Source organism: Muscardinus avellanarius (assembly GCF_963383645.1).
Source record: "Muscardinus avellanarius genome assembly, chromosome: 3".
NCBI lineage: Eukaryota > Metazoa > Chordata > Mammalia > Rodentia > Gliridae > Muscardinus > Muscardinus avellanarius.
Window position 1 is genome coordinate 144,570,232 of NC_137788.1, and position 72,089 is coordinate 144,642,320.

At 44.7% G+C, this 72,089-nt stretch overlaps 1 protein-coding gene across 1 annotated transcript; it reads right to left on the reverse strand.

The window, feature by feature from the left end:
* Nucleotides 1–3,430: 3,430 nt before the first annotated feature.
* On the reverse strand, nucleotides 3,431–40,795 carry TMC3 (transmembrane channel like 3; the record flags this gene model as incomplete). Its single annotated transcript, XM_080691672.1, has 23 exons — nucleotides 3,431–4,256; nucleotides 5,676–5,931; nucleotides 8,579–8,621; nucleotides 10,040–10,195; nucleotides 10,328–10,406; nucleotides 10,762–10,887; nucleotides 12,360–12,470; nucleotides 14,958–15,086; nucleotides 16,547–16,614; nucleotides 16,897–17,025; nucleotides 17,584–17,829; nucleotides 18,830–18,908; nucleotides 21,053–21,162; nucleotides 23,285–23,432; nucleotides 25,048–25,091; nucleotides 25,719–25,866; nucleotides 27,517–27,659; nucleotides 27,755–27,853; nucleotides 28,801–28,907; nucleotides 31,454–31,535; nucleotides 34,937–35,012; nucleotides 39,395–39,538; nucleotides 40,707–40,795. 23 exons carry the CDS (start codon nucleotides 40,793–40,795, stop codon nucleotides 3,431–3,433), a joined length of 3,438 nt encoding a protein of 1,145 aa, XP_080547798.1.
* Nucleotides 40,796–72,089: the final 31,294 nt, after the last annotated feature.

Below are 72,089 nucleotides of genomic sequence, written 5' to 3' on the forward strand. Positions count from 1 at the left end.
CTGATAAAGCAGTTCTTGCGTCAGGAGCTCATGGGAATGGTTCACAAGGTAATGGTGGCTGAGCACTGGAAAATGAGTGGAGGTTTGGAGGGGGCAGCAATTCACCACCAGAATGTGCAAATGGCCAGCCAACCTAAGGAGTAAAACTAACAATAAAACAAGCAAACTAAGGTCATTTCTGTAATCCTGGTATTGGGGAGGTTGAGACAGGAGGATTATGGGCTCACAGCCAGCCTCAGCAATTTAGTGAGGACCTCTGCAAATTAGTAAAACCCTGTTTGAAAATAAAAAACAAAAAAGAAAATGTGGCTTGGGACATATCTCAGAGGTAGAATGCCCCTGGGTTTAATCCCCAGTAACATAAATGTAAAATAAAATAAAATGACATTTTTTTAAATCAGATTGGCCAATATCATTATAGCATGACAGGATAGAGTTTTGGAGAGGCCCCTAGAACAAGGGCCCTCTCCTCTGCTACGGTGATGGGTACCTTAAAAAAAGCTAAGGATCCCTTTTTGAGGAAGGCTAATATCCACTTCAAAGTCAACACACAAAAGATGCGTAGTTTAGCTGAGCATGGTGGCACACGTTTGTAATCCCAGTACTTGGGAGGAGATTCACAGGTTCAAAGCCAGCTTCAGCAGCTTAGTGAGGCTCTCAGCAACTTAGTGAGATCCTGCTTCCAAATAAAATATAAAATAGGTCTGGGGATGTAGCCTAGAGGGATAGAATGCCCCTGGGTTCCATCCCCAGTAACACACACACACACACACACACACACACACACACACATAAAAAATGTGTAATTCATGTCTCAGTTAATATTCTCACTGCTATAATCACAAACAACTGATCACACTACTTAGAGGGAGGAAGATTTATTTGCTCATAGTTTTTTTGAGATTCCAGAAGTGGGTATATGTCAGGCTGGGTCTGCAGATGTCAGGGCATGGCAACAGGAAAGAGAAAAAGAGAGGGGGGGAGAGAGAGAGAGAGAGAGAGACAGACAGAGAGAGAGAGAGAGAGAGAGAGAGAGAGAGAGAGAGAGAGAGAGAGAGAGAGCACACTAGGAGATTCAGAGGCAAAAGCAAATTCCTTAAGGGCACACCCCTAGGGATCTACTTTGTCTGTCCACACCCCACCTGCCTAGGTTCACCACCCAGTAAATTACAATGGATTTATCTACTGATGAGCTTATGGTTTAGTTCTATGAACTCTGAACATTGATGCATTAGCTCTTCAGGGGACATTATATATCTAACCATAACAATGTACTATTATTTTTGATAGTAAAAAATCAGAAATGATTTTTGGGTCCATCACAAAGAAAATGGATAAATATTATACAATTTATTCTCAGGGTGAAATACTATGCCTCAATTATAATATGTGAGTTTGGTCTGCATATGTCTTTGATAGACCACCTACAATGGTGTGTAAAAAAAGCATTCACTTAAGTGAAACACACTTAGATGTTTATGGCTGTTTACACGTATGTATTTACTCATACGACATCTATAACTATAAAAAATATATACAATGGATTTAGGCCATACCATACTCTTGACATCAGGAAGACACATGATTTAGCATGAGGATCAGGGTGAACTTAGACTATGCCTACGATATATCACCATTGATATTAATAATATTAAAATGGCTATATGGGAATAAAATTAAATTTCACCATTTGTTGACCCTTAAGATTGGACTATGGCTGCTTGACCCATTAATTTTTACACTATTTGGCATCTTTTAAATTTCTAAAGATTAAAGACATAACCTAATACTACGTACCAGAGTGTAAGGGCACCGAAAGGCAATTTGTTTACCTCTGGGTGTGTGAGCTGTTTTTAATTTCTTGGAAATGTTGCAGGGCTTAACCTTTTGTCTTGTTTATTTTTTAAGATAAGGTCTTACTATGGTACTCAGGCTGACCTCAAATTAGTTATTCTTCTGCCTCCGCCTCCAGAGGATGGCAAGTAGATGCCACTGTGCCTGGCTCATGCTGTAGTCCTAAGCCGGGCTCCTCCCCACCCCACGCAGTAAAGCTGGAAGTTGTGAAGTAGGGAATTTCATGTACATGTGCTTAATGATGAGAAATCACAAAATACCACTGGAACCAGGACCTCACACAGAGGCCCCATGACCTTCCCAGACAGGACCCCAACCCTACAAGGATGTCTACTCAATGACTGTCTCTGAGCTTGGAATAAAGCCCTCCTTGCTACTGACCCTTGTAGCCAATAATGGTTGATTCAGACCACTTACCGTGATCCTTAAGTTTCTTTTAGAAGCTTCCCCTTGCCTCATATCCTTTGAGTAGGTCCACAATTTGCTACGTTATTTGCATTCCTAGTGCATAGCACAATGCTCACTATTTCTTCAGAAACTATCTTTGGAGAGACTCTATTGTTATTTGGATTAATAGTAGCAATAGAAAGCAAATATAATATCCATGAATGTCAGCTTCTGGGGATGAAGAAATAAATAAGATGCCTCTTTGTTCTGAAGACACTCAGTATAATGGAGGAGTCAGAAATGTTAAAAAAAAAAAGGACACAATTTAGAGTGAAAAGAGTTAGATGGAGATAGGAATGAGGACATAATCCTGTTTATCAGGGCAGATTGAACACTCACTGCCAACCCTACAAAATGCCAAAGGGTCTAAAGAGATTGGCCCAGAAAGTGGAAGATCAAGAGAAGCTGGGAGGGGCAGCCCTGCTCTTTCTTGGGAGAGTTGGCAGGATGCTGCAGACCTGGCATTTTTCCCTAGTGGTAAACTCCTTCTCTGCTTATCACATGGAGGAAGTATTATTGGCAACAGGAGAAAACGAGGCCAACCAACACCAACACAGAATGCAGCAGAGAGGTGGAGAGACAGATGTTAGATGTTCCTGAAGAGACTTAATGTCCTGGCTCCAGCTAAGACTGTTATTAAGGCTTGATCCCCATCTTTCCCAATAAGCCCTCCAATGAGCCTTAGGGATAAGCCCTGGATTACATCCAAGCCATGTGTGCTGACTAATTAATACAGATATAGAGCCCAGGAAACAGAGTAAAAGCAGCTCTCAATAAATGTGCTACTTTTGTTGTTAATACAGTGATTATTCCCACAAGCTAAGCATTGTGATATCTTCAAGATCACCCACCTAACATCTGTATGCTTACTGGGTAGCACTGATATTCGTGTGTTGAAAGATAGAGCCGCGGTGCAGTGTTGTTCTACTCTTCCCTAAAGACAAGCGCAGCTCCCTCTGGGAGTCCTCTGCTGTTGCTGTGAGATGTCCCGCCAGCCCGTGATTTGCAGTCACCCTGAGCACACTCTGCGCACCTCCACCACCACTGCACAGGTTCCTCTCTCTTTCTGGAAGCGGAGACCAAATGCTGGCCAGTGTTGGTTGCACAAGTGTGGGGCATGAGAGGGAGCCTAGACATTTGAACAAATCAGGTCACTCAGATCCAGTGCCTGCCCAGGCGTGTTCTTCTTCTGGCCCATTGGGCCTGCGGACCTGGGGCGCCTGCCCTGGCTGTGGAGAACCTGCAGGTACTGGTCAGCACTGCTGTTTTGCTGGTCACTACTAGATGCCGCCGACATGGAATCAGATTCTGTGAAGGAGGGCTCCACCCTGGGCTTTGCGGGGTATTGCGAGTATTGCATGTTCCGGGCGTGTGGCTTTTTATGCACGCGCAGGGGCCTGTTGAGTTGATCCCCAAAACCATCCATCTCAGACACGTAGCGCATCCTTCCCAGGTGCTCGAGATCCAGAGTCTCGTCTTCTGACCCTTCGCCAATATAAAAGCGAGGATCCCCATGGAGGTCTGTGAGGGAGCGAGGGGGGAGCGGCCGTCTGGCCATCCCTCGCCTCAGCATCTCTTCCTCTTCCTCACTCAGCTGTGGAGAGCGAGGCTGTTGAGGGGTCCGGGGCATGTACCTTCGCATGTTCATGGGACGCATCTCTACCAGATCACCCGAAGCATCTATCTTAAAGTGTCTCTCTGGCCAGAAAGATGGGTGGGTTTTCTTGTGAGAGTCATGTTCACTGATGATATAATATCTGGGGCCATGTGATCTACGACCATGAGTGTCTCTGATCAGGACCCCAGGGTTACGGAGAGGAGGGTTGACCGGCCGAAAGTTCTTTCGGAAAAGAGGCTCTGAGTGAGCATCTTCCACGCGCTGTGTGAATGTCAAGGGCATGCGGGATCTGTCCTTGTGAAGGTCGCCCGTGCTTGCCCACAGCCCACGGTGGCACCTGTAAGACAGGGCGGTCAGTGGCAAGGGCCGCAGTCTCAGAGCCCTGCCCTGCACCAGTTTTCAGGTGTTGGGGGTTCTGTGGACTGTAGCACAGATGTTCAGGGAGCTGAGCCAAGGAGGTTTCTCAGTGTGGGGACTCCCAGACCCTGATGTAATATTCAGCGCCCATGTCCTTGAGGGTCATGGGCAAGGGGGGTTTTCAGCATCTCATCATGGAGCAGGTGTGGCTCTGGAGTGTGGATTACATGTGAGAGGCATCTCCTCATCTTCTGAGCAGTGCTCCAGCTCCTCAGGAACGCCCTCAAGCTTCCACTGTGGGAGTTACAACTGCTAGAAAGTTCTTTCCCAGAAAAGACTAGAATCTGCCTAGGGGCTCTCACTTGGTTCCCAGTGGCAGCCAGGGGTATCTGAGTAACCCCCCCTTTGTCCAGGCCCTGCACAAACCTGAAGACAGCTGCTCATCAGGGAAGAGTTCAAGTTGTCTTAACAAAACAAAACAAAACAAAAAACCAAAAGAGCCAGGCGTGGTGGCGCACACTTGCAACCCCAGCATTTGGGAGGCTGAGATCAGAGGATTGTGGTTTGCAAACAGCCTCACCTGCTTAGTGAGGCCCTCTGCAACTCAGAGAGACCTTGTTTCAAAATAAAGAATAAAAAATAGGGCTGGGGGTGTAGCTTGGAGGTAGAATGCCCCTGGGTTCCATCCCCAGTACTACTCCTATTCTTACTCCTCCTCCTCCTCCTCCTCCTCCTCCTCCTACTACTACTACTACTACTACTACTACTACACACACACACACACACACACACACGAAAAACTTTAAAATTATTTAAATTACTTCCATCATTCTAAATTCAGAACAAAGGTAATTCTCATAGAAGTTTGGGCCAGCATTCTTCTCACTGTCCTACCTCTGCTAAAGGAAGCAGGTTCTACTGCTCTCCAACAGGGAGGACTGAGCCCGTCCACCCATGTAATGCACAGATAACCTTGCCCATAACTTGTGCAATTTGAATTTGCAATGTGGAAGTTCTTGCCAATTTGACGGACAGTTTGGAACTAAAATCGGAAGATAAACAATTAAAAAGGCATTTATTTTTTAGGCTATGGAAACGCATACCCTAGGCTGGCAGGCGGGTTTACTTGCAGGTTACGTGGCGGCCAGTGTGGGAAGAAGGATTCGTCCTGAGTGACAAACCCTGGCCTCCTTCTCCCACCGCCTCCATTTCTTCTCAGTCTCTTGACCTCAGGGCCAGTCTTCTGGTAGGACTGGAAATTAGTGGCTCTGACTTCCCCAAACCATGGAGACGTTCAAATCCCTCATGGCCCTTGGCCCGCACCCTCTGTGGCTCCTGGGCCAGCGCTGGCATCTCATCCCAGGAAGCCAGGCGTCCACTGCGCTCAGGAAAGCCTCACCTGTTGGTGCGGTACTCTGGCCTCCTTCGAGAGATGCCTGGAAGAGGTGAACAGGGCCCTCTGTGTGCTGGCCCAGGACTCTGGGGCATGGACCCGGTGACCGTCTCTATCCTGCCACTCCTGCTGCTCATCGAGCTGAAACTGACCGCATCGCCATTGTTCTGGGGGGTCGCCACACGTGCTGAGGCCCGCGGGCTGGCGAGGTCACTGTCCTTTGAAAGCCTCGTGGTGCTTTCCTCCTGGGGCTGGGCTCGAGCTGCAGGCAGAGGGAGGGCATACGAGAAGATGACCTTTGCTATGGTTTAGGTCTTTATTTCCAGAAGGCCGATGTGTTCGGGTCCCCGAGATTGGGAGGTGGTAGAGCCCTTACAAGGTGGGCAGGGCCTGGTGGGAGGGAATTAGGTCACTGGGGCGTGCTCTTATAGGAACTGTGAGGCTCCACTCTACTTTCTTATCTGACCTTGAGGTGGAGAGTTTTTCTCTACCACATGCCCCCACCATGATGCACTGCCTTACTCAAAGCAACAGGGCCTCTGATTGTAGCCTGGAGCCCCTAAAACTGTGAGCCTAAATGAGCCTTCTCTCCTTGGGTATTTGTTATAGTAACAGAAAGCTGAAAAACTCGGGGCTGGTTTAGCTGTGAAGTTTCATGACTGTTCACGATGGAGTCTACAAGCAGCCGGGTGGCTTGCAAACACACCCAGCCTGTGGGAGGCAGACATTTGGGAATGCTAATCATCCCATTGCAGAGCCTTAGAGCAGGGAGTGAGGGAGGGCACTGATGGACCCCAGACTCTTTCATGCACCCTTAGAAGTCTCTGTGAAGCCAGGCAGGCTGCTGAATAGCCTTGGGGCCCTGGTTCTCTCTCTATCTAATAAAGCTTTTAGACTGAAGATTTTAGAAACCGTTCACATAGCATTTTGGAAAATGTGGCCTTGAACTGGAAATGAGCATTGTGAGGACATCTGTGAGGATCTTGACTTTAGAAGGGACTACCTGAGCTACAATTGGTTACTTATTATTACTATTCTTATTATTATCATCATTATTATTTGTGGACTGAGAATGGAACCCATGGGGCTTCTACCTCCAAGCTATACCCCAAGCATTTTTTTATTATTTATTTTTATTTGAAACAGGGCCTCACTAGGTTGCTCAGAGTCTTGCTAAGTTGCCCAGGCTAGGCTCAAACCTGCGATCTTTATGTCTCGCCCCCCCCCCCCGCCCCCAAGGACTAGGATTATAGGCATGTGCCACCACACCCAGCTACTTATTACTATTATCATTATTACTGCTATTATTAGTTATTTTCTGTACTGAGGATTTAATGCAGGGGTGTTCTACCTCTGAGCAACATCCCCAGCCCTTTTTATTTTATTTTATGTTTTTAATTTTGAAACAAAGGTTTGCTCATTTTGAGGATCTTGTTAGGTCGTTGAAGCTGGGCTCAATCTGCGATGTTTAGCAACCCCTTGCAATTACAGTGAGTTTTACAGTCCCCCTTCATACTGCCATTTAGTGGCTTCTCTGGCAGAGGTGGGTGGAACAGGCATCACCCCAGGGTCTCGGGAAACTTCCAGGAATCTCCCTGTAGGGGACAGGTCTCACCCAACTAGCTCAATATTAAAGCCACCCAGGAGCAGCCCAAGGAGCCTCACTAGGGCCTCATTCATTCGGTTCTGAGGAGATGGGGGCTAATGGGAGGGCTGAGTCCTTTTGCCCCACAGTGAGCTCTGTCAGTGTCCCCAGAGGCCGCCCCTTTATTCTGAGCTGCGCCTGCCCACTTGCCTCCTTTGGGGCCACATCAGAACCCCCCCCCCCCCCACACACACACTTTCATTCCTTGTGGAGGGCAGTTTTTTCTCTTTTCCCCCAAGGAGCCCATCTGGGAACGAGTTGGCAGACCTGGGGAGAGGTGGTGCGCCTGCCTCTGGGGATCCTTACTGGGGAATCTGCTTTTGTGGCTGGGCCTGGCTGGCTGCATCACATAGTGGGGCTGGGACAGTGAGCGCAGAACCTGCAGAAGCTGGACCCTAGCGCAGGGGCCTGGGAAGGCAGCTTGCAAGAAGAGCTGGGCCACCCGGAGGGAGTGCAGCAAGGGAAGGAGGTCAGGACCCGCTTTGGGGTGTGTTCCAGGATACTGCGCCGTGCCCTCTCTCTCTCTCTCTCTCTCTCTCTCTCTCTCACTTCAAGCCCTCTTCTGATTTCACATGTTTTGGATTATTTATCGGCTCAAGTATAATGTAAAATTTGGAGATTTCACATAAGTATTTGGAGCCCTAGACTTCATTTTATTTTATTTATTTATTTATTTATTTATTTATTTTTTGCAGTACTGGGGAGGGAACCCTGGGGCATTCTACCTTCAAGCTATAGCCCCAGCCCTATTTTATGATCTTTATTTTGAAAAAGGGTCTCACTAAGTTGCAGAAGGCCTCAAGAAGTAGCTGCGGCTGGCCATGAACCCGTGATCCTCCTGTCTCAGCCTCCCAAGTACTGGGATTACAAGCATGTACCACTATACCTGGCTGATTTCATTTTATTGTGTCTAGTGGATTATGAAAAGCCACTAGAAATTTTTTTACTGATATTGCAATTTAAACTACCCCACTGATCTGCTTTCAATGCCCGTCAGGCTCGGCGTGGTGGAGCACACCTGTAATTCCAGTACTTGGGCAGCCGAGACAGGAGAGTCACAGGTTCGAGGATAGCCTCAGCAATGTAGTGGACTTTTGGCAACCGAGCGAGACTCTGTTTCAAAATAAAAAATAAAATAGGGCTGGGGGGGTTTATCTCAGAGGTAGAGTGCCCCTGAGTTCAATCCCCAGTGCCCCAATAAACAAACAAATAAATATTTATCAATTGAGAAGTCAGAGTTTTGCATTTTTTAAAATATGCTTACCTTCTAGTATTTGAGCAGCCTTCTTCTTATCTCCAGATCTTGCCTGAAACGCAAATGATAATCACTTTTCTTTCGATCCTATTCTTGGGAGGAAAAAGGCTTCTGTGTCATTGTCCCTCAGGTGACAGGGAACCGCTGATGCCCCCAGGAACTGAGCGCTCTGGGCACCCACCTGTTACCACAGTGAGCAAATGCAGAGGCCTGAGAGCCAAGGTTTGATATCTAATGGACTTTATTTGGGGATAGTGAGTTTCTAGTTCATGTGTATATTCTGTCCATACAGGTTGAGGACTCCTTATAAGAAATGGCGAGGAGCAGAAATGTTTTGGATTTTGAGTTATTTGCATAGTAACATTACCATATAATTATTTTCATAATAATTAAATGAGGTTTTTGGGTGCTGAGAACCAAGTCTATACAGAAAACTTATTTAGGGTTCATATATACTCTACACTCATGGCTTGATTGTACATTTACACAATTTTTAAAACAATTTTGTGCATGAAACCTGGTTTCATCGTGTGGCATTTTTCACTCATTGCACCATGTTTACGCTCAAAATGTTTTGGGTCCTGGAACATTTCAGGTTTGGGGTTTTTATTTTATTTTATTTATTTATTTTTGTGGTACTGGAGATCGAACGTAGGGGCATACTACCTCCAAGCTACACCCCCAGCCCCATTTTTTATTCCTTATTTTGAAACAGGGTCTCACTGAGTTGCAAAGGGTCTCACTAAGTAGCTGAGGCTGGCCGAGAACCCGGATCCTTCTGTCTTAGCCCCCCAAATGCTGAGATTACAAGTGTGCGCCACCACGCCACGCTTGGATTTTTAGATTAGGGATGCTCAGACATCAATTATCAGGTGACAATTGGCTTGCATCACACAGAAGAAAACTCAGATCAGCAACAATGGAGATAGAAATTGGCAAAATACCCTTTGAAAGTCCAAACAAATTTCCAATTTGACTTTTCACAAATTTAGTTTGTATTTCTTTGTAAAAAAAAATAATAATGGATGTATTGTGGGAGTTTTTTCTTTAGATGGACAGGGTGGAAGGAGTTTTTGCATGAGGTCCAAGGCAAACATGAGGCGGTGACGTATCAGGGCGTCATATCTAAGGGGGCACTCACTCTCGGAGTTGAGGAGGACAGGGTTGGCATGACCCTGAGCGCCTCCATGAATTTGTTATGAGCCTGGGTGCCTCCCTGACTTCAGCCTGGTCCTGCTCCTGGGGGAGCTCCTGGGGAATGCAGAGGAAAAGAGCCTGTGGAAGTTTAGGGAACATTTGTCTGCCTTTGATTGCTCAGAGAGGGGGCTTGGGGCCAGGTGGGAGAGAAGGATGTGGAAGAAGTGAGTCTTTGGGATGGGAACAACATTCAACATTGCTGGGCTCCAATGTCTAGTTGACACAGGACTGAGCAGGGCCTTTCTCTTCTCTGCCAGTGCACTGTGGAAGCACCTGGTATGCTGAGGGCTTGGTGTGGCCACAGAGGAGCTCAGAACTGCTAGAGGCATCAGTAAGGTCCTTTGCTGATGGAGAAGGGCAATCAGGCTGTCTCCTGGCGGGGTGAGCTGCCTCTGGTGACTCTAAGAGACTTGATGCAGTGGCCTTGGCCTATAGGGGGTGGCCAAGAGTCACAGGAACCAGAAGGGGTGACCTCAATTGCATCCCCACACCAGAGAGAGCTCAGGCAGGTGCGTGAGGGCTGACCCACATTCACGAGAGCAAAGTTGGCAAAATACTTGCGTTTTGGATCTGCACTCTGAGCTGTTGGTTGCTGAGCTTCAGTGATCGTGCGATGCTCTGAAGGTAATAGATGAGCATGCTAGAACAGAAGACGCAGAACAGTGAGTGGGCTGCAACCAGCTCATGGCCTTTCAGGACGCATCAGGAGGCTGTTCACTGACTGCACCACGGGCAAGATGCATCGACATGTTCCCAGCCCCTGAGCACGGAAGAGGATGCTTATTCCCCTGTTCTCTCCTGCTTTCTGCAGCAACCCCCACTGACCTCAAACTCTGCACTGGCAAAGTAAAGAGAAGGGGAGGAAGCTGGGGGCATTGTGCATCTTTTCCAGCTGCAAGTACTGCTCACTTTGTCTAAGTTTACACTTTTATTTGAAAGCAGAGTCGTCTGTGCTGATCACTTGAGGCCCCGGGCACTAGTGGGTCTGCACTCACAACAGCAGCAGCACCGCCGGCAGGATCACCACAGGGCTGCTGAGGTACCCGACCACGGAGCCGAACCACGTGGGGAAGTCGTTCTCAATAGTTTCTGAAACGATGTCATAAATTTTCTCCTGTCCACTGTGAGAAAGAGAAATATCATTTTCAGTTTGATTGCTTTTCCCAGAAGGATGCAATAAGACATTAAAAAAAAAAAAAAAAGGCTGGATGCCTGCAGATGGGTTCTCAAAGTCAGCTAGAAAAAATGAAGGCAAATATTCCAAAGATCCATAACGTTCCCAAAATGATTTCATGTGAAGTAATTTCTACACTGAATTTCTAATTTACTACACTGAATTGAATATGAGCTCAACAATCACATTGTGTGTGTGTGTGTGTGTGTGTGTGTGTGTGTGTCTGTGTGTGTGTTTTAACAGTGCAAGCCAAGATAGGCTCTGAGTATTACAAATGTGTTGCATCAAAATGAATTTAAATGCTAGGTGGAGATAGTTTTACATGTTTCTGCCTGGATACAACTAGAAAATGTATAATAAAAAGTTATTCCCAGTACTGCCAAAAAAAATAAAAAATGATGTGACTATCTTTCAATAACTCTTTCTGGGTTTGGGACAGGCAGACGTTTTCTCTAGCCCAGGAGCAATGCTGTTTTCCTATTTTGTTTTAAAGGAGCTAGGCTTCTTAACATGAGTACAGAAACCCTGCTTTCCAAGCCAGAATACCAGCCTTGGATTTACAAGATGCAAGTTTGAGCTCCTTTTATTCTGTTTGTCCTTTCTGTGAACAAAGAGGAGAATGCAATTTTTATTTTGGCGGTACTGGGTACTGAACCTAAGGGCATTCTTTCTCCAAGCTACACCTCTAGCCCTAATTTTTTTTATTTTTTTCGGGTCTGGGGATGGAATCCAGGGGCATTTGACCTCTGATCTACATCCCCTACCCTATTTTATTATTTATTATTTTTATTTATTTCTTTATTTTATTGGTGGTACTAGGGATGGAACCCAGGGGCCTTCTACCTCTGGGCTACACTCATATTTTTTAGATTTTTTATTTGGAAACAGGGTCTCTTAAGTCAGCAGAGGCTGGCTTTGAACCTGTGCTATCCTCCTGTCTCAGCCTCCCAAGCGCGAGGATTACAAGCGTGCGCCACCACTCCCAGCTTATTCTTTTTTTCTTTCTTTTTTTTTTTTTGGTGGTGGTACTGGGGTTCCTGGAAGCCCTTCTACCTCCGGGCTACACTCCCAGACCTATTTTTACATTTTTATTTGGAAACAGGGTCTCCTAAGCCAGCGCGCGCGGCTGGCTTCGAACCTGCGCGATCCTCCTGTCTCTGCCTCCCAAGCGCGGGGATTACAAGCGTGCGCCACCACGCCCGGCGAGCTTATTCTTAATTTTGAAACAGGGTCTCACTAAGCTGTGGAGAGTCTCACTAAGTAGCTGTGGCTGTCCTTGAACCCGCAATCCTCTCAAAGTACAAGCCTTACAAGCGTGCGCCACCACACCCGGCTAAGAGAATATAATTTCGTGTGGCTCAGTTTCCCTCCAGCTCTCTCAGTGGCCCCAGAAGAAGCACAGCAAGCAAAGCGGCTCACCTGAACGGCCCGCAGTTCAGAGACGGCTTGTAGCGGACGATGGCGAAGACGGTGGGTAACATGCACAGGAACAGCATGAAGAGCAGCATGGCCAGGTAGAAGTTGTTGGATCTGCCAAGAAGCCGTGTGCTGAGTGTTGAGTCCGTTCCACAGCCGGCTGCGCGTGCCCAAAGAGCGGATGCAGAAACTGTCCCCAACTCCTAGCACACAGCGAGACCCCTCCCTCTGGGAACTTGGGCTCCAAGGGACTTCACAGGCCCCGCAGCCCAGTGTGTTTGTCTAATAATGAATACTTGTCCACCTCACTGTGAGGGCGGGGAGCCCCCTCTCTGAGCCGGGTCTCCTTCTATAACCTTGAGTATGGAAGATCTTAGAGCTGTCACCACCCACCCGGTCCCGTACCCTGCGCTCCCTGCTGCTCCCAGCCTTGGCTTCGTCTCTGGTGTTTCAGGATGGCTTGGCTTTTTTTGGTCATGATTCTTGACACTCTGATGGGATTTGCACTCAAGCATCTCAACCTCTTCACCCCTGGCTGTTCAGGGCCAATGTCCTGTCTAACTCATCCTGGATCCCTGAGCTCTAAGCTGACAGTAGAGAGCTTGGCTGGCCAGGCCTCTCCGAAGGGCAGCTCAGACCTATTTGGTATGCAAGCCCTGTACACAGTTCTGGAAGGAGAAAGCATGGCCAATCAATCTAGTGACTCTCAACTAGCAGGCTGTTGGACTCTCCCTCTCCTTCTCCCTCTCCCTCTCCCTCTCCCTCTCCCTCTTCCTCTCCCTCTCCCTCTCCCTCCCTCCCTTTCTCCCTCCCTCCCTCTCTCTCTCTCTGAATAGACTTATCCAGTAGTCTTGCTCAGAGGGCAGAGTGTAATGCACTCTGATGTGGGTGTTACAGTTTGGATTTTAATCTCCTCCACAACTTACGTTGACATTTGGCTGCCCTGTGGCAGCTTAGGAAGCAGGACCTTCAAGAGGTGGTTTGGGCAATGAGGATTCCCATGCTCATGGGTGGGATTCATACAGATATAAAAAGTGAGCTCAGTTCCCTTTAGCCTCTTTGCTCTTCTACACCTCCGCCATATGGGAACACACCTCTTCCCTCTGCAGAGTCGAAGGGGCTGTCTCAGAAGTGAAGATTGGGGTCTCATCAGTTATCAAACCTGCTGGTGCTTTAATTGTGACTTTAAGCCTTCAGAACTGCCATCAATAAATTTTTATTTATTATAAATTACCTAGTCTCTGATATTGTGTTATAGCATCATAAATCGACTAAGACAGAATGTGATTATTAATTTGTTAAGCCTCTTCTCTCTCTCCACTACACAATACACATATACAATAAATGTGCACACACATATAAAACAATTATATGTAAATATATTAAAACATATGCATTTGAGTGTAAGTATGGATGCATACTGGTTACTAGGTAAAATGTAAACACACTGTTGTGCATGTCAGTGTCAAAAGGTTTGAGAGCCATTGATAGAAATAGACACATGACTATTATGTCAAAGGAACATGACTGAGCTCTAGTCCTGGTGTTCAGAATGTGTTATGTTTGTTTGTTTGTTTGTTTGTTTGTTTGTTTTTGCGGTACTGGTGATGGAACCCAGGGGCATTCTACCTCTGAGCTACACCCCCAGACCTATTTTTATTCTTTATTTTGAAACAGGGTCTCGCTGAGTTGCAAAGGGCCTCACTAAGTAGCTGAGGCTGTCCTTGAACTGCGACCCTCCTGTCTCAGCCTCCCGAATGCTGGGATTACAAGCGCGTGCCACCATGCCTGGCCCTCAAGATGTGTTATGAATCACCAATATAGCTAAAATGAAAAACAGAAAATATCAAATGTTGACGACATTAGGGACAACTGGAGCTTTTATAGAACATGGACAGAAAACGAGGAATGGTGTAGTAGCCTAGGAAACCTTACGGTGCCATCCAGGAAGGGTGCACATTTGCATGCCCTACAGCCCTGCTGGGGCTCTTCTGGTATGTCCCCAACAAAAGACGTGAGAAGATGCAAGATGGCGTTAATCTTTATACCTACAGCTAGAAACACATGTCCACCAACAGCAGCTTGGCTAAAGAAATTGGGATAAATTTCTTCAGTGAGATGGCTCTCACGGGCACACTACTGAAGGAAAGAAGCCGTCCGTGAAGGAGCACAGGCCATGTGCAATTCCACATACACTGAGTAAAAGCCAAGCACACCCACTGTGCTGTCAGAGGCTGGGCTGTTGAACTGGAGCAAAAGTGGGGTGCTCCGGGGAGCACTCATGTTCTGTTTTGTGATCTGGGTGCCAGCAGCCTGCTGCTGTTCCGTTGGTGAAAATGAATCAAGCTCTAAATTTATGATTTGTGTGATTTTTCCTAAATGATTATTAAGTTTCAATTAAAGGTTTAAAACATTCTGTTCTGAAGTCCAGAAGAGTAGTGATCAATTCCAAGGGTGAGGTATGGGAAGTGGCTTTGTGGAGGGAATGAAATAGGACCCCAAGCAGGGTTCTTGGAGACCCCATGCTGCGGGACCCCTCCTGGGCCAGGCACTCGCCAGTGGTGATAGCTCTCTGCCAAGGCAGACCTGGTTCTCACTGACCTGGAGGCTCGGAACACTTGCTGGTGGGGCACGTTGCAGGTCAGCACGGCCCAGCTCCTCAAGTACATGAGCCCGATGAGCTTGAGAACGTTAAATGCTGGTAGACACGGAGAGAAGAAGGCCCCCATCCTGGAACAAGGAAGAAGGAGACCGAGTTCTAGAAACCCCATGGAGGGGCATGCTTCTGAGACTTTGAGATTTGCGCCCTTTGCTCAAAGGACCAGAGAAGTCCCTGAAGGTCTGAGACCCCATCTCCATATTCTGGAGAAAAGACATGTCCCCCGGAGATGGGTGGTGATCCTGTTTTTTGATGTCCTGTTTGCAGAGGACTATTGTGTGTTTCTGTCTCTCTGCACACTGGCAAGGCCCTCCTCTGGTGAGGTTGTCTAATGTAGGCTAACAGCACTTTGGGGTGAGCTCAGATTTTGCCTGTCTATGGCGAGGGCTATGTGAACATGTGACTGACTTTCAGGTTTAATCAGCGCAGGATGAGCATTGACTGTTGCTAGACGTTGTGCTAAGCATCCTCACAATTTTTAGTGCATCTAATCGGCAACTGTGGAAGGGAAGGTAAATATCCAGTTAATGAGCAAGGAAGGCAAGTTTGGAAATTTTCAGTGATTTGAGCAGAGACATGTTACTAATAAAAGGGTGACCCTATAGGATCCAAGTGGGGGGATGCTTTTGAGACTGAAAGAGCTGAGCTTATGGGCAAGGACTCAGCCATTCTAGGGAAGTGGGAACATATAGTCACCCAGGAAACCAATTTCAGATATGGAACACAACCCAGGACTTCTGACTTTAAGTCTAAGTCCGTTAACATTATACATGTAATTGAATTAATATTTGAAGAATTTGGATTTAGTGGTAGGAAAATAAGTATAGATAAAGGCATATGTTTCATAAGTAAAAGTCTTTTTAAAAATAAACACTTGATTCCTTGGGGCAGGCAGAAATGTCACTGTGTGACTCGGCTTCATCATGTCTTGGTCTCTTTATCTTTATAGTGCAAAGAACACAGCTAGCTCATGGGGTTATAGTGAAAATTAAATCAGATGCTTATAAAAATGCCTGAGACTTAGTATACCTTAAGTAAATGTTTTCTACTATTTTTAATATTGTATTTGTGTAGGTAGTTTGCAAAATACAGTGGGCTATCCATAGAACTGATTGTACAAATAATTACAATATACATCTGGATTCCTCTTGTATTTTAGTGAATAAAAACAGAGAGAGATTGTGTTTTATGAAAGTATGGGATATCCACGATTATTCCTTTTCTTTGTTTGGCTACATTTGAATAAATAAAATATTTGTGGTCCATTGGGCATGGTGGCACATGCTCGTAATCCCAATATTTGGGAGGCTGAGACAGGAGGATCCGGGTTTGCAGATAGCCTCAGCTACTTAGGTCCTCTGCAACTCAGTGAGACCGTTTCAAAATAAAGAATAAAAAATAGGGCTAGGGGTAGAGCTCAGTGGCAGAATAACCCTGGGTTTCATCCCCAGTACTAAAAAAAACCCAAAAACTTTGTGGTCCTTTAGGTACAAGCAGGATGCAGGGTATTTAAGAAGGCATTGGCACCTACCATATCATCCCTTGGTTGTAGACTAAATGCAGCACGTTCTCAGCGATTTTGAATTCGCCATATTCAGGCTACACGGGGAAAAGAATCTCTGCGTTAAAAAGTCCTTCGCATAGTCCAGCTCATTATAGTCACACAGGCAGAATCTTTTACAGACTCTAGAGATTGCTGCCTAAGGAGCCGCTCAGCAAACGGTAAGTATAAGACAGAGGTAGAGACCCAGCTTTGCACACCTCTCCCCTCCCCGTTCACGCTGTTCTCTAAGCCGTCCGTCCCTCAGCCACCGCTGGTCATTTCCAGCTAGGCATCAGGAAAGGATGGGTTTAGTGACAGAAGAGCAGCATCATACTTACAAACTTGTTTTCCAAGTCCCAGCACCAATAGTCACTTAAGTAGCGAACAAAAAGTCCACGGAAGAAGTCTATGAGTAGGATGCTGGCCACCGTGAAGATCATATCGATGATGGACAGCTTCAGCATCTCCTGCAACACAGGTGTCGCAGCTGCCACCATGCCCCTGCCCACAGCTGCCGCTCCCTCAGGGCCCCAATTTCCATCTTTATACATGCAGCAGAGAGAGCTTCAGCACATAATGGGTACTCCTGGAATATTTGTTAATTTGAGTTTTGATATCCAAGGCCAGCACTGCAGGGAATTGGAAGAGAATAGTAAGGTCTGTGGTTCTACATCCCAGCAGACTAGTTTGCACAGGGTGAAGCCTCAGGGTTCATTTCTCTGCACAAGATTAAGGCAGAGTGGCTGAGGGCACAGGTTTTGCAAGAGGTGCCTGAGTTCAAGTCTACGTTCTGATTTTTTTCCTATCTGTGTCCTTAAGGAAGTTGCCCAATCACTTGTGCCTCAGTTTCCCCATATGTGCCTGCAAGGGTGAAAACAACAACATTCTACAAGGAGATGCCCAGCACATAGTCACTATGGCACAAGCCTTCACCCTTGAGACCTGGAACAGCAGAGACCTCACTGAACTTTACTCTAAAATGGGGACAATGAAGCTGAGAGAGTTGCTGGGGGCAGAGAGACCACCTGGCCCACGTATGTTTCCCAGCACTGGCCCGGCGGGCTCTGGGTGTGCGGCCAGGTCTCGTTGGCCCTCATGAGTGGCGTGGTGTAGGCTGGCGCGCTGGTCTCCTCTATACCCCACGTGCTATTGCTCCCGAGTCCTGTTCCTGACCAAGGTGTGGGCCTCTTGCCCTCCTCAGGGACTGTCTTGGTAGTGAAGGAGGTGGCAGAATCTATCCAATGACTGGTGTTCATTCTGGTGGTAGCTTCCTGTGCAGAAAAGGAGGGAAGGAAGAAAGAAAAATAGGTTGATCACATGTTATAATCAGGAATCCATCATGGATACCACCAAGGGTATGGCTGCATGGCTCATGAATACATGAATACTCATTCTCTCTCTCTCTCTCTCTCTCTCTCTCTCTCTCTCTCTCTCTCTCTCTCCCTTTCCCTCTCCCTCTCCCTCTCCCTCTCCCTCTCCCTCTTCCTCTCCACACACATAGACACACACACACTTGGCTAGAGCTGGCTCCAGTGATGGGACCCAGAGACATCATGAATAGTGAATTATTGGTCAAAACTGTTCTAGTAACTTGTGCTATGTTTTCTTATCCTCAGGAGGGTTTCAAGTTACCCCACATTCACGAGGATATTAAAACTCTTCATAGAAAACTAATGCCCAAGGCTGTACTCCCTATACATGGCAGGTGGGGACCCAGTTCTACATAAACTCAAAGTCCTGCTGCAGAAAAGTGGCTCTGTGGCCTCTTCCGCTTACAAGCTTTGTGGTTTGATGCTAGCGTGGAATATTCTGGGCAAATTACCCTCAGAAAGCCCCCACCTCCCTTTCCTTGGCACTCAGGGTGTCCTCACTGGTGGTACAGGGAGAAGGGGGGGGGCTCTGTTGGACCGGGCTGGTGGCCTTCCTCTGAACCGCTTGTCAGGGGATGGTTATTTTCTCCTGATTTTCTGAAGGAGCCCCATGACCTGTGCTCTTCCTGGGATTATTTGCGATGGCCATTGGCAGCTTTTTCCAATAGCTGATTCAAGAAAACAGGGCTGTGTGGCACAAGGAGACTTTGCCACTCACACGCCCTGAATCCTGGCCTGAGCTTCTCTGTCTGGGGGATGGCGCTAACTTGGCTCTTCTTACTGGAGAAGCCCATGGCTGAGCCCAGCTTGGACACAATGCATAGAATGGAGAGCAGGCAGAGACGCTGACGTGGACTCTGCTGCTGGCCACGGCCGACGCCTGCCCAGGCTGTGCACTCACCACAGTGCTCATGCTGTTCACCTTGTCCAGGAGAGCGATGATCAGGCTGTAGAGGTTCCCCAGATACAGCACGAGAACCCTGAAAGCACAAACCCTCCACCCCTGAGAAATGAGATCACCAGGAGCGAGCCCACAGGTCTAGACCTGCCGCGTGGTGCCAGACCACAGGGCAGCTAAGACAGGGGCTGCCGTGCTGGACACTTTTACATCACCTGAGGACACCAAATGTACGGAAGTCTAGAACCCACCGCCTCAGAGGCCCTGGATGGGGTCTGGAAGTCCTTTCATGCCTTTTCCAGTTGGCATCACTGTGGTCCATCCTGGGACCAGTATTTCAGAAACACCAGTGTTGCAGAAGTAGTTTAGGGAGCAGGGATGCAAAGGGTGTTTTAAAGCACGTGTCTCTGAGCCATGCTTTCTGGTTTATAATGTATAATTTCCATGCATCATTGATCCTGGCTGTACCTCCGTGAAGTTCATGTTGTTATAAATCTGGGACAAGGACACTGAAAAAGGAGAGAGCTGAGCGACGCCCATTTTCACAGGTTAGCGATCTCGGTGCTCTGCTTCGAAAACACACGCTGGCCCCTAGAACAGGGCACCCGCGCACTGCTACGCCCCAGTGTAGCCACGAGCCAGTGGAGACAGCCTCCACCAGCCAAAGACCAAAGACTTGATGTCAGTTTTCCCAGAGGTGGGAAGTTGGGAAGCCATTGTGGGGCAGCCAGGGCGCCGCTGGGGTCTCCTGGGAAATGTGTCTGGAGAAATAAGGTGGGCAAGGGAAGCGGCAGGTTTCCAGCTGCCCCCACAGGACAGCAAGCGCATAGAGAATCTCAAAACAGCTTTATCTTGAGAACTAAAACCAGGAGTCATCCCTGCCCCAGGCTCCTGGTCCTCCTCAGGGTAGAGCTGAGCACTGTGCGGGGCAGGAGCACCATGAGACATGCCCTGAGCTCTGCAATGGCGTCCCCAGGCCTCGTGCAGGGGTGCCCTTCAGCACGGTGCTGGGACCTCCCACCTCACATGGACGGTGCCTTGTGTGGGATGCAGACGCTGTGCCAACCTGGCGGCGGGGTCAGGGCAGATGAACCTCGTCTGTCTTGTGTCACCCCTGCTCAGTTCCCACCAAGCCTTGGATTAAAGGTAGCCTGGTCTGCTGGTGAGTTCACGGAACTAAAATAACATGTCTTACTTTTATGACCTGAATTAGCCCTAATTTGTCTGGGGCGAGCCTATCCAGGCGAGGCCTCTGCTTTCTCTTGGTTTGAACATGAATAACGAAGCCAATCTGTATAATAGGATTGCTGTGAGGCCAAATGCAGTAATGGGATTGATTCTCCTCAGGGCCGTCTAGTGAACGAGGAGCCGAGGAATGACCTGTCTGCTTTCGGGCAAGAGGAGCCGTGTGCTGCAGGAGGAGCAGGGCTGGGGGCCGGGGCTCAGAGCCTGCCCCACCTGCCCTGGGCTGGGAGCTTTGGCCAGCCTCTTTGCTCATGTTTTCCTCTCTCACAAATGACAGCTGGGTTTCTTGGGTTAGCCAGCTCTGGCCTTCGAGGGAAACCTTAGCCTCATCTGCTTTTGTAAATGAAGTTGTGTTGGAACATGGCACCACACTTTTGTTTGTGATGAAGCCAGGCTGGAGATTGGAGTGTTTGTTCCAACACCTGCAGGGATCCCCCAGGACGATCCTTGGGACATGCCAGCCTACTGATGCTCGGGCTGCATTGACTGCCGTGGACTCTCCTGATGTAGCCCCCCAAACTTCCAGGCTTATCTAGAAGAACCACTGTGGTTTGGAGAATTCTTAGCAAAGCACAACCGTTATTCATGCCTGGAAAAACAGCGTGGGTCTCTCCTACTGCTCACAGTCAAACCACAGAGAGAACTCAGCAGTGAGGAGAAACAGATACATTCTGCTTACTCCTCTGCAGGGTCTGCCTTTTCTGCTTCTCTCTCTCTCCTCCCCGCCTCCTTATTCTCCTCTTCCTCTCTTAATTGTTTTCTCACCCGTCCCCTCTGTCCTTGTCATCCTGGTCCTCCGCCCTGCCTTTCCTCTTCCCGATCTCTCCCGATGTACCCAGCATCTCTTGAGTTGTCTTCAGAGCTAAAGTTCTGTGCTGAGTGGCAGGGAAGAGAATCAAGTCCTGGCTCCCGGGGGGGTCTCCCACTACAGTGGCCAAATGGATGGCCGCTGTGTGGTCCTTCCCAGCAGGGCCGCCTTACCTGGCCAGCTGGAAGCGCAGTGTGGTCCGGGGATGGTACATCTCTAAGGCTGAGATGAGGTCAAAGGCAGACGGTGCTAACATGGTGACCAGGGAGACCACCACGCTCACCTACAAGAGAGCACAGGGCAGACCCCATTTCCTAGCACCCCCATCCCACCTCACCTCCTATATCTGGTCTCTTGACCTGATATTTGGTCAGTGGGTACCCACAGGGTTATGTAGTTCCTAGGTGGGAAACCGCCCCACATCTGCAAATTCTCCGTTTTCAAAAGGCTGTGGTCACTTGTTCCTGAGTTATTCCTTTCAGGAGCTCCCCTTCAACGTCCTTGGGACATCAGACACGCCATTTGGGACCCACTACTATTTCAGCCATTTTTTTTTTTTCAGTACTGGGGATGGAACCCAGGGGCATAGTACCTCCGAGCTACACTTCCAGCCCTATTTTATTTTTTTTGTCTTTTTATTTATGAAACAGGGTCTCACAGAGTTGCAAAGGGCCTTGCTAAGCAGCTGAGGCTGTCCAGGAACTACAATCCTCTGGTCTCTTCCTCCCGAATGCTGGGATTACCAGCGTGCACCACCACGCCCGGCTTCAGCCACAGTTTTTAACTACCATTTAATCTCATTTTTACTTCCCTGACTTGGATAGGAGATGGAAATAACTTATTATTATGAATAGAAAAGGGAAGGAAGAGAGATAATTTGATAGTCTTTCTGTATATAGAAGATTAATGATCTAGAGAATTGTGCATGACTTTTGTTTCTCCAAACTTACAGCAAAAGAGAGAGGAGTTTTAGCTGATACACAAGATGTTTGAGCTAAAATAAGAAATGGTTTCTAAATACATCTTTAAAAAATGTATCACCGGGCATGGTGGTGCATGCTTGTAATCCCAGTGCTCGGGAGGCTGAGACAGGAGGATCACGCAGATTCAAAGCCAGCCTCAGCTACTTACTGAGGCTCTCAGCAACTTAGTGAGACCCGGTTTTCAAATAAAATATAATATAGGTCAGGGAGTATAGTCTGGAGGTAGAAAGCTTCTGGGTTCTACCCCCAGTACCACCAAAAATAAAAAAAAATTATCTACCAGGTGTGGTGGCACATGTCTGTAATCCCAATACTTGGAAGGTGGAGACAGTAGGATAGCAGGTTTGAGGCCAGCCTCAGCAACCTAGTGAACTTCTTAGCAACTTAACAAGAGCTTGTTTCAAAATTTAAAAGATAATTAAATAAAATGGGCTGGGGGTAGCTCAGAGGTAGCCAACTCTGAGTTTCGTTCCCAGAACCAAATACATATCTCCAACTATCTAAAAAAGTGCATACACTTGCATAATCCAGCTAATCAACATCAAATAGAAAGAGGTATGGGAATAGATTGCCTAGTGGAGTCCTGGATATTAATGCATTTTTGTATATCGATAAATACATAGAGGACAAATTGACTGTCATCTTACTTCCTGTACTCATTGCTTTTTACATGGATGGCAACTATTTTCACAGAAATGTTTTGAAAGGTAGTTTATGTGCTATTTCTACCTTTTTTGTGTTACTGGGGATGAAACCCCTGAGTGACACCCCCAGCCCTATTTTTTATTCTTTATTTTGAAACAGGGTCTCACTGAGTTGCAAAGGGCCTAAGTAGCTGAAGCTGTCCTCCTGGTCTCAGTTTCCCAAATGCCGGGATTACAAGCGTACGTCACCACGCCCAGCTATTTCTGCCTTTTAAATCTCTACAGGTAAACTGGACCAGTCTTTAAGAACAACGATTTTATAACCAATATTAAGAATTCTAAAGTTGTCCACAACCTTCCATTCGGTAATTTTTTTATTTATGAAAATATTTACAGGAGAGGGTGGGAAAGTGTTCTAGAAGCACTCTCTATAAATTTAAGAATATGAAAGCCACGCTAAGTGTCTTTAAGGGGAGCCTGGCCGGCGCTGACCGCACACCGGGGGACGATGCCGTCTGCAGGTGGGGTCAGCGTCTAGAACACAGGTGTGTAAGGCAGGTGTGAGAGAAGCAAAGCGCAGGCTGCAGAGCTCAGAGCGAACACCACGGAAATCCTCAAGGTGCCACACTGGCGGGGAGCCCTTTGCAGCCTGAGCCCTAGGACAAGGGGCTGAAATTGCTCCCGGGGAACAGCTGTTCTTAGCCCCTTAAGGAGGTAGAGGGCGGCCACCTGGCGCCTCTCCCAGAGGAAGAATTCAGAGAACTGACAGGTACCTCACCTCGTTCTTCTCCCAAAGTGTCAGCTCTTTCTTTGACTGCTCCAGCTTCTGGGACCGGTCCACCACAAAGTAGATGAGGTAAATGCTCCCAGCCAGCGAGAGAAGCACCAGGATGTTGGCAATGATCCGTAGGCAGATGGTCACCGCCCTGCGGAGAGAGGGGCCAGAGGATGTCCACACCCAGGCCCGCCAGAGGTTCCGAGGATCCTGCCTCCCCACCCCAAATTCCTCACTGTCTACCAGGCCCGCAGTGCTACAGACTCAACCTGCCAGCATCTTGTGGGCTTCAAACCAATAAACAACACTGGTTTTAAGGGCTGCAATATTTGGGTTGCAACGACCTTTGCTATTTAGAGTTGGTGTCTTGTGTTTTTAACATTTATGCTTTAGGAACTGAAATAAATATGCTCAACCAAGAAGGGAGGAATAGAGGGAGAGGATAATTCCGCCTGTCGCTCCGTATCACGAATCCAACGTCACTCTGGCTATCTTCCGGTGGCTTTCCTTCTGGAATGTGTAGAATGTAAGCTCTCAGCCTCTTAGTCTCCTTCATCATGGATTCCCCAGTTCTCAGAACAGGCCTAAGCACATCTAGGCACTTAATATCTGCAGATGAACAAGCAGCTCAAGGAATGACTAAATGACCAGGAGATGGGACACGGGACTTGAATCTTTCCTCAGTTGGTCTCCCTTTTCACGCGCCTCTTACAGTGTGGGCAGAACTTGGAATCCACAGTGATTCTGGAATTGACATAAAGTGAAACACATCCACTTTTTCTAATACGGGAGGACAGCAACAGGCTGGCTCTGGTGGTTCTGTTTTTAAGGTATCTCCTGGCAACTTTGGGTCTGGTTTCCCTAGGAGCAGGACGCAGGCAAAGGCGTGCTTGCAGGTAACTGATTTGGGAGGTGGTCCCGAAGGCAAGAGCCATACTGTCAGCACAGGGATAGGTGTGGAGCTGGTCATGCTGCAGGCTAATGCAAGCCTCTCCAGGGCTAATGCACACCTCTCGGGACCATCTACCCAGTGTAGAGGAGAGAGATGCTTATCTCAGCCCAAGGTGAATCCAAGAGCATCTATATCCATGGTTCCCAGCCTGTTGAGTGTGCACCTGTGGGTGTTGAGCCTGTGGGCACTGCTTGGAGTTCTGGGGCAGCAGGCTGTAGGCAGAGGTGGGGGACATTCATTCAACCCCTGGCAGCCCATCTCTGCCTAATAGCAAGGCTCGAGGAGAGAGAAGAGGCCAAGAAAGCTCTGGAGCAAGCACAAAAGCATACTGCCCTGTCCTCTCCTCCAGTGGGGACCTGGGGCAGGTCAGGCCACCTTCCTCTACATGAGTGTTGACCTTTTATCCACACAGTGAAGGAATTCCCTCCCAAACAAAAAGCATCATTTTGCCAGGTATGGATAAAAACAGCCTACTGAGCTGGATGTGATGGCGCACGCTTGTCATCCCAGTACTTGGGGGGCTGAGACAGGAGGATCACAGGTTCGCGGACAGCCTCAGCTACTTAGTGAGGCCCTCTACAACTTAGTGAGACCCTGTTTCAAATTAAAGAATAAAAAATAGGGCTGGGAATATAGCTTGGAGGTAGAATGTCCCTGGGTTCAATCCCCAGTATCACAAAAGAAGGAAAGAAAGGAAGGAAGGAAGAGCTACCTGACATTTACAAAAATTAGATAAAGAAAATCTAGTCAATTTTTGTACCAAGTTAAAATCAAATGTATCAGCAAATCTAGCATGGAAAGTATTAATACCTACATATTTTTACTTTTCTTCTTTTCCTGTTCTTCCAGTATAGCCTCCTTTAAGGAAACACACACACACAACATTAGAAGCCTGGCATTATCATCAATTGCAAATCATTAGATGTACTTTATCCAGTGTTTAAATTCATATCTTTAACAACTAAGATTTATTCCTGTAAGATTCTATTGATATTAATGAATTAGGTTATCAGGTGTCTCTATTTAATTTGAAAAAGGAAATTGGAGTCTGCAAAGAAAGAAGAAAGGAAGGTGTAACAAATTAAAATCCTGGAATAACTTTTCCGCAAAATTGGGCACTATTTAGTTGTGTGGTTCAGCCCACCCAGGTCTCTGGCTGCTTCTGGTCTCACTGACTTCTAAGTTAAAAATAAAAGCCCATATCCCAGCAGGTATCTATCCATTTACAGGTTGCATACATGTACCATGGTAGTAACCCACTATACAAGTTATCAAAAATACACCAATTGGAATTTTTAAGGGATGAAATAGAGTAAAGAGAAGCTCTGGCGTTTTCTTCCCACGCCAGGGTAGAGCCTCCATGAGCATCTGGGCCACCTCCAGGGAGCGGGAGGAGCGACGACTCTCCAGCAGGGGGCGCCATGCGCAGCGCGCCCGACGGGCGGGGTCTGGGGCAGCCGCACAGGCACAGGGTGCAACACGCACTCTAATGCTGTTCACCACGGCCGCCGTCTTGCTCTCCGCCGCCTCTGGATTCCCGATGAGATAATCCCAGGCGCAGAACACCCGCCAGCAGAAGGTGTAGTTCTCATTGGAAGCGCTGGCCAGGCTCGTGCGGGAGTTCTTGGCCATCCTGCGAAAGAGGACCGGGAGGAGTCTCAGGGACAGCATCTTTCTCAGGCGGTTGCTACCCCTGGGAGCTTTCGCGTGGATTGCAAAGGCTGCCCCTCCAGTCGGTAGCGGCTTGGTCCCTGCTTGGCAAGCAAGAGCCCCGGGGTTCCAGCGCCCCTTGGCCCAAGCCCACACTTTAAACAGTGTGGAGAGCTCAGCGCCCGCTACTGTGTGAGTCCACTTGGCCAGCTGCCCAGCACCACAGAGACCACCGGCCACCTTGTGGGGGTGTTGGAGGCCCCCAGTTCTCATCTCCGCGCAGCTCTGGCTGAGATGACATGCCGTTTCCCGGCTGGCACCTGTGCTCCAGCCGCTCCTGCCCCGCCTATCCACTGAGGGGGCGCACCAAGCACGCCCCTGCCCCTTTCACACCGCAGCCCTTCAGACACAGAGGGCAGAGGTGATGATCCTCAGTCGGGCATGGTGGTGCACACCTGTCATTTCAGTGCTGGGAATGCTGAAACAGGAGGATCACAGGTTCAAGGACCACCTTGAAAATGTAATGAGGCTCTCAGCAACCTAGGGGGACCCTGTTTCAAGCTAAAAAAATAAAATAAAATAGGGCTAGTGGTGTGGCTTAGAGGTAAAACTCCCTTGGGTTCAATCCCCTGTACCATTAAATAAATAAATAATAAAAAGTAGGGCTGAGGATGTAGCACAAAGGTAGAATGATTCTCTGGGTTCCATCAATAGCAACAACACACACACACACACACACACACACACACACACACACACACACGGGGGGAGAGAGAGAGACAGAGAGAGAGAGAAGAGAGAGAGAGAGTGAATATTCCTCAGTCAACTCAGTCAAGCTCTCCTGAACATGCTTGACTGTCCTCATTGCCCAGATTTCTTGCTCCTAAATTTGTTCTGATTTGCTCCCAAATTGCCACATATCCTTCCTTGCAAAGGTCTCTTCCTCTCTAGTCCAGAGGCTACCCGGATCTAAGCTGGGAGGGTTGGTGTGAGTTGATGACCTGTACACCTCCGTGTGTGTGTGTGTGTGTGTGTGTGTGTGTGTGTGTGTGTGTGTCCGCGCCTGCGCGCGTCTGCATGTGTGTGTTTCTCTACCCCAGGTACCCTGCTGCCAGGCAGGCATCTAAGGCTAGAAGCACAAATCAGAAAGGAGGATGCTAAACCCCCACGGTGACCCACATTCCTGAGGCTGGAGCCCCACTGTCCTAACACACAGGATGGTAAGCAGGAAAGGAACCGGCCCATTTTACAGGTGGGGGCAGAGAGTTGCAGGGTGCACAGACTCCAGAGTCATGGCCAGTTTGCTTGCTTTTCATTGGGTCTCCTCCTGACGGTGACTTAGAAGCGGTAGCTGCATCACAGATCACAGCAGATTCATAGGCAAAAAGGATGTTGCTGTCTGCATCCGCTGGTGGCCTATATCAACCCATTCCTTACCCTCCTGCCAGAGCAGCTGCTACACCATCTAAAGCCAAGCAGCCTGCCAAGTCTGTGTGAGTTATCTCTCCAGACCCAAGAACACACCTCTGTGGTCTTAGTCTCCTCTGGGTACTGTTACACTCTAACTTTTCAGGGTTACTATCAGACTGAAAGAGATCACACATGCTGTAATTCCCGACTGGAGCAGGCGTACTTTTTCAGGAGAATGATGAAGCTGTAGGCGAACACAGCCATTCCCACCAGGAAATAGGCCAAGGGCAGCCTGTAGCCAGCTCTCCCGATCCTCCTCTCCCTGCCGTAATAGCCGTAGAAGAGCACTGAGTATTGGAGGTGCCCCTGCAAGAACATGTGGGTCAGACCTGATTCCTGGCCCAGAAAACCCTCCAAGCAGTTCACCATCCAGGCAACAGTATAGCAAGCCTCAGCCTCACCCCCAGGGACCACACAGTGTCCAGGTCTTGGGCAGAGGCAACTTGCTCCCGAGGGATGCTCTTGCTGGGTGTACTTCCAAAGGGCTGGCCTGCAATCAGCTGGTAGAGGAAAGAGGAAAAAATGGTCACATGCTGTCATAGGAGAGGGGACCAGGGAGCAGGGGCAATGGACCCCCGTGGGCCTGTAGAGATTCCACTCATAGGAGATCTTGGCAGGGGGAGATTATCTTTGATTCTTGGGTTCAGATGTTCTTTTCAGCTCAGTGCCTGTCTGGATCGGATGTAACTCCCCTAGGGTGGGTTCCTGAGGTCCCTGTGTTTCTGGACCGCAGAGGAACTGAATGGTGCCTTTACTTTATGAAGAGGAGGTATAGTTGAAACATGGGTATTATTTTCACACAGGGTTATCAACTTGCAAATGAAAAAATCCTGTTACTTCTTTATGTATGGCCTGAGAACTAGGAATGCTCTTTGCGCTTTTAAATGGTTCTAAAAAAGCCAGGTGCAGTGGTGCATTCCTGTCATCCTGGTACTTGCGAGACTGAGACAGGAGGATCACAGGTTCAAAAACAACCTCAGCAACTTTGCAAAACTCTCAGCAACTGAGGGAGACTCTATTTCAAAACAAAGGAACAAAATTTAAAAGGGGCTGGGGATGTAGCTTAGAGGTAGAATGCTCCTGAGTTCAATCCCTAGTACCACACACAGAGACACACAAATAATTGGAAAAAATCAATAGAAAAATTATTAATATTTGGGGATAAAATTAAGAATTAAATATCATTCAAATATGTTTCTGTAAATAAAGTTTTATTGGGACGCAGCTGCTTTTCTGATTTATGTATTGTCGATGGCTGCTCTTTTCTACCTGGTGGATTTGTGGGGTTGAGACAGAGACTGAATGACCCCAAAGCCTGAAACCCTTCACTGCACAGCCCTTGACAGCAATGGTTTCTATATATCCGTCTCTCTTCCTGCTTTATATTCCTGTAAGATCTCCTCTTTTCAGTAAATGGTACCTTTTTCTCTCCCAAAATAGTTCTTACCTCTGGAATGACAATAAAAGCACCCGTCATAATTGTGAGCACAATATTAATTCCAAACAACCATCTCAGGAATATGAAGTAGGAGGCCACACCAGATCCAAAATGGCCTAAGGAAAGACAACGAGAGCAGTTTATAGTCCATCCTCATGGTATCAAGAAATCTCCATGGCAACATAGTGATGTTTCCTGTATCATCAAGATGTACAGCAAGAATGTTGCTATCATACCAATCTGACCATTCCCTAAAAATGGTCATCTAGATGAGTCAGGATGCCCACAAATATCTACCAGTTTTCTTTGCATAAAATTTTTAGTTTATAAAAAATACTATTTGATAAATATCTCTCTAATGGCATGTCTGTTTAAAATGCTCCATCAAATTTATAAAATTTAATGTCTTTTAAAAAGTGTCAGCATCTTTTGAAAATTTAATATACTTCCCTCCTATTTTAGATACTTTCAGAAATTTCAAGAACTTTTAAGGGCTTTTTAATTTTAATTTCAAAATAAAAAATAACTTGTTAAGCCGGGCGTGGTGGTGCATGCTTGTAATCCCTGTGCTTGGGGGGCGGAGACAGGAGGATCGCGCGGGTTAGAAGCCAGCCGCACTGACTTAGGAGACCCTGTTTCCAAAAATAAAAAAGTATAAAATAGGTCTGGAAGTGTAGCCTGGAGGTAGAAGGGTTTCCAGGAACCCCAGTACCACCAAAAAATCAATAAATAAAAAGAAAAAAATAACTTGTTAGATGTGAACAATTGAGGAAACAAGCTACATGGGAATTCTTTGAACTTTTTTATTCATCTCACTTATCTAAATTAAAAAGAAAGTATAGAATTCCATTTAAGTATTGAAAATGTTTTTTATGTCTTTTTCCTAGTTTGTCATCTAATTTTAGATTTATTTTTATTCATATAAATTTTTTTCTATGCAATTAAATAGAACAGTACTTCTTAGACAATTCCTTCCTTCACTTTTATGACTAAGTAGGTCTTTGATCTAGGATCACAGCACTGATATTTTTCTTAATATCTTTATGGTTTCTAGTTTTACTTTAAGTGTCCAATAAATTTTCAAGTAAGGGAGCTCAACGTACTCTTTGAAACAGCTGGATCGATCGTTTCAGCAATATTCATGTAGTGACTTAGACTGACTTATTATCATCCTTAAATGCACATCTGCATTCCGATGTGCTCCTGAAGTTTTTGCTTCTTTCTTTGACTTGTTAGTTAAGTCTCGTACTATGCTATGCTCTATTAGTTGTTTAGCTATTATATAGTGTTTTTTCTATTTTTGTGGTATTGGGGATGGAACCCAGGGGTATTCTGCCTCCGAGCTCCACCCCCAGCCCTATTTTTTATTCTTTATTTTGAAACAGGGTCTCACGAAGTTGTAGAGGGACTCACAGGGAAGCTGAGCCTGTCTGTGAACCACAATCCTCGTCTCAGCCTCCCAAGTTCTGAGATCACAGTATGCGTCACAATGCCTGGCTCTATTGTAAAGTATTTTTAGCATCGTGGTCATGAACTTCATTTGCATTTTTTTATTAAAAATTTGTCCAATTGATTTCTTGTATGTTTTTTCTTCCATCTAAGTTTCATGATCATTTAGTCAAGTTCTCACAACAAGACACTGAGACTTTCGTTAGAATTATAAGTTGACTTGGGAGAAATTGACATATCTTCCATATATTAAATCTTCCCACATCTCTTTATAAGACTTTTATATTCTGAGGTCCAGCTTTACAGTTTTCCTTATTTCAGACTTATTAAGTAAGTAAAGGAAATATTTCAGACTTACTAGTACTGAAATAGAGACTTTTTCTGGGAAAAAGAAATGAGAAAGGTGATCCAAATTTCAGCCTTATCTAGAAATTGCCTAATCCTATCAACAGTCCCAGTAGCAGAAAGAAAATAACTTCCCCAAAAGGCACATAGGAAGAAAAATGTAGAAGGAGAGCTAGAACTCTGGTCTATTCTGGGAATCGTGTGTGTGTGTGTGTGTGTGTGTGTGTGTGTGTGTGTGTGTGTGTTGGTTGGTATTGTGGATTGAACCCAAGGGCATTCTACCTCTGATCTATACCCTCAGCCCTCTAAAAAATGTTTTTTAAAACAAGGTCTCACTAAGTTGCTGAGGGTCTCATTAAGTTGCTGAGGCTGGCCTCGAACCTGTGAACTTGTTTCCTGTCTCAGCTTCCCAAGTACTGGGATTAACAGCTATGTACCACAGTGTCCGGCTGATGTGTTTTTAAGTGTGACTATGGAAGTGACGTGCTCATTTTTAGCATACGGTTTCTAATGGCTCACCAGCATCTCTGTGAAAATGCAGATGTTTCTCTCTGCATTGTAGTTCTCCATATTACCATCACAGTTTTTCACTTGCTACTTTGATTTGTTGTGTCTGGCCGTGGGAATGACAGGGATGGGGGGAGGACTCCCTTGGGTGCAGAACAGCAGTGTGGGGTTGTTTCTGTCTTAGCGGAGGCAAAAGCAGGTCTTCCTGTGTACCTCATGCATCCAGTCCCTGCTGTACAAACGCCCTGGGCTGTGCACACCGACACTCTCCTTGGGCTGCATCCCGCCCCTCTTCTCCCTATGGGCCCTACCGGCCACCAGTCCTACCTCCCGCCCCTGCTTTCCAGGTACAATTACTTACTCTCAATTTTCTTTATCCTCATTTCCCAGGGAATGAAGATGACTGCGAAGTTACATACAAGACGAGCAAATTTCCGCCAGAGCTAGGAAGGAGAAACCAGGATTAGAGAACTCCACGGGCACGAGGCTGGCAGCGGCCGGGTGGCACCGACGTCCTAGGTGGAGGAAGGATCCCATGCCCTCCCTTTGGCGCCTCTAATTATAGTTTCACATGTCATTCATCTGCTCTAGGACCAAAGCAGCCCCTAGTCTTTCTACGGGCCCTGGGCATGGTGTCTGAATCGAGGTGCATGTTCCTTAGTCTTGCCTTAGCCTTACCATTCCTGATGCAGCGACAAAGAGCAGTGGATAATTCTTTAAAAAATGGTGTCTAAAGACACCTCGTTGACCCTGCCATGAACCTACAGGAGCTCTGTGGCAGGGGCCCAGGAATCTGCACAGTTCATAGACTCTGCGTAATTACACCCGTATCCTTGTTGAAGGCCCCAGCGTCTAGAATGAGCCACACCCTGTGTGCATCTTGTATCCTATGGCAAAGCTAGTTTGCTAGCTTCTCTCTTGGCGGAAGCTCTCAGGAATAAGGTCTGGAAATTTGTCTTGGGGATTTAAGATGCAAATGTCAAAAGTTTGAATTATTTTCATTATTATTGTTGTTTCCAAAAGGAGAATAAAGCAAAAGATGCCCTGGCATAGCTCTGCTCTGCAACAAAGCTGGCGGGTTGTGCATTTTAACACACAATCTGGGCTTGTGTTGGGGGCAAATGATCTCATTGTACAAGGGAGGGCGGCAAATGCAATTACCACATTGGGAACTGTAAGAGAGCGGCAGTCCTGGTGCAGACATATTTGATAATGTCGTGCCGGACGTGTCTGCTAAGGCCAGACAGCTGCTTGGACACAAAAAACGAAATTTTATCGGAAGCTGGGATGGTTCATCTTCTGCTCATTACTGGAGAGCCGGTTCGAACATGGTCACTCCCATGAAGCCGTCACACAGATTTTCTGTAGCCAGAAATAAACTCTTCTGTCTGTAAACACCCCTTCTCAATTTGTCTTTATTCTCTCATAATGAGGATAACCATGTTCTACCTTGTATTACTTTTATTTTATCTCCTGGGACATGGAGAACAGACCTAGAATTTCTAATCCCCATCCCCAGCAGCGTTCAGGGGCAGGAGGGATTCAAATGTCCTTATGCAAGGGCTTGAGTTCAAAGCCTCTGAGACTCTGGCCTATTTTTAAATCCTGTAGTTTAAATCACATGAATTGGGCGGCCAGAGATCCAAGTTCTAGTCCCACTTCTGAATCTTTCTTGCTATGTGCCCCTGAGGAAGTTTTTTTTTTTTTCTTTCTACTAGTGGGAATGTTGATAGGATTGGACAATTTCTAGGTAAGGCTAAAATCGAGATTACTTTTCTCATTCTGAAAACTTGCTTCAGCATATTTTAAAGCTCTACCTAGCCAGATGTGGTGGCACGTGCCTGTAATCCCAGTACCTGGGAAGCTGAGACAGAAGGATCACAGGTTCAAGAGTAGCCCCAGCAACATAGCGGGCCTCTCAGTAACCTGTCAAGATTCTGTTTCAAAAGTGCTGTATGAGCCGGGCATGGTGGCGCACACTTGTAATCCCAGGGCTTGGGAGGCTGAGACAGGAGGCTTGTAGATTCACGGCCAGTCTCAGCAACTTGTGAGGCCCTTCAAAATTTCAAAGAAAAGAATAAAGTAGGGCTGGGAGTATAGCTTGGAGGTAGAATGACCCTGGGTTTAATCCCCAGTACCCCCCCCCCACACACACACACAAAGTGTTGTAAGCATGTATGTTGCAACGAATGATTTTTTTCTTTGTTTTCTAAAGACATATGAAACGTCTTTACAAAGAGTTAATTGCAAGGTGATGTGAGACAATAATGCACCAATAAAAACATATTTTAAAAAACTAATAAAAAATTTTAAAAGAGCTCAGGCTGTAGCTTGGAGGTAGAACGCTCTTGGGTTCAATCCTCATTACCACACTTACAAAAATAAGTTATACATAGAATATTGAGTTTCCTATTACTAAAAGTTCCAGAACCTGTTCACATTGCTATAAATACTAAAGCCTGTCTGAACCCAAGTGAAGGGCTTTATATTATTTTACAAAGCTTTTTCCCAGAGCATTTAAAAGAGAGTTGGCAACACAGATGATTATAAAAAGATGACTGTGTTTTGTATATTTATTTCCTAAACTCCTCTGTAGCATGACAGGCATAATGAGTCACGGGTGATTCTGTACATAAATCTGGAAGATTCCATGAAGAATAAGAAGAAACAATGCCAAGGTAGAAACTTGGGGAATTTTTGATATTTTTAAATTTTCAGACATGTAAAGCTTATGACCAGCTTTAATTTAAACTTTATTAATATTACTTTTATTTCACTGAATATAATAAAAGTATATTTACCAGCTTTCCTATTAAAATAACAATTTTTTAAAAGAAAAAAAACACACTAGACAGTGGCATGTGTCTTATGAGGCCAAGAAACTTCCTCATTATGGATGACAGTGATCCAGGTTTTGGGAAAAATTTTTTAAAATATTTGCCAAAACATGAGTGGTAGTCATTCCTAAGGGAATCACAATTCTGACGTTTATCCTAAGAAAAGAATTTAAAAAGATAGGAAAAGCAATGTGGGACAAAGATGTTCTTTGGAGGGTTGACAATAATAATGAAAAGTTAGAAGCAATATAGAAACCAGCAGGCAAATGATTATTTAAATTAAAGTACATTCAGATGATGGAATATCAGTCACCGAAAATAGTAATGAGTATAAAGCAACATTGAAAAAAATCCTTAAGGCACTAAGCAAGAGAAAGGTGTTCACAAACTGCAATGATTATGAGGTAAGATTACGTATTACGTAATGATTGACACATGGAGTTTTTTAGAGGTACTGTACTGGGAATGGATGTACTGTGGAAGGACACAGGACACACAACAGATGATTTTTTTCTTTGTTTTCTAAAGACATATGAAACGTCTTTACAAAGAGTTAATTGCAAGGTATCTTGAAGCCCAGCTTAAAATAACTGCTAGGGAGAAATAACAATAAAAGCCCTTTGTATTGTATTGTGAAATGAAAGTCGCAGTGTGCTTGTAGTGTTCTCATTGCAAGCGGTACAGTGATACAGCTATATACAGAGATGCAGCAAATAAAACCTGTATATATGGATGGGGCTAATTAGGAAGGATGTGAGATGTTTCCCCATCAAGGAAGAAAGACATCCTTCTCCTGCTGAGCTTGGCTTATCCGGGGTCATACATTTGCTAAGTGATGGCAACAGGGATAAAAGTCCAAATTTGGGGAATTGTAGATTTTTTTCTGGCTCATCATGTTGCCCTATATTCTTAGTGACTGACACTCAAAAACCACATACAATGGCCAGTGCAGCCTCCTGGCCCAGGAGACCATGGGAGGAGGCAGCTGTGCCCTCATGCGCTCCTACCTCTGCACCTGCCGCCTGGTAGCCTCGGGTTCTGGTCAGCCTCCCTTCAAACTTCAGCACAATCTGCTTTGCTCGTCTGTGAGACAGAAACATCACACTGAACACGACTTTATCATGCTTGCAGTATTCAAAATATGCAAATAAGCAGGGCGTGGTGGTGCATGCCTATAATCCCAGTGCTTGGGAGGCTGAGGCAGGAGGATGGTAGATTCAAATCCAGCTCCAGAAATTTAGCAAGGCCCTCAGAAATTTAGCCCTCAGTGAGACCCTAATTCAAAAGAAAAAATAAAATAAGTCTGTGGACATAACTCAGAGTAAAATGTCCCCGTATCACAAAAACAAACAAACAAGCCAGGTATGGTGGCGCACGCTCGTAATCCCAGTAATTGGGAGGCTGAGACAGGAGGATCGCACAGGTTCGAAGCCAGCCTCAGCTACTTAGTGAGGCTCTCAGCAACTTGGTGAGACCCTGTTTCCAAATAAAGTATAAAATAGGTCTGGGAGTCTAGCCTGGAGGTAGACAGCCCCTCGGTTTCATCCCCAGTACCACAAAAACAAACAAACCAGCAAACAGACAAACAAACAAACAAAATGAAGATCACTAAACTCACTGGACAAATGGTGGTCAGTGCGAGGGTGGGTTTAAACTAAGATTTCAACTCCTGACTTTTATTAACCAAAAATCCCCTTAAGACTCTTTTAACATTTAACTAGATGGACTAATCTGAAATGATTAATTTATACCCACATTAGCTACAACTGAACTTTGTCAAGCACTTCCCTGATTCTGGAGGCTGGATGAGAATCACAGTTTTCCAATCCCATGGCAGGACCTAGTGTCTTGGCTCTTCTACCTAATAATCTTGCTTTTTTAGTCCATTCTCTGGAAGTGAAAATCAAACCTAGCTTCAGAGAATCTGCTTTAAGAAACAGTGGTACCTGGTTAATGAACACCCCCCCTGCCCCCAAATTATGTTCACAGGGCCATGTGCAGCTTGATGCAGCCTGATCAAACTGGACATGCTAACTGCTCGTTTTGGGCTCAGTTGACGTCTCTTTCCAAATGCCTAAATCTGAGAAACATACTGAATTTATTGGGAATAGAGGTTTAAACTTACAACTAAATGAAGAAAGGAATTAGAAAATAAACGTTGCTTCCAGGGATGGACTGAAGACAAAGACTCTTAGAGAGGAATGCCACCTCACAGTAGCCCTGTCACCCAGCGCGTTGTCACTAGCTGATGGCTGGCCACCCTCCCCTCAGTTATGCTCAGCGCTAGAAAACTTAGTTCTTCTGAATCTGCCAGTTTGCTAGTCAACAAGTTTACTTTGTACCATGGATACCGCCCTGGGGCCATCTTCAACAGAGTTGCATGCTATAGGCATCTGGAAGATAAAACCCACCAAAGTCAAATAATAATTTCGTGTATTTATGTGTGATTTTTTCCTTGCAAACATTTTCTGTATGCCTATGAGCATAGAAAAGCACTTGACTTCCTTAAGACAGAGTCACTTCTCTGGAAGGATTTGTAAGAATGAAAGAGAGCTAAAGATATGCCCAAGAAAGAGCAGCACTGCAAGTGCCATGATAGAGGGTGAGCAGGTGCAGAGACAGCGGGGAGGAACGGACCTCACCGGGGGCCAGTCATAAAACTACGCCATCCCACTGTCTGATAACTTACTTCTTAATGGTGAAATGAGTGCGTGCTGTCCTCCCAGGGAGTGGCTTTCACCTGGGTCAGGCGATGCTCAATTCCCAAGCCATCAGGGACCAGTGCACCCCACACCTTCCATGGAGCTGCCAGGATACGCCTCGGCAGGTCCGATTAGTGAAGTGTTGCTTCAGTAGCTTCTCAAGGTGATGCAAGAGAGACACTTGTCCCTGAGCATGACGGATCAAGCCCTCTGGGGAGCTCTGGCTCAGTGTCAACCAAACAACATGGGGATCGAAGTGCTGGAGGGTGAGCTGATGCAGGGACGAGGTCAGCCCTCTGGGGAGCTCTGGCTCAGTGTCAACCAAACAACATGGCCGGGGCCTGGGGTCACCTTTTGTTTCCTAAATACTTGACAGCAAAGTCACCATTTGCTCCGCCTCTGGCCTCAAAGTTACAAAAGTCCAACTTCCTATTATTCAGATAACAATCGCTATCATTTCTGAATGACTTTTAAGAGTTCTGATGGGGGAAATAGGACTTCTTGGTTTTTAGATTCATGGCTTCAATGATTACTTTGGTAAAAAATTTTTTTGTTGTTGTTTTGTTTTCTTGTGGTAGTGGGGGTGGAACCCAGAGGCTTTCTACCTCCGGGCTCTACTCCCAGCCCTATTTTTATATTTTATTTGGAAACAGGGTGTCACTAAATTCCTGAGAGCCTCACTAAGTAGCTGAGGCTGGCTTTGAACCTGCAAGATCCTCCTTTCTCAGCCTGCCAAGTGTGGGGATTACAAGCATGTGTCACCACGCCCGGCATAAAGTTTTTACATTTCAGTGCAGTGGGGGTCAGAAAGCCTGGGCAGATGCTAGCACTCAGAATCCATATTCAGGTTGGTCTCCTAACATCTGCCTATCAGTCTTCCCACCTTAAAACTGGACATGGTGCCACCTTTATTCAAAGAATGGAAGTGATCAGTACTGTGATAGTCACAGAAGGCAGATGAGGAAGAGTTAATTGAAGCCTTTCAAGGGAGAATAGTATGGGCAACTTTAGCTTGCAGCTGCAGTCACCTGAGGCTGCTCAGACTGGAAGAACAGTGTCTGGAATGGAAATCTAAGCAAGGAAAGAGTCGATGGGAAAGAAATGCAAGCCTGACCATCAGTAGGTATCGAGAAAAAGGGTTGTCTGGCTGGCCCTAGAGAAGCACTAGAGAGTGAGGTGGTTCCTGGGGACCGTCTCTACCTAAGGGCCAGGCACGTGGGCTGCTATGTGGAGGGTACGTTGCTGGCTCCCACGGCTCAATGGTGCAGCTCATGAAGGCCATCTGCAGGCCCCCACTGCCATTCCCAGTGACCACCCACAGCACCAGCACCTTCAGTGACTTCCACCTGCTAGGAGCAGGCTAAGCACTCACATGGCTTAGCTCCTTTGATCCTTAAACAGGCTGCGCCAGTGGTCTCAATCTAAAGTCCTCAAGAGAACGCTCTGAATGCACTTTTAAAACACCAGAAGCTGGAGGAGCACTTGACTATCACAAAAAGAGCAAAAAATGCTGGGATCTTCTCCCATAGTTTGGCTCAGTAGGTCTGAGGGCAATCATCATCTTTTGATTTTTTGTTTTGTTTTATTTTGTTTTTGCAGTTCTAGGGATTTAACCCAGGAGCATTCTTCCTCTGAGCTACCCCCCCCCCCCCCCGCGCGCGCCCTGTTTTTTCTTATTTTCTATTTTGAAACACAGTCTCACTAAGTTGTACAGGGCCTTACTAAGTAGCTGAGGCTGGCCACACATTTGCCATCCTCCTAGCTAAGCCTCCCAAGTACTGGGATTATAAGTGTGAGCCACGACGCCCAGCTGGTTCTGGGCTTTTTAAAGGCTCCCCGAGAGCTTGGCAGTTGACATCTTAGAAAACACTGCTGTGGGAGGTGAGGGCTTGTCCTCACCATCATTCCTACTTTAGCGGGAAAGGAACTGGTATTTAGAGAAATTAAGATTATTCAATATCAGTGGCTATATATTGGTAGAGGTGGGGTTGGTATGCAGACACTCTGTCCTTGAAGCCTTAGCACCCAACTGTTACACAGTCACTTATCTATTCAATGCCCTCGCACTAAACTTTTACAACTTAGAGATTCTCTAAAATGACTCCAACTACTGTAATAATCTGACTTTCCATGGTGATTTTCTTCCCCTGTGGAGGGAATAGCAAGGAAATGAAAATGAATGTCTCTTTTCTGTTTGGCTTGTCCCCCTGTCTCCTATGAGTTCAGATACAATGTTAATATCAAGTATTGAGTGGGGCCTGGTGGTCCATGCCTATAATCCCAGTACTTGGGAGGCTGAGACAGGAGGATCACAGGTTCAAGACCATCCTCAGCAACTTAGTGAGACTCTCAGCAATCTAGGGAGACCCTATTTTAAAAAAATAAAAAGAGGGGGAGGCTTGGGGTATAGCTTGGAGGTAGAAGGCCACTGGGTTCAGTCCTCAGTACCTCCCCCCAAAAAACCATCGAGCATTGGAAAGAAGGTGAAAACCAAAAAATCTTTTCAACTAAACACGCATCCCACAGATGTGTAGATACACATACGATGTATGCGCACGTACACACACACACACACACACACACACACACACACACACACAAACTGGCTATAGGACCAAGCAGACCCTTGGACCCTTTGACACTCTGACTTCTCCGGGCCAGGTCAGAAGTGCAGAGCCATGCTGGCTGGTGTGTCAGGGCAGGGAGGGTGGCTTATGGGAAAGCAGATTTATAGCAATCAAACTCTGCTACTGGGGTCCTTACCTCAATGCCCGCAGCTTCTGACCCATGGTCCAGGGTCTGCAGCGGATATTCGCCATGAGATCTTTCTGGAACTGGATATTCTGGAAGATTTGCTCTGGATCACTGTCCCCCATTTCCTCAGCATTAAAGCTGTCATCCAAGTTACTGAATGGATCAGGCAGCAGGGAGGAAATCTGATTAGCAGAATTGCTTCCAACAAAGATCGTCTGTCCTGGGGAAGCTCGGCCTCTCCCAGCCTGGGGTCGTGTGTGTGTGTGTGTGTGTGTGTGTGTGTGTGTGTGCGCACGCACATGTGTGCCAAGAGAGACTCTGGCAGTTTTAGCAGCCCAGTGAAACACATTTTAGATTCTATTACTCCAGTGGTCAGTAAAAAAGAATGGTTTCTTGGGGTGAAAGATGTATTGGAAGACAGAAGGAGAAGAGAGCTCTATGTACCACGGGATTCCTGAACAGCAGCGGTTTGGGTAGGCTAACCAATTTCTTTTATAGGTTCATTGAGATCAGCTAGAGGCAGAATCCCGCTTCCTCCCCCAATCCTGTATATAAAGTCAATACAAACCAAATGGGTCACCCGGAGACCCTTCTCTGCCACCCCACTTTGGTTCATTTTAAACCCGAGCTAGTGGAGGCAGAACCAGACAGCCGTTTCCACAAACAAGAGATTAGCTCAGCAAATGTATATGGGTGCAATATTTCTGGGAAATAGTTTCTCTTTAGAAGAACAATCTTCAGCATATAGAAATATTTATCCTCATTCACAATTAATATGCCAATTCTAATGCCACCTTTTCAGGAGGAAACGAGTATTCTCCTATGGGTATCCAAAAATGTTTCCCTCGTTATTTTCTAATTCCCATCATTTGTGCTTACTTAGAGGAGAATTGTTTCCAACTTCTCCAAAGAGAAAGGAGATATTTATACTTAACAAAATATTCATTATAAACATTTAGCAAATTCACACTGCACTGTTAACTAGTCTGAAGCCTTTTCACACAGACACCTTATTTATCATACGGATGTGTTGTCTGCTCTCTCCACATTGCTGATTGAATAAACAGAGAAAACAGCTGAGCACAGCTGTGCGGAACAACCAGCAATAGAGTCAGTCCAGGGCACAGGTTTTAGAGTCTGATCGCTGGATAGGAAGCAGCAGTTTACCACCAACTCCCTTTGCACAGTGCTGAGGTTGTCGACCATCCTGAGAAGTACGTTTATGAGTTTATTCTGAAGAAGAACCAAGCAGGACAGGGAGATCGCCCTGGCTCAGGAGACCCACACACCCCCTCTCCCACTGCCTCCCTTACCCACTCACCTGAACAGCAGGGACTCCTGGTAAAAGAAACACTGGCTGGCATTTCTCCGGATGCTTCTGTAGCGCTGGGAGGCCCTTGAAGATTTCATGGGACTGGGGCTGGGAGGCTGGCAGACAGGGGTCTAATGGGAGCTGCAGAGATTCCCTGCCTTCCTTAACAGGAGCAGGATGCACGCCTGCAGCTGGTGCTGGGCCCAGGGTAGAAGTCAGGAGGCTGATCATGCATGTATGATGCTAAGGCGGCCGCAGCAGCACTGATTGGCTGGAGTCTGGGTGGCCCAAGGGGGGAGGCTTGGCTGGGTGATCTAGGGGTGGCTTGGTGCTGCCCAAGAAATCTCGCCCATAACTAACCCCTTCTGCACAGGCAGGGCTTCACCGTTTGCAAAGCACTCCATAACTATTAGGGTGGCTAGTGTTCACAAAACAGTCAGGAGTAGAAAAGACAGAGCTCCATTTCCCCATTTCACCTCTTCTGAAAGAGGCTGAAGGACAGCAGAGCCAGGACCACGCCACACGGAGGAGTCCCGCAGAGACACGGTCACATCATCCCGCTCGATTTTACTATTTCCCCCCGAGTTTTGTTTTTATATTTCAAACGAAGTCAATTTTACAAAAGCACTGTGTATTCTTAACCTAAATTTATTGTTTGCCACCTTTCGCTAGAGTTGCTTTATGTCTATCTTTCTACTTTCTGCATTTGAAAGTGGGCTGCACCATGCCTGGCTATGGGTTCCATCCCCGGTATCGCAAAAAAAAAAAAAAAAAAAAAAAAGAAAAGAAAAAAGAAAGTGGGCTGCCGAGGCAACACGCCAACTCCTACTAATAATTAAATTAGTATTTTGTTGTTTTTTATATTTATTCAGTGTGGTTACATTAGTAAGCATGATGTCTTTATGAGACTGAGTCTGAGAGAAATGAAGAGGTTTCCTAGAGTTTTGTGGTAAGAAAGTAAAAAAAATCAATAGAGATTCTTTTTTCCCCTTTTCTCCTTCCTTCTCTTCCTTCCTTTCTTTTTTGGTACTGGAGATGGAACCCAGGGGCATTTGACATCTGAACAAACACCCCCATCCCTTTTTAATTTACTTATCATTATTATTTTTTAAAATATTTTTATTGAAAATGGTATACATTTAAACTGTGCTTGGTGCCCTCTTCCCCCCTCCATTTTCCCTTCCCCTCTTCCAACAGTGAGTGTCCAGGTTGACCAAGCTACATTCATACTTTTACACATTTTCGGATGTAAGTCCTCCATTAATCAACCCCAGCCCTCTTCCTCTCTTCTCCTTCCATTCTAGCTTTGCTGAGATTTCACCTTCACTATCTGGAGTCCCTCTGTTATCGTCAATGCTCCCTAGTTTGGGCATATTAGAGAAAACATATGTCCCTTCTCTCTCTGTGCTTGGCTGGTCTCATTTAATGGAATTCTATTCAGCTATAAAGAAGAATAAAATTCTGGCATTTGCAAAAAGATGGAAAGATGTAGAGAACATTATGTGTTTATTATTTTGAAACAGAATCTTGCCGCGCTGCTGAGGCTGGCTTCAAAACTTTGATCCTCTTGTCTCACCTCTGAAATACTGGGATTACAGGCACGAGCCACGTCCCTGGCTTAGAGAGTCAGAAGATGAGTGGCCTCTGTAGAATGAGATGCCCAGTCCATGTTAGTCCACGGCAGAGGCCAGCAGCTCTCCTTTCCAGCCTTGGGCACAGTGACACTCTGTTTCCTGGTTGCCTGAAGGTTCCCCTTGTTACTCATGCACTAGGATCTTCAGCTAAACACCTCAGGGCCAGTCCAAGCCCTGTGTAGGATTCCATAACTGTCTGCTAGTTAACACAAGACATGGCAAAGTCAACTTTGCACCACGATTGGAAAAGTGCAAGAGTGTAGTGGAAATGTCCGTTAGGCTGAGCACTCTACTCAGTACACACCAGGGACTCAACAAATGAATAAAGGACCGATTGTGTACCAGACAGCAGAGCAGAAAGGAGATTTCAGTAGCTTCAGGTGTGCGGCTTAGGAGAGGGCCTTCATTCACTCTTTCCGTCAGTCCACGAGCAAATGATTAATAGCTCAGATGATCTGCCAGGCACTGAGCTGGTGAAAGCAAGCCAGGCCCTAGTATAGGACCCTTGGGCACAGGGCTAACTAGCATGAGTTCAGATCCAGGGCTCAGGGTTTGAGGACAAATCAGAAACTTGTGCCAGGGCTGTACTGGGCTCAAAAATGGGCTGGGGCTCTAAGACCAGGTCACCTGCTACCAATTTGTCTGAGGCCATTTGGCCTGATGTCCTATCTAGAAGGTACAGTGCGTTATTTTGACACACACACACACACACACACACACACACACACACACCATAGAATGATCAATTTAGGGTAATTAGCGAATCTATCATCTGCAACATTTATCATTTCTTTATGTTGTATGCATTCAAAATCCTTTCTTCTAGCTATCTTGAAATCTACAATAAATTAAAAGGAGTTTGTGATATGGTCATACTTGTTTGTGGTCTTCTTATGGTTTCCTTGGACCAATGTTCTAAGCTTCCCTCCAAAGTGCCCTGGCCTCAGTTTTTTTTTTGGGGGGGGGTTAGGGTGAGGCTGGGATCACTGCCCCAGCTCCTGGGGAAGAACTCTGACTTTCTTCCCCTCTCCTGTCTAGGTTTCTGTGCCTCAGCTCAGCTCCAAGGACCAGGAAGAGACAGGACAGAGATATTGCCTTCCGGATGAGGGGGATTAATTACTCTGCATGCATTTGACCTCCGCTGACAATTTGATTAGAAGCTTTGAATGTACTGAGCAATTTTAAGTTAAGCCCAAATTTGTATGTAAATAGAATGACTAAAAATTGCTCAAATACAATTGGAATGTTTGTTTTTTTTTTTTTTTTGGTGGTACTGGGGTTCCTGGAAGCCCTTTTACTTCTGGGCTACACTCCCAGACCTATTTTTACATTTTTATTTGGAAACAGGGTCTCCTAAGCCAGCGCGCGCGGCTGGCTTCGAACCTGCGCGATCCTCCTGTCTCAGCCTCCCACGCGCGGGGATTACAAGCGTGCGCCACCACGCCCGGCTCGGAATTTTTTTTTTTTTAACTTATAAAAGATGCAAACAGTGTCAAAATGGGCTACACCTATCATTTCCCAGACTACCTGTCTCTACCTGTCTGGGGGGAGAGGACAGACTTAATTGCATAGCATGCGGATCCCTTTCAGTTCCAAAGAGGAAAAATGGAACAAAATCCAGTTATAAATCCCAGAAGGTCTCAACAGAAATCATCCGATGGCTTAGTTTACAGAAAAAAAAAAACATCCATTTTCTACATCATCAATTAAATAATTTTTCCCTGCTAAGTGAATTCTATTCTGATTCTATTCTGGGACACTAATATCCTGGTAGCATCTCAGAGAGTGTGTGTGCTCCAGGAGCAACACCCCGGCTTCCCCCCACCCCACTCCTGCTCCCTAGCTAGGAAGGTCTTTGCTCTGAATTTTACAAAACAGCCTTGCTCACTTCTGGAACATATTTACATGCTCTCTGCGATTTAGTGAGACCCTGTTTCAAAATAAAACAGAAAAATAGAGCTAGAGGTATAGCTCAGATGTAGAACACTCCCAAATTCAATCTCTAGTACCAAAAAAAGAAAAGAAGAACTAATCAAAGTTTGAAGAGATGTGTATGTTTAGCTTCTAGGCCTACATGCATAAATTATCACATGGTGTCCCCAAAATATGTATACTTTTCATGTTTTTATGCATCTGTTAAATTAGTTTAATGTCAGTTATAAAGACAAAAAGAGGAATTGATAATCAGATAGGTGCCAACCAGATACAAGTTGTAGGTCTTCTTTGTCCTGACAGCTGTTGGGCTTTCTCAAGGAAGAAACTTTTATTTTTGTTTAATTAAACAGAGGGCAGGAGGCAGCTCTGCCCAAAACCTGGGCTCCTGCCACCACAGTGTCTCCCTGGAGCCTGCTGGGCTTGCTCCGGGGTCAGGTGGAGGACGCTGGCCAGCTGGAGGGCAGTGAGCAGGGCTGAGGTCAGAGTGTGCCTATGTGACCCTCTGCTGGCCACCAGTGGCTCACACACCTGCTTCCTTCCTTGCTACCTCTCACAGATGCCCTCCTTCTCCTCCCAGGGCCACAGCGTGGGAGCTGAGCTGCTGATATCCCGTGTCCAATGGCACATAAGAGGCAAAAGAGCTCCTGAAAGTGCACCCCTAAAAAGCAAGATGGTTTATGCTAGCTCTACAAATGGCATTAAAAAGACACTTACAGGTATTAAACATGTATGGTAAATAAATAGCTTGGATGATATTAAGGGCTATTTGGCACTTGGAGAAAAATTGGGAGGCAACGTAGTAGTTTCATTTGAAGGAAAACCATTATAAGACTGATATACGGGTGTCTCTTCTTATGGGGTTCTTGTCCAGTGGATTTCAATGAGTTGAGTTCAAGGACTAACAAAGGGGTATAGAAATATGAAAGTTTAAGTCAGGGAAAGAGAGAAGACAAAAACAGTCCCCACTCCACACACACACACACACACACACACACACACACACACACACACAGGAGGGAATGAGGGGAGGAGGAGTCACTGAAAGAGAGTTACCACTGAAGCTCTTGGGAGGGTTTTTTTTTAAACCCTCTTGCGGTTCCCCATCTGTTCTTTTATTATTGATCAGAATTGGGTCCTGGGGTACTAATTCCTTTTGTCAAATTGCAACCCTTAATTTGAATTGTTAACTCGTGGGCTGATGGGCCCTGACCACCTGGTGTCCACCACTCTCTAGCCTCCCTGCTCACTGCCCCCATCTCACAGAAGGTGATACAGATGCCTTAAAAAAACATTCCTAACGCCGGGTGAGGTGGCGCACGCTTGTAATCCCTGCGCTTGGGAGGCGGAGACAGGAGGATCGCGCTGGTTTGGAGCCAGTCTCACTGGCTTAAGAGACTCTGTTTCCACATAAAAATGTTAAAAAATAGGTCTGGGAGTGTAGCCTGTGGGAGTGTATCCCGGAGGTAGAAGGGCTTCCAGGAACCCCAGTACCACCAACAAACAAACAAACAAACAAACAAACAAACAAACAAAACATTCCTACTGTTCCCAGGTCCTCTGCTCTGCCTCAAAATGGCAGCCACAATGGCCAGCATTGGAGCCTTCCGTGAGGCAAGGCCATTATTGAGGCCTCCGAGGCCGGGATCGGAGCCTGCTGAGGGGTTAGGCCGGTGCCGGGGGCACTGGCCGGCATCGGAGCCTTCCGTGAGGCAAGGCCACTATTGAGGCCTCTGAGGCCAGGATTGGAGCCTGCCGAGGGGTTAGGCCGGTGCCGGGGCCAGCGAGGCCGGGATTGGAGCCTGCCGTGAGGCAAGGCTGGTGCTGGGGCCTCCGAGACCGGGATTGGAGCCTGCCGTGAGACAAGGCCGGTGCTGGGGCCTCCGAGGCCGGGATCAGAGCCTGCTGAGGGGTTAGGCCGGTGCTGGAGCCAGCGAGGCCAGGATCGGAGCCTGCCATGAGGCAAGGCCGGTGCTGGGGCCTCCGAGGCCGGGATCGGAGCCTGCTGTGAGGCAAGGCTGGTGCTGGGGCCTCTGAGGCCGGGATCAGAGCCTGCTGAGGGGTTAGGCTGGTGCCGGGGCCACTGGCCGGCATCGGAGCCTTCCGTAAGGCAAGGCCGTTATTGAGGCCTCCGAGGCCGGGATCGGAGCCTGCCGAGGGGTTAGGCCGGTGCCGGGGCCAGCGAGGCCGGGATCGGAGCCTGCCATGAGGCAAGGCCAGTGCTGGGGCCTCCGAGGCCAGGATCGGAGCCTGCTGTGAGGCAAGGCTGGTGCTGGGGCCTCTGAGGCCGGGTTCAGAGCCTGCCGAGGGCTTAGGTCGGTACCGTGGCCACTGGCCAGCATCGAAGCCTTCCGTGAGGCAAGGCTGCTATTGAGGCCTCTGAGGCCGGGATCGGAGCCTGCCAAGGGGTTAGGCTGGTGCTGGGGCCAGTGAGGCCGGGATCGGAGCCTGCCGTGAGGCAAGGCCGGTGCTGGGGCCTCCGAGGCCGGGATCGGAGCCTGCCAAGGGGTTAGGCCGGTGCTGGGGCCAGCGAGGCCGGGATCGGAGCCTGCCGCGAGGCAGGGCCGGTGCCGGAGTCTCGGAGGCCGGGATCGGAGCCTGACGAGGGGTTAGGCCAGTGCCGGGGCCAGCGGCCGGCATTGGAGCCTTCCATGAAGCAAGGCCGCTACTGAGGCCTCCGAGGCCTGGATCGGAGCCTGCCATGGGGTTAGGCTGATGCCGGGGCCATCGGCTAACATCAGAGCCTGCCGTGAGGAAGGCTGGTGCTGGGGCCTCTGAGGCTGGGATCAGAGCCAGCTGAGGGGTTAGGCCAGTGTCGGGGCCAGCGAGGCCAGAACCAGGGCCTCCCATGAGGCAAGGCTGCTGCTTGAGCCAGCAAGGTCTGGATCAGTTCACCGGGTAGCCAGGCCACAACTGGGGCCGTCAAGAGTGGGATCGGTATTTTCAATGCAGCATGCACAGAGAAATATCGCAGAAAATTAAAACCAGATGCTTCCCCTAATCAGCAATAACTAGGAGGAAAGGGGCAACAGGAAGTGGTTGAGCTATAGAAAGGGCCCTATAGTGAAGCAATTAAGGTGACCAATCAGAGGGTATGGAATAGGGGAGGATGGAGCCTCTTTAAAAAGCAGGAGGTACATAAACATATGTATCAAAGTTAATCACCAGTCAAGCATGGGATCGAGGGAGGGGGAGGGAATGGGATAGGGACTGGATGAGGGCTAATTGGATGATGTGTGCTTGTATATCCTCTCAAGTCTTGTATTCCAATGTGATATATGATTACAATGCACCAATAAAAATAAATTTAAAAAATGACAGTCATGTGCCATCTGGATCTTAAGGGGCTTTTATCCATTGAAATAGTATTAGGTTAGTTTTTCCCCTTCCCACCGAGCCCTTCCAACACAAGGAATGAAGGAGATATTCATTTAAGCAGTCTGCCAGGGATTGACACTAAACTGCTTAATATGGTTACTTTTATATACACTCCAAGGAATGCCTTCCTGCCTTATAAGCCAAAACAGCTGTTTCCGTGGTTCCTTTGCAGCTAGCATTACAATGAATATGATTGTCCGTGTCAGTAGCTTAGAATACTGAAAATGAAAATACGCTAATAGGATGCCTTGAAAGTATTATTCAATGGCCAAATGGATTTGCAGTGTTATAGTCGCCCTCAACTGCAGATCTGTGAAGCGCTGGAGCATTCCTACACCTCACCTGTCTTGTCCAGCCTATTATTGTGACATGGCACCATGGATATAACACTATGGGATAAAGCACTCTTTTTGTAATGATCTTAATCCCCCAAAGAAATGAAATACCAATTACATTTTATTAACTGTCGCCAGTGTATCCTAGCACCTCACTGTTCATTCCTGTTACCTGCAGACCATTTTAAAGGAAACAACTCTCATTAATGCCTTTTTACTTGCCACTGAGTGTACACTTCTGAACAAGCTTAGGAGTTTTATGTGTACCATGTGAGTTTCATAACACTAAAGATATTTTGAATATTAGGTATGATGGCAGTTTCTGTATAAAAAAGCCAAATGGAACACTGTCTTGAGATCAGATTCCCCACCTTTTCAAAAATGGTCACGTTGCATACATATATCTACATGTACACATGCATGTATATGTATATGTGTATATATGTGGCATACAAATACATATGTGTGTATGTATTTCTATATGTGTATATACACATATACATGATTAAACATATAAACTGTCCCTGGAAAAGGAAAAATTTGAACTTTCTAAACATCTGAAGTAAAGAAGAACAGTTGAATTCCTTCTCAAACAACCACTTGGGTCTTGATTGAGATTTTTCATGAGTGACTTAGAGACTGTCTGTTTTGTCCCTAGTGTTGGGGGAATATTAGAAAGTGAGGCCAATGTCCCAGAGGAGAGATGACCTCTCAAGGCTTCCTCCAGTCCTTACAGAAACGCTGTGTCTCAGTCAGCAGATGAAGATCCAGCAGCTTCTGTGTCAGCGGAGAGGACAGGACAGAACAGAATCCAGGAACGCATCTGTATGGTATGCTGACCCGCCACCAGAATGTGAGTTTTGCAACACCTAAAGGAAAACAACTTAAAGAAACAACTCTTATTAATGCCTTTTTGCTTCCCACTGAGTGTACACTGCTGAACAGTGTGGGAGTTTTATGTGTACCGAGTCAATGGTTTCACTTTGGACTCAGTGTGACATTTCAAAATCCTTTTAGGAAAACTTTCTTCATCTTTTCCTTTAGTATTTACTGAGATCTTCTTTTATCTTCTATTTTTAAATTTTAAACTATCCAATTCTCAGGTAAAGGTTGAATAAATTCAAGGTGTACAATGTAATATGTCTTGATATATGTGTATATTAGTAATGGCTATCACAATCACATTTGGTAATGTATTTTTGACATGTATTTTTATTTCTTTTTTTTTGTCCTTCCTTTATTTTTTCTTTGTCCTTAAAGTGAGAAGAGATTTCTTCCTTAAAATTTACTTTAATTCTCCAAAGCAAGACTTTAAAAAAATTAAATTAACAAAAAGAGAAGGGACATATGTTTTCTCTAATATGCCCAAACTAGGGACTATTAGGAATACCAGAGGGACTCCAGATAATGGAGGGGGAAACCTCAGCAAAGCTGAAATGGAAGGGTAGGAGACGAAGAAAGCTGAGGTTGATTAATAGAGGAGATATATCCAAATATGTGTAAAAGTATGAATGTAGCATGTTTAACCTGGACACTCATTGTTGGGAGGGGGGAAGGAGAAGTAGGGGTGGCGAGGGCACCAAGCACAGTCTGAATGTATGCCATTTTCAATATGTCCACATAAAAATAAAAATAAATAGGTAAATTGATACATTGTAAAAAATTAATCTTTCTTGACTGCTTTTAGTATTTTATCTATATCTTTTGAGTTTGAAGTATATTCTAACCCACCTTTTAGGTGAAAGCATATTTTCTTTTGTGTTAAAGCATGTGGTAGCTATGATAGAAGTATCACAGGTTCAAGGCCAGCCTCAACAACTTAGTGAGAACCTGTTTCAAAATAAAATAAATAAAATAGAGTTGGTGGCATACCTCAGAAGTAGAATGCCCCTGGGTTCAATTTCAGTGCCCCAAAAAGGACAAAAAAAGTAAAGAAAGAAAGAATTTAACCCGGGGAGTTTTAATTCACTGCTACAGGCCTGTGGTGCAGGAAGCAGCTTCTAGGTCCAGCACACAGGGGTCAATTCCCAGAGCTCCCAGGAGGCCACCCATCCATGAGCCCACGCTGTGTGACTGAGCATGTGGTCTGGCCGTCTGCAGGAAGGATGAAACCTGTTCCGTGGCATCTTCATGAAGTTAAAAAGCAAAGACCAACTGCCACTGATCATGGCAGGGGTTTATTACATTTCTACTCTACTAATTTGGAAACTATGATAATTCAGACTTGGCAAATGTAAGACAGAACAAAAAATGTACATTCAAGCTCTGTCTTTGGAAATTTTAGATCAGATGCTATAGGCCTGTCATTAATTTAATTTTAGATTAGATGATATAGGCCTATCATTAATTTAATTTCTTTCAATACTGTGTTCCTGTTTTTCACACCCCTCCCCACTGACTTAAAGAAAACCCTGGTTCACTTCCATTGTAGAGCTCAGATGTGGAAATGACCCCAAATGCCAGCAAGCCACATGGATGTTTACAAAACAGGGAAAAAGTACAGGAGGGCTGTTTTTCTGAAACATCCAACAGGGATAGATTGCAAAGAAATGTCAGTCTGTGTTGCATATGTCAGCCCTGTAAGAAATAACAAGACCCCAGGGCAGAGAATACTCTATCATAACTGAGAACAGTGCCACTGGGGACCATCTGAGGCCTCAAGTGTGGGCCGGGGGCTGCAGTCGCAGATGGCCCCTGTGGGAGGGTGTTCCCTGGGACCCTGTGCTGGTCACCTGCTAGGGAGCTCTGAAGACAGGGTTCAGCGGGGTTGGGAGAGGACGGACGGCTTCTCTGTGTTGGTCTAGCCTATGATGCGCAGTTCCGTAAACAAACTAATTTCCCTCGAGACTTTTAAAAGCATCCTAACCACATTATCATTTTTCTGCATAAAGGAAGCTTAGCAAGAAAACAGCTATGGAATGGACTTTAAATGATCTCCAAATGGCCGTAAAATAGAGATGGCGGTCAGTAGAGATGCCGAGGGAAAAATTAAAAAGGTTTCCTTTTGCTAAAATCCAGAATTGGATTCTTTGGAAAGCCAGGCTACCCCACCCTTGTTCTTTCTCCCTTCTGTCAGCCTTCTGCAGATGTCTTTTGCATTATTGTTTCTAATTTTGTTTTTACTATTCTTCTACTGTTCTTAGCCTCACTGCTCTGTGACTTCGTGTCAACTCTATCTCAGGAGCCACATAGAGTTCTCTAACTTGGCTTATCCCAGGGTAAGCTGACCTGGCTAGGATAATTATTGTACATATTCCTGGTTGACACGGAGTGAATTAGCACACTAGATTCTTTATTCTTTCATCAGAATTAGCTATTTGTGTGGTCTCTGCATACTTCCTAGGGTAAAGAGATGAAGAAGATATGCCATTGTCTTCTGGAGGTGACCTGATGTGCCGTGGATGATTGGCAGAAAGTGAGATTCAGAATGCTGTGGAAGAAAGAAGAGGGCCACCATATTGCTCCAGTTTGCTCTGTTTGGGTCTTGAGAGATGGATGCTACTATCCTGAAAGGACAGTGTAGGCACAGGTAGGTCATTTAAGGCAACAGAGAAAATCACCTATGGGTCTGAACACATAGATTGAAAACTTATACCACGGCCTCTCCAGAACTCAGCTTGTGGATGGGGCCAGATGCCACACTAGAAATTAACTGAGGTGCTTAAAGTTCTTTTTTTTTTTTAAATATGCTTTTATTGGTGCATTACAGTCTCACATCATGATGTAAATCATGTTGATGGTGACAAACATACAGCCAGGCTGTTTTGCAGGACCAGGGTGAAGTCTCCCCCTTGTGGCTAAAATCAGTTATGCATTTACCCAATACTATGAATGTCAAGCAAGCAACCAGAGTCAATTTAAAGGTGAAAGACTTCTGGGTGAAATAGAAAACACTCAGCCCAGCCACCAGGCATGGGCTTGTAATCCCAGCATTTGGGAGGATGAGACAGGAGGATCACGGTTTGCGGACAGCCTCAGCTACTTAGTGAGGCCCTCTGCAACTCAGTGAGACCCTGCTTCAAAATAAAGAAAAAAAAAAATAGGGATGATGGTGTAGCTTGGAGGTAGAATGTCCCTGGGTCCCATCCCCAGTACTGAAAACAAAACACTCATACAGCACATTGTGCAAAGATATTATTTTTAATTTTTGAAACAGGGTCTTACTAAATTGCTAAGGATCTTGCTAAGTAGCTGAGGCTGTGAGTGAACTTCAATCCTCTGGTCTCTGCCTCCCAAATGCTGGTATTACAGGCATGCACCACCACGCCCAGCTCTTTATGCTTTATTTTTAAACAGAGTTTCACTGAGTTGCAAAGACACCACTAAGTAGCTGGTGCTGTCTGTGAACTGCAATCCTCCTGTCTCAGCCTCCCAAATGCCTGGATGATTATAAGCGTGCGCCACCATGTGGCAAAGCTATTGATTTTTTTTTTTTTAAAGATTGATTCTGTATACTAAAACTGCTGAATTTATCAACTCCAGAAGTTTTTTAGTTGAATTTTTATGATCTAGGTATAGAATCATGTTGTCTGCAAACAGAAGTAACGTCAGTTCTTCTTTCCCTATTTGTATTCCTTTGATTTTCTTCTCTTCCTTTATTGCTCTGGCTAGAGTTTCTAGTATTACATTGAAAAGAAGAGATGATAGTGAACATTCTTGTCTTGTTTCCTGATTTTAAGGGGAATTCTTACAGTTTTTGCAATTTCGGTATGATGTTGGCTTTGGGTGTATCAAGTTGAAATCATGATTTTGTAGTATGTTCCTTCTATTCTGATGTTATGCAGTTCTTTTAGTAGGAATGGGTGTTGAATTTTGTTAAATGCTTTTTTTAAGCATCTATTTAAATGATCATGTGTTATTTAGTCTTAGGTCTATTTATGTGGTGAATTTCATATATTGTTTTTCATATGTTGAACCAGCCTTGCATCCCTGATATGAAACACAACTTGGTCATGGTGTATAATTTTCTTGATGTGATTTTGAACCCATGTCACTTGTATTTCATTTAAGAGTTTTGCATCTATGTTTATCAACAATATTGGTCTATACTTTTCTTGTCTTGAACTTTATTTGGTATTAAGGTGATACTGTCTTATATAATGAGTTTGGGAAATTTTAATCTCTTTCTATTTTATAAAATAGTTTGAAAAGTATTGGGCTTAGCTACTAAATAAATATTTTATAAAATTAATCTGAGAATCCACCTGGACTTGGGCTTCTCTTTGTTGATAGGTTAATGCTATTGCAATCTCTTTGCCTACTCTTTATTGTTTTAATTTTTATATTCTCTTGATTCAATTTAGTTAGGTTATATGCGTCTAAAAATTTATCAGTTTCTTCTAGGTTTTCTACTTTATTGGGGTATAATTTTTCCATTTTATTGGAGTATAATTTTAAAATAGTCTCTGATGTTCCTCTGGATTTCCATACTGTCTCTAGTAATATTTCTTGAAGCATCTTTATTGGTCTTTGTCTGTAAGATTTATCTAGTGGTGTGAGAAGCATCTTGAAGTCTTCTAATATGGTTGTACTGGGGGTCAGAGAATTAAAATCATCACAAAGAGTTTGTTTTATAAAAGTAATCGCACCTATATTCAGAGAGTAAATGTTGACTATTGTTATGTCATCTTGTTGGATTTTTTTCTTGTATCAGTAAGAAATGATCTACTTTGTCTTTTCTGATAAGTTTATGCTTAGAGTTTACTTTTTCTGATATAAGATTTGCGATTACTGCTTGTCTTCAGGCTCCATTTGCATGGATTATCTTATTCTCTCCCTTCACATGTAGTCTGTGAAATCATCTTTGCCCATAGGATGAGTTTCTTGGAAACAGCAGATAGAAGATTATGTTCCTTAATCCAATTTGCCAGTGTATATCTTTAAATTGTGGAGTTGAGACCATTGACACTCATTATCATTGTTGAAAGATGACTTGTAATTCCTGTCATTTCAAGTTGTATTTTCTGTTTGAGATTGTGTTTACTCTTTATTTAGTTCATTTAATGGAATTCTTCCCTTCCACAGTCCTGGTGTTTATTTATTCTTTATAATTTATTTCTTTGATCATTTTCTCAAGTGCCAGTTTGGGAGACATAAATTCAGTTTCTATTTGTCTTGGTAGATTTTTATCTCTCTCTCTCTCTCTCTCTCTCTCTCTCTCTCTCTCTCTCTCTCTCTCTCTCTCTCTCTCTCTCTCTCTCTCTCTCTCTCTCTCTCTCTTGCAATACTAGGGATGGAACCCAGGGGCATTCTACCTCCAAGCTACACCCCCAAACCTATTTTTTATTCTTTATTTTAAAACAGGGTCTCACTAAGTTAAAGAAGACCTCACCAAGTAGCTAAGACTGGCAGTGAACCTGCAATCCTCCTGTCTCCCAAATGCTGGGATTACAAGCATGTGACACAAGACCTGGCTTTCTCATCATTTCTGAAAGATATCTTTTCTGGGTAGGGTAGTCTTGGTTGGAAGTTGTTTTCTTTCAGGGTTTTAAATACATCATTCCAGGCACTCCTGGCTTTCATGATTTGAAAAGTCTGGAGTAATTATTATTGTTTTACCTTTGAATGTCACTTGGTCTTTTTCTTTAAATGCATTTAAAATCCTCTCCTTGGTCTCTGCATTAGTCATTTGGATTATTTTGTGGTGTGGAGAACTTCTTCTCTGATCTTATTTCACTGGAGTTCTGAATGTCTCATTAGCCTGTGTGTCCACCTCATTTTTTATGTTTGGGTAGTTCTTTGTTATTATCTGAAGAGATTTTTGATTCCCTTGGTTTGGACTTCTAGGCCCGTATTCAATTTCTATTATTCATAGGTTTAATATTTTTAAACTATTGCAAATCTCTTGGATATTTTGTGTTGTCAATTTTGTGTCTATATTGTTGACTGCGTGTTCATTTTTTAAATGTACTGTCTTCCAAAAGAGAAATTGTGTTTTCCATATGGTCTTCTATGTTGTTGGTGATTTCTATTGATTTTTATTTAATTTATTGCATCCTTCATTTCTTTCAGAACTTCTTTTTTATTCCTGTACAGTATATCAGATTCTTTATTCATGTGATCTTTCATATCTTTTAGACTTTCTTTGATCTCACTTCTAAAATCTTGAAGCATATATATAATTAAGGTTCTGAATTCTCTTTTTGGCATTTTCTGCAACTGTGTTGGTGAGTTCTATTTTTGTGGGGCTGTAGGAGCTCATTGTTTCCTTGCAATTTTTTCTCATGTTTCCAGAATTCTTAAATTTGTATCTTTCTTGTATTTCTGACTCTTATTCTTCTTGCGGAGTTCCTATATCTAATCATTTTCCCTTTATGCTGTATCCTGTTCAGGAGGTAAATATTTACCATAAGATATTCTTTAAAGGGCATTGGTATAGGTAACCACTGGCTCTCCACCAGCCTTTGTCCACATATAGCCTAGACAGAGTTGGCTAGAGGTTGTATTGTTTTGAGCTTGTTTGGGTGTTTGTCTAGCTTGTGTTCCCCAGTGATATCCCACCCCACCCATTGCTTTGGTTACTGGGCCACCTTATAAAGTGCTCTGATGATGACACAGGAGACCCTGTCCTCCATCAAGCTCCTTTTTCTACCTACAATTTCTGATCCCAGTGAGATACTCTATTGTTCTTCTAACAGTGGTTGCTTGAAATTCTGGAGGCCACCTACTTCAGGAGTCTTGATAACACCCATTTAAGCTGTATTGCTCATTTATCATTCCCTCTGTTGTGCCTGTACCTTGCTGGGGGAACGATATTGTAGCACTTTTAGTGCTCTTTGAGGGTGCTGCCTGCTGCAATCCAAAATAAGCATTAAAGGGGATTAAAACATTCATCTGAAATATATCACCTTGATAGTTCATGGCTGTGGCCATTTCAGTGTCCTGTATCAGCACCTCCCATCCCATGCCCCCTTGCTGTTAAGTCTGCAACACTGGGTTGCAGTTTTTCCAGGACCACATCTACCTACCATGATGGATGGTGACACTGGTAAATCACAGTCATTACTGTCCAAAGACCTGCCTGTCCCCAGACTAAAAGAGTTTAGTCTCAATCGTACAAGTAGTTGCAATTTTTCTTTAGGTGTTTATTACCCTACAATACCACTGCTGTAGTCTGTCTTGTATCACCCGACCCCTGCCTTCTGCCATTAGACCACCAGCTCCGGGTTACAGCTACACCAGAACTCTGTCCACCTGCCACAATGGTGGTGTTGGGTATTAGTAGATTATAGGCATTAAAGTCTGGGGACCCACCTGTTGTTATCATACTAATAGGGAATAGTTTCAATAGTATCAGAAGTTTTAGAAGTTGCAGTCTATGTACTGTATGTCTAAAAGCTTCTTTGTATGTATAAAGGGGAGGCTCTGGATCAGGTTAGTGTTCAGAAGTCTGTCCAACTGGCTCTCTTATCCAGCTCAGCCTCAGTGATAGGAATATTCACAGTTTCCTGTATTTTTTATCACTCTGTTCTTTTATACAAAACTGGGGTGTACAGTCTCCAGTTTCTGGGAAGGCAGGGTAGACTATCCCCTCTGCCTCCTTTTTTGGTACCACTAGGGGTTGTCCAGAAATTATCATTTTCAACATGTTTGCTGGGATCCTTTGTAATCACACAGGCCCTGCAAGTTCAGTGATTTTCACAGAGAAGTCCTGTCACTCTTCAGCCATTAGGTGTACTGGAGTCTCTCCACATTCTGTAGAAAGTGTCTGTTTTCTTAGGGCTCCAATTCTAATGAGATCTGTTGTGGTAACAGTGATATTTGCTAGGCAGCCTGGTTCAGAGATTCAGAAGTTCACAGGCATGAAAAGCCTATAACCTGCCCCGATTTTCCAAATAAAACAATTGGGACATGCTTTTCACAAGAAGGAGAAAGAAATTTATCGATTTGCTAGCAAGCTGGAGAAGCCATGAACTTAGAGTTTAGAATCAAACCCTGGATTGTTCCTGAACAAAGGAATCAAGTCCCTTTTATGAGGTATTTCTTCAGGGTCACATGAACTTGTCAGAAGAGGCACAATTCATATTATGTCATCCTTGAGCTGTTGTTTATTCTTAGACTCTCAGATGCCACGTGCCTGGTCTTTGCTCCTTTGGTCAGTAAACAGAAAAGAGCCTGTTACTTGTTAACAAGGAGAGAAGGAGAGGGGCAGGAAGAAAATGTCAGCTTTAAAACAGGCCATCTGTTAGCTGCCAGGGGCAGAAGCAGGCCAGCATTACGAGCCGATTACACTTTTCCTTTCGGTGGATGCTCTGCACCTGCTGGGTTGCTAGAATTCGATTTCTTCTTTGTTAGTTGCTGATAATCTTCTGGCAGGCAGGGGAGCCCCTCCACTAGTCTGCCATGCTAAGAGCTAGGGAGACATGCTTCTTACCTGAGTGCCGCCACCTCCCCAGTTTTCGGAGATAATTTTTAAAGCTGAAGTGGAAATATAATCTAATTTAAAAGTGAGAACTAACAAATGGAATACAGCTTCAGAGTATGGGCTATTATCGTTCATAATATCCTTTGCTTTATTAAAGTTTTAAAATTTATATTTGATGACCATTTTCCAAGCAGCATGTTGACTGCAAGGAACATTTTTGAAGTGAGATATTCCAAGGAAAGTTTTGGATATACTCAGTCTCTTCTGCTCATGGTGATGTTTTCAAGAAGACAGCTCAGATATCTTTTATTTCAGGCTTCTTATGAAGTAAATAGCAGGCTCTTCACAATGCTGGGAGAGATGATAATGTGGGGAGGAAGGAAGACATACACAAGATGATCCCAGAGTTCCTTGTAGTCCCAGAAATAAGGAAGTATTCAAGATGCTCACACTCATGAGGATGAGTCAAAGGACACAGAAGCCAACAGGAAACCAAAATTGGGGCAATCCAAGCCTTGCACTCCCAAAGTATACATCTTTCATTTGGGAGGTGGCCTGCATTCTCCCTTGAACATGTATTTTTTTTTTTTTTTTTTACTTTCCCAAATAAACCTTTGCTTATGTCTCTGACAGGCTCATGCTGAATTCTTTTTTGCCACATAAGCCAAGGACCCCACAGATCCCAAGTTGAGGAATGGACCCTTCTCCCATGACATACAACACATATATGTATGCATGTGTATACACACACACACACACACACACACACACACACACATACACACACACACACACACACACACACACACACACAGAGTTTGGCTCTGTTTCTCTGGAGAGTCATGACTAATAGAGATGTTTTGCCCCAAAGAAAAACGAGCAACTTTGTCATTTTCTAAGTGTGGCTGCACACAGTGACTCTCTTTTAAGGAGCAGAGTATGGAAAGTTCAGAGGAAAAAAGCACTTCTCAGTGGAGAACCTGACACCAGTTCCAGACAGGTGACCAGAGCTGACCTCAGAGCCGTCAATCACGAGGAGGGAATGTCTCCTTGATACAGTGCAAAGAAACTCACGGAGTCCACGGCAACAGCTCTGGAGTTCATGACAGCAGCCTGACCACGAGAAAGACATCAGACAAATTCAAGTTGACAAATATTTTACAGAACATCTCACCAGTCCTCCTTAAGTGTAAAGATCACCAGAAAGCAAAGGATGTGTGCGACTCTCACAATCAACCCAGACAACCCTTGGAGACAGAAAACTAAAAGAATAATGGTATCTTGGTATCCTGGGTGGGCCCCGAAGGGAAAGAAACATTAGACAAAAATAAAGGATTCCGAAGAAAGTATAGGCTTTAGTTAATAAGAAAGCATCAATATTGGTTCATTAATTGAGACAAATGTACCCCCTTAATGTAAGATGTTATTCTCTAATTTTTTTAAAAACCTAAGTCAACTCTGAAATAGAAAGTTTATTAAGAAGATAAGGAGAAAGGAGAAGAAGAGGAGGACACTAAACCGAGATAGCATTTTTTAAAGTTATACTGGCCGGGCGGGCATGGTGGCGCACTCTTGTAATTCCCGCGCTTGGGAGGCGGAGACAGGAGGATCGCGCTGGTTCGGAGCCAGCCTCACTGGCTTAAGAGATCCTGTTTCCAAATTATAAAATAGGTCTGGGAGTATAGCCTGGCGGTAGAAGGGCTTCCAGGAACCCCAGTACCACCAAAAACAAACAAACAAAAAACAAAGTTATAATGATCATAAGAAAGAGAACTACAGGTTATACAGTATCAAAAAGCTTCTATATTAACCACAAACCAAACCTAAATACTGTACCTGAGAGAATAACAGAGTAAATAACAAAGTAATCATTGTAATTTTTAGTTGGGTTGTACTATTGGACAAAATAACAATGGCATATGATGTATTAAGACAAATACTATTAAAAATCACCCCAAATGAGTAGGAAATAAAGCAAAAGAGAATTGTTTGTCCTTTCAATGCTCAATGCTGGGACACTGTTCAGGCCCACCCAAGGAGTATTTGATTTTCTAGTAGAAGGACCAGTGTTTGATATGCTATTTTCCATTGGTTAAGGCCAAGACTCTGAAGTTGCCTATAAATTCAGAGTCATCTAATGAAGATATAAAACATTAGCTAGTCATTTCTCTAATTTAGCATTTGCTTTTGTACTAAGAATTAAACCCAGGGTCATCGTGCCTCTGAGCTACACCTCCAGCCCCTTTTATTTTTAATTTTGAAACAGATTTTTGCTAAATTGCTGATAGCCTCACTCACTTACTGAGGCTGGTCTCGAACTTGCCATGCCCCTGTCTCACCCTCCCAAGTACTGGGATTACAAGCGTGCACCACCATGCCCAGATAATTTAGCGCATTTATTTTGGTGTTCTTTTTCTAACTGACTATATATAATCCCTGCTTCTCTGATTTTTCCTCTAAATTATTGTGTAAATGTGGTTGTTTTTCTCATTCATGGGTTAAATGACTCATTGACACATGTTCTCCTGCCTCAACATTTTAGTGCATGTCCTAGAAGCTATTTTGTGCTGCAATTACGTCACCATTTCCTCACTGGTGTTCTTTTTCTAACTGACTATATATAATCCCTGCTTCTCTGATTTTTCCTCTAAATTATTGTGTAAATGTGGTTGTTTTTCTCATTCATGGGTTAAATGACTCATTGACACATGTTCTCCTGCCTCAACATTTTAGTGCATGTCCTAGAAGCTATTTTGTGCTGCAATTACGTCACCATTTCCTCACTGGTACTTGATGAGACAGTGCACACACGAGAAGTTGTGCTTGGTGCTATATTTTTTTCATTTGTTAAAGCACTTGCAACCTCTATTTTAAACTAAAAAACCCCTAGATACACCATGAAGATAGCCACTACTACTCAAATACAACTTGTACTCAGATGCCAGTTCATACACCACTTTTGTTTTTCCTCAAAAAGTTATAATTTACCAAAAACAGAGCACTGGACTTTGACTCGATGTTCACAAAAATTATAAAAATATCAAGTATAGTAAAACCATGCCAACAGAGAATAGATATTTTTAGCAAATTGCACCAAGATACTGGCAGCAAGGATATGATTTTGTCTTTCCCAGCTGAACCATCCTGGCTGCCAACCTGAAAGGTTTTTGAAACAAAGGAAGAGCTTTTAAAAAGTCTGTATGACACACATGCAGAGGGCTTTGTGAGGAAACTCCTGAGTTGAAAACAGGAAGTGGGAAGTGTCATCACGTTTCAAAAAGAGCCACCTGAGCTGTTGGGAGGGACGTGCTCTCCTGGAGGGCACTGGCTCGCCAGGTCCTCAGCATGTGTGAGAACAAAGGTCCAGAGGGGAGGGCCCTTGTGGGAAGCCGGGGCGGCTTCTCACGCTGTGCCCGTGTCCACGTGGAATGTTGCAGTCCCCCAGAACCATCTTTGTGGTAGGGAATGATCTTCTGCACCTCCTCTGTGTGTGTTAAGGGGCCAGAGGAGAGAGAGCTATGGGGCCCAAGGAGGACCTCTCCTGGACACCTTTCTTGTATTGGGATGGCAGATTCCACCTTTCAGGTGGACACCTAGGAGGGAGCTGGGTTGACTTCACTAACAGGAGTGTAGGTTAGGTTGGGGAAGCTGCGGGCTGGAGGTGAGGGGGATGGGGAAGTACATCCCTCTGGGCCAGAGCTGGGGAGGAGGCTTACTAAGAGTCTAAGCTGGAGCAAATGTCCCAGATAAAGGGCATGCGCTGGAGAATTTCCTAAACACACATATATACACACAGATGCTCCACACAATCGCCGTCCTCCCTCACAGAGTCCTACAATAATTTCATTTAAAGAGAAGCACCATTGCTCTCATTTCTAACTTGTTCTTTTCTGCCCAAAGGTAGAAGCAAACAGGAGAAGCTGGTGTGGTGGCTCGTGCTTGTAATCCCAGTACTTGGGAGGTGAGACAGGAAGATTACAGGTTTGAGGCCAGTCTCAGCAACTTAATGAGACACTGCATCAAAATAAAACAAAAAAAAAAATAGGGCTGGGGGATGTAGCTACGATGTAGAATGCCCTGGGTTTAATCCCCAGTATATATGAAACAGGAGAGGGCCAGAAGGCTTGAGAGAGCACAGATCACACTGGTACCTATGACCTGATGCCTGGCGGGTTCTGGGGGAAGAAGAGAAGTGAGATTGTGTGAGCAATTGAAATTTAAAATTAGCCACAGGAGTGGGTTTGTAAATATCACTTTAGTACCTGAAAGTGATTGAACAAGCAATAGGATTTCCCCAAAGCATCTTTAGGTGATGGGGAAGAGAGAAGCAACTAATCAAGTCTGAAGGCAAAAGATTAGAGAAGAATAAAGACCATTTTATGCAGTGCCTTATTTAGTTTAGATGGTTCAATAAATTCAGTTACATTCATTTGGAAGTTGATTTCAGCAAAACAGCAAATATCTTCAGTAGCTGAGATTTATTCACCTAGGGATCACAGCTTTTTAATGTTTAGAATGTGATATCAAGGCCTGTCAGGGTTCAGTTATGGGACTGACAATTCGATCATCAGGAGTTTAATTTCCACAAAGCAATAGTAGACTTTCCTCATCAAAGAGAAAAATCTCATATTGAACATGTTTGAAAATCACATCGGTAGATTGCACGCGACTGTGAAGAAATTCTGCTTAACTCCAAATGTAACTGGAGACCACTTGCCTCTAATGCTAACAATGTTATTAAATATTTGTAAACAGTGCTTATGTGACCCCCATTGTCCGAGTACATGGAGCACATTAACTCAAGCAATAGGCTTAAACATAAAAATCTTCTGATATTGTTCTACATGTGAAAGTTCTTTGAAAACGATAAAGTGTTGCATAACTCTCAGAGGGCATTACTGATGTTATATTACTAACATAATAAAAATTTTCCTAATGTCAGAAGTTAATTTGCTTTAATTTGAATTTAAGGAAAATGAACCAGGTGTGGTGGCACACACCTGTAATTCCAATACCTAGGAGGCTGAGACAAGAGGATTTCAAGTTCCAGGCTAGTGCAACAACCTCACAAAATTCTGTTTTCAAAATAAAAAAGAGTTGGGGATGTAGCTCAGAGGTACAGCATTACTAGGTTTTAGCTCCAGTATCACAAAGACAAATGGCAGGTAGAGCTGTGGTGTTACATCAGGAAGAACCTTAGCCAGGTGCTTCCCTTCACCTTGATGGAAGTGGCTAGGAATCTTAATTAACAAATTCTGTACACAGTCCTTTCAGTCACACCTGGCCCTGTTTTGCAGAAATAAAATTAATTGGCTGAAAATCTGATATAAAACCTCTAGATGGCACCAGAGAATGAGGAAAAGTGAATCTCCTCCTAGGAACCCTTTGCACGGAGAGGCAGGCTGGGGATATGGCCCATCCCTCAGTCTCCTTGCAAGGTGTGAGGGCCAGGTGATGTCCTTTGCTCATACCTGTTGAGGTTACAGACATTTGACTGGAAATTTGTGATGTGAGCTTGGAGGCCCTGGAGTTTTGCAAGGATCCTAGAGGGTCAGCAGGGCAGTCTGAACAGATTTGGGTTGGTGCTCAAAGACATACCGATGTACAACTTACTTGTTAAATATCCTGTGGCAACAGGGCCCAGATACCCAAAGGCACCTGCCAGAGAAGCAGGAAAATAAGATGTGTTTTCAACTTGTTTACCATGGCAGGTCCTGCTGAGATAGCTCATAAAGTCACAGAAGAAGGGTGCACTGAAGAGCGATGGTCATGGACAAACTATATGGAAAATATCTGAGACAGAACCTGCCAAGTATGAGGTGAGATCGGCTGCGTTTCTGTGCAGTCAGAGACATGCGTTTGCTCTGTCATTCAAGATGTGAGTTAAGATGAAGCTGTAACCTCTTTTGGCTAGTTATCAGCTCATCTTTCAGATGCAGGGTATACCAGAAGGAACCGGATGGACCCCTTCCCTCCTTGTCTCTACCACGTCACACGTCAACCTCTGGAGAGCATGGGAGGACACTCTCCTGAGGAAAGGGTCTGTCCCAGTACCACACTTTTCACCCCAGGTCTCACGGCATGACTCTGCAGCGCTTAGGCACCCACAGCCCAGGGTGCAAGTGTGCAGCTATTCCTGTCTTATAGCAATATGCCCTTGGCCTCATATCTCAGTCACCTGCTACTCGGTGGGCCGCCATCTCTCCTGACCTCCTAGCTAAAGTGATTTTCATTCACCTACTGATAGACACCTAGGTTGGCTCTATGATTTGGATTTTGTCAATTGTGCTGCTATAAACACAGATACACATGTATTATTAAAATATTCTGAATTTAATTCTTTTGGAAACATCTTGAGGAGTGGTATAGTTCAATCACATGGTGGCTCCATTCCTAGTCTTTTGAGGAACCTCCTTACTGATCTCCGCGGTGGTTGTACTAATTTGCAACCCTTACAACAGTGTTTAAGACTTTCTGCTTCCCCGCATCCTCACCAGCATTTATCATTGTTTGTATTCTTGATGATTCCCATTCAAACTGGAGTTAAATGGAATCTCAGTGTTGTTTTGATTTGCATTTTCCTGATTGCTAATGATACTAAACATTTTTTATATATTTGTTGGTCATTTATGTTTCTTCCTTTGAAAAGTATCTACTCAGTTCAACTGTCCGTTTTTAAATAGTTTTTTTAGTGTCACTCTTTTCAGTTTTTTATATACTCTGGATATTGTTCCTTTATCAGAGTAGCCGGCAAAGATTTCCTCCCATCCTGTAGGCTCTCTTTTCAGACTCTTGACTGTTTCCTTTGTGACATAGAAGCTTTTTAATTTGATATTATGCCAGTTACAGATTATTAGTTTTATTTTCTGAGATTTGGGGGTCTTATTGAGGAAGTCTCCACCAGTGCTTATATGTTAGAGAGTTAGTCCAGTCATTGCAAAGTTTCCGGTCCAATTTATAGGTTTTATTTCCATTTTGAATTAACTCTTATGTAGAGTAAGAAATTGGGTCTATTTTTATTCTTCCACAAATTTATGTTGAAGCCCTTCCCTCTTCAAGGCTGTATTTGGAGATGGGGCCTTTAAGGAGGTAACTGAAATTAAATGAATTCACAAGGGTGGGGCCCAAAGCCTATAAAACTGATGTCCTTATCAAGCCAGGACAGAAACAAAGAGATGTAATAGTGATATGCTAAGTATTAAAGAAAACATTATTTTCCCTCGGGACATATAATGGAATTCACCACTTTTAAAGAGTATGTGTCAGTGAGGGTTTTTTCCTATGTTCATAAGGTTGTGCACCCATCACTACATTTAATTCTAGAACATTTTCATCATTCCCTAGCCCCACAAAGAAACCTTGTACGTACACACTAGTAGTCATTCCCTATTTTCCCCAAATCTCCCCTCTTCCTCTCAATATCTATCTCTCTCTCTCTCTCTCTCTCTCTCTCTCTCTCTCTCTCTCTCTCTGCCTCTCAGAATGCAGAGAGGAGAGGTCTAATGAGAAGCCCACCCTGCTCTGCTGTTTACTTCCTGTCGGCAATACTTTGTCATGGTAGCCCTGGCAGACGAATACACTTACCAAGTAACTACAAGCTCTCGACATCCAGGTGGCCTCCATATGCCATCTCACTGAAAGATTAGATACTTAAACGTTCACATTCTAACAAAAAAAAAAAAAAAGGGGGAGTTTACGAGTGCCCTAATGGATCCTCTTTAATCCTTGTTTTCTTAAATCCTTTTCCCTTGGATGCAATTTCAAACGCAGAGTCCTCCTCCACTCTCCGGCCAGGGCACAGTCTGCGAAAGGCAGGAAAAGCCTTCGCTTTGCTCCTCTGCCTTCCCCGGGCTCAGCCTCGGCCTCAGCATTTGGCTTCACACTGTAACTGGAGACTCTGGAATTGCTTTAGACCTTGACCTCTCCTGACTCCTTCCACTCTTAGAAGGATCTTCGTGGCATAGCTTCTCCAGCTTTCTTTCATGTCTCAGAACATGAAATTCAGTCTTGATTCCTGATGCCAGGCGGCTCAGAGTTCAGAGGAGTCATCTGGTCGAGGAAAATCGAGACATCCCTGTTCTCTCATCCGCTTCTCCATCCTCTGTGAGCGAGCTCTGGGAGAGCCCATGCAGCACTCTGCCCTCGCTGGTGAGAGCGCTTTGCGGTTAGGATACACTGAGTTGGTGTTGCTTGGCTGAAACCGTGGCTACCAAAACTAAAGGAATTGCTTTCTCAGCCTCAAAACCCAGTTTTAGTTACAGGAAGTAAAAGCCTTTCTCTCTATCTTCTTGTTAGAAAGCTAAAATGAAAAAAAAAAAAAAAAAAAAAGGACTCAAATTCTTTAAAAGTACTGCAAACCTGGGATAATTCTTCTCAGATTAAACTATGTGACCCATTTTAGGTAGATGAGATAGAAGTTCCATGTTGAGACACTTAAAATCATAGTGACCTTACAACAATACTATCTTATTTTTATTCACTCACAAATGACATCTGGCATTCCTAATTTTTAAATGACCCAGCTCCGGCCAGGCGTGGTGGCGCATGCTTGTAATCCCTGCGCTTGGGAGGCAGAGACAGGAGGATCGAAGCCAGCCGCGCGCGCTGGCATAGGAGACCCTGTTTCCAAATAAATATGTAAAAGTAAGTCTGGGAGTGTAGCCCGGAGGCAGAAGGGCTTCCAGGAACCCCAGTGCCACAAAAAAAAAAAAAAAAAAAATGACCCAGCTCCAGGCATGAAACAGTAAACTAATGTATCCACAAATAAGCTAGTATATGTAAAATTGTAGTTTTAGTTGGAAGTATAACATTATTGTAATAAATAACAATCTACCTTTACATTTTAAATCTTTTTTGTTTTGGAAAAGAGCAGGTACTATATATGTGGAATTTTTATAATAACTAATAACCTTAACAATAATATAAAACCATATTACATCATGATAATATGTAAAATCATGATTTTTTGAAGTATTGAGGATTGAACCCTAGGGATATTCTATCTCTAGGCTACACCCTCAGCCCTATTTTTTATTTTATTTTGAAACAAGATCTCACTACATTGCTGAGTCTCACTACTTGTTGAGACTGTCCTCAAACTTGTGATCCTCTTGTCTCAGCCTCCCAAGAATTGGGACTACAGGTGTGTGCCCACCATGCTCAGCTTGTAAAATTATAATTTTAACAACCTATTATATCTTTGCATATACCTTAAATGTAATGTTATTTTATTGTTAAAAATTGTAAACAATATATTTTAAAATAGATGTCAGTTGGGAATGGGGGTACATACCAGTAATCTCACTACTTGGGTGGCTGAGAGAAGATGATTGTAGGTTCAAGATCAGACTTAGCAATTTAGTGAGACTCTCAGAAGCCTAGTGAGACCCTGTTTCGAAATAAAAATAAAAAATAAAAAAGTACTAGAGATGTAGTTTGGAGGTAGAATAACTCTAGGTTCAATCCTCAGTACCAGCACTCCAACACACACACACACACACACACACACACACACACACACACACACACACACGGATATCAGTTTTGATGATAGCTATTCAGATATATGGTTTTTAGATAACTTCCCTTATGACGAAGTATCCAAATACAGCATAATAACAAACAACATAGTGAACTACTGATTTGATATATTAGTCAGCACTAGTGGAGGGATCAGTTAAAACAACTTTAACTATAATGAACACACAACTAAAAATCAAGCTGCCTTAGGGAAATGTACTATTTTGTGTATCTGGAAGTTCAGAGGAGAAAAAGAAGGCACAGTCTATTCAGCAGCTGGAAGATCCTCCCATCTTTATAGACTCAGAATGCTTCTAGTATATGTAAAATTGTATATCTCTCTATCTAATCTGCTCTGTTATCTTTATATTAGCTTCACGATGAGGCTGATGTCCCCTGTGATTTTTAAATGGCTTCATAGTTCAGGGAACATAATTTAGTTTAGACAGTGTCTAGAGGCAGAAATAGGACTTCTCTTCTTAGATGTCCTTAAGAATGTGGGAACTGTTACCAATAACCCCTAGCAGACCCCTGTCTCACTTCCTTGGCCAGCACACGGCCACGTGCCACTCCTGAACCTTATGGAGGATGCCCCTGCATCTCTGTAGATTGGACAGATCCATCAGACTCTGTCCTGAGACAGAGATAGAGATGGAGCTTGAGATCAGCTTTCCAGTCTCCTGGTGGATGGATGACAGCCTGAACAAAACCAGAGCCCTAAAAGCAGTATGGGTCTGCAAAGCCATACTGAGTTGATATTGCAGCAATCAGGTAGATAGAGCAGCCATCGGCAGGAAATTGTGCACAGAGAAGCCACATGCGAATACACGGGAAATTGAACCCTAGTACTCAATATATAGTTTTAAATTTTCCTTGAGACTAGGAAGGGCTTATGAAATATATAAGTGAAATATAAACGGAAGAGATAGAACTTGAAAAAGAGCTAGCATTTAGGTAATTTGGGATAACTAAATTTTCTTTCTTTTTTTTGCCCTTTCTTAAGGGTTTGAATCTGCTGGGTTATCCTAATGCTACCCAGTCAGAATAGATGCTCACCCTCTCTTGTTCTTGGAAGGCACCAGATCTACTTTCATTTCACTTCAATATATTCTGACATCTTTGACTCCAGACTCCTTACTAATACATCCCTATTTTCAATGTTTAAAATGAAGACTGCTCTAGCTTTTCAAACCCTATCTACTGCCTTCTTTTCCAGGAATTACTCAAATCATCTGCTTGGATGACACATCCTCACTAGCTCGGCTCACCCCTCTTCCATCTCATGTCTCAGTTGCAGGCTGGTGTCCAAGCTGAATCCCCACCATACTAACCTTGGCAACAGAGCCAACTTGTCTCAGCTCTCTCCTTCCCCATCTGAAAAATGGGTTCATGATCTTACCTATTTCTTGGGGTTATTGTGAAAACTAGTGAGTTAAGTCCATGCATGATATTTAGAAAAGTCTCTGGAAAATACTTAGTAAAAAAAAATTAGCCATTCAAAATTGTTATTGTCATATTTTCTTTCCTTCTAAAGAGCTCGAGTTCAATTGCAGAAATAATTGCAAATATTTTAGTTGGGCAGTTTATTTAACAACAGAGGCAATGTAGGAGTTGAGTAAGTCAGAAGGCAAAAGACTAGAGAGATGCCATAGCAATTTGAACTTGTCAAAATAAAGGACTTGAGATTTGGTTCAGAGCTTGATAATGAAAAGGACTGGGAAAGTGTGTAAAGCATGTCAAACAAGAAATTTGCAGGACTTAAAAACTCCTCTTGACATAACTGGTGGGTTTGGAAGAAGGTGTGAGCTTGCAGGCCTGAAAGAATTTATGAAAATGGGTATGCTTAAATTGTATAGCTCCGCCGGGCGTGGTGGCGCACGCTTGTAATCCCCGCACTTGGGAGGTGGAGACAGGAGGATCGCGCAGGTTCGAAGCCAGCCCGCTGGCTTAAAAGACCCTGTTTCCAAAATAAAAAAGTATAAAAATAGGTCTGGGAGTGGAGGTAGAAGGGTTTCCAGGAACCCCAGAACAACCAAAAAAAAAAAAAATGTATAGCTCCAATTTGATAACTTTTCTAGCTATATTTTCCATTACTGTTATTTCCAAAAGAGTTATATTCAATTTATTGAGTTTACATGAAGTCTTGTCTTTAATAGGCAATCCAAATGCGTTCCCTTTGATTCCTGTATTCTTGGGTTATGGTGGGAGTTCAACTTCTAAGAAAGGAAACCAACTTTAGACGTTTAAAAAGCTTTCTTTCATTCCGCAACATTGTCCTCCTTGTAAAATCACAAGTGTGTTGAATTTAAGCAAATGTAATTAGGGCTAGAAATCAAATTAAAATCTGGAAGACACTCTTTTTGCCCTAAGACTTTTCCCTTTATGCAAATCAGACAGAAAACATGTGCAATTTATGAGAATGTTGATTAAATTACCCTTCAGCAACCACCTCTCATAGTATTGCTTTTCCTCCAAGAGCCAAAGGAGAACCATTAAGAGATGTTGTGATCTTGTAAGAATAGTTTTTTTTTTCCAAAGGACTTTAATAACATTAAATTAAGTAAATTTGGAAATTGATCTAATGATGCTAGGACTCATTGAATGTGACAATCTTTGGAAAAAAATGTGCCGACTTCATACGCACAGTTCTTTGTCAGGCTGTATACCCAACATGAGTTGAAAATTCTGTTTCCATTTTATGTTTGGGCACCAACTGATCATAAGTGTCTGTGCTTTTGTGACTGTTAGAGATGGCAGCTGTGACCACGGGAGAGGATCTGTGCATATTGGCTTTCACTTGTTTCCTAGCTATGTACATTTTTTTTTTAGACAAAGATGCCCTGATTCAGTGAGATAAAAGCAGAAACAAGTGTGCAGGACCATGGCATGATGGCACTGCATAGCCCTTGAGCCTCTGTGACCTGCGGACTCCTCTTCAACCTTCCTTCTGCTGGTGGATGTGGGAATTTAGCAAATTGGGAGCCACAGAAGCTGAACCACTGAAAGTGATCCAGGCTCAGCAAACTGACCCCCTCCCCTCACACATTCCTATTCCAGTCATGAAAGTAGCAGGCCAAGTGGCAAGTAGTTCACCAGCAGAAGACATAAAACATGGCTCAAACACTGAGAAATTCTAGCACAATTCAATTCAGCTATGACCAGATGAAGAGCAAGACCAACACATGTAGACTATGGACTGAACGCTTATGGTCTCCCAACATGGCATGTTGAAATCCTAACCCCTCTGTGTTGGCAGCAGGTGGCGGGGCCTTTAGTCATGAGGGTGGAGCCTTGTGAGTGGGATCAATACTCCAAAGGGCTGGAAGAGAGCACGCCTGTCTTGTCCTCTTCTCTCCATGTGAGGATATAATGAGAAGATGGCCTCTGAAATCCAGGAGGAGGATTCTCAGCAGACTCTGGATCTACTGACCCCTGATCTCAGCCTGGAATTGTGAGAGATAAATGTTGTTGAAGCTGCCAAGGCAATGGTAATTTGTTATAGTAGCTGGAACTAGGACATTCTGGAAAGCAAGTCACACAAGAAAGATAATCCAGACTCCAGAGGACTGCAAGGGACTCCCAGGAGAACCTACCAACATTCCTGAACCTGGGGAAATGGGATGGGTAGGCAAGCCAGGTACCCTCAGGGGCCCACGTATGTTGACAGGCTTAATTTGAAAGCAAACTTCATGACATAGGGGCCACATATGGAAGTCCAGAAAGTTCCTCAGACATAGGGCTTACACAAGCTATGTTGAAATTTTGAAAAGAATTGTCTCTCATATGAACTCTCTGAGGAATCCAATATTGTGCATTGCTTTCTATTTTCTGTTATTGCATGCATGCTCATGTTTATGCACACGGGGGTCTTTTAACATGCTTTCTCTTTTAGGTTGCCATGTGGGAATTGAACCCAGGGCCTCACATAGGCCAGGCAAGTGCTCCACTAAGCTGCACCCGGCCCTTGGCATGCTTTTGAACTCAATTCTACTTATATCATGACCATTTTCTAATGATAAAATCTGATCTTAATGACCTCATAGATGGCTGTACTAGAATATATTTAACCATTGCTCTGTCATTGGATATTTACAGTTTCTAATTCTCCCATTCTCATTGTAATTAATATTTTTCAATGTAAATCTAACTCCATACTTGGTTATTTCTCTAGGATATTTTCCAAGAGAGAGATTTGATGGAAAAAGTGTTTATTATAAAAGCTATTAAAGATAAAATTTCAAATTTCCCTGTAGTGCATTTGGGTTTGTTTACACTCTACTACTGGGACCTGAGGGCAGTCCTTGAACCATTCTTGATAATCCCAGTATATCCCATTCAAAAACCTTTTCCATTTGGCTGAACCCCAAAGACAGTGTTCTTACAGAAGCATCCAGTGACTCGATTATCATGAAGCTGCATCTTTGCTTCACTGCACTGAGGCATTTGTGTGTTGCTATGGTGAACTTTCCATACTTTCTGCCCATTTCTCCAAGGAGACTGAGGTTCTGCTTTGACGTAGTGTCCATCTCTGGTTCCTCCCTTGGGCACAGGCCCCACACTTAACCTGTGACTAAACCCCTAATCACTCCACCTCAGAAATGCACAGAGTCCTGCCTTCTCTCAACACATGTGGTGATAAACCCAGGCATGACCACCATATCATCCATTTGCAGTGGCCCATGGTCTCCCCCAGTCTCCCTGCCTTCACTTCTGTTCCTTCACCATGTACTCCTGGCTGGCAGCCAGAAAGGTCTTGAAGAATGGACCCCGGGGGCATTCTGCTTAAGTCTACAGATGGCCTCCACATCTCTTCCCAGCATGGCCACCAACCTCCTTTCTGGATTTCTCAAACATGCCAAACTCTACTCAGGTTCAACGTCTCGGCACTTGACGATCCTCTGCCAGAGGCTCTTCCAGGTCTTGTAGCATGAGATCCTTAGCCATCTGGCCAAATCAGTCCCCCAGGCCCAGCCCCCTGACTTCCATATTCCATTAGCCTGCTATCTTTGAGGCATATTTCAAGTTAAAATTATATATGTAAACATGTGTGTGTATGTGTTTGTTTCTATTTATTTCTGTGTTTATGGCCTTTCTTTAGCATAACATTATGAGAACAGAATCTGTATACTTTATGTTCTAAGAAACATAAATAGTGCTTGACACATAAGAAGGATTCTATAGGCATTTGTTAGGCACGTGAATGAACAGATATCTGCAGAGCTTATAGCAC